Source organism: Simochromis diagramma, unplaced genomic scaffold (assembly GCF_900408965.1).
Source record: "Simochromis diagramma unplaced genomic scaffold, fSimDia1.1 OVJJ01000603.1, whole genome shotgun sequence".
Classification (NCBI taxonomy): Eukaryota; Metazoa; Chordata; class Actinopteri; order Cichliformes; family Cichlidae; genus Simochromis; species Simochromis diagramma.
The window spans coordinates 15997036-16069124 of NW_024387414.1; the positions used below are offsets into that span (position 1 = coordinate 15997036).

Consider the following 72089-nt stretch of genomic DNA (forward strand, 5'->3'; position numbering starts at 1 on the left):
CTACATTTCTCCTTACTGCACACCTGTTGCCCAACAGAGTCACAGTCATGGATCCGCAGCGGCCCTCTGTGCATGTGGAACTTTTGTGGATGGAGGAGGAGGCCACGCCCTGGACATAACAAACTGCTGACTAAACACAATCTTTGTTACAGGATGGGTGCATGTGACATCACATCATCCCCTGGGGCTGTGTGGGATCTAGGACAGACTCAAGCTCTTTGTGTGTCCAGAGCCAGAGCACCCTGTACACGCGTCCTGGATCATCCTGCCATGTCACCTCTATTGTCTACGGGTCTGGACGCATCCTGACATTCTCACACAGTGAGGTAGTGTGGGACAAACATTCCCCACTTGTCATGGTTCAGAGATTCACTTAAAAAGAGGGGGGGAAAGAAAGGAAGAAAGAAATTGTCCTGAGTCATATGAGCTAAATGAATTTATACAGGTTTTCACCACCATCTTGACTGGCAACTTGGAAAAACTACTCCATAATTGTGACATAAACATTTCAGTTGTAAAACTCAAGACGTTTCAGATTATGCCAAAGAAAACTTTATTAATTTAAAACAAAATCAGGCTTTATAACATGATTTTTAAAATAATCTCTGACAACCAATTTATTGCCTATAAACTCATTAATGTCATGTTCATCCACTCAGTTCTCCTACTGTGGGATTTCTTTTGTCTACTCTGAGTTTTACTGTACTTTTCAAATAAGAAAAATTAAAGACAAAGAGAAAGAAAGTAACTTTCACATGTATGTGAATTACATTGAGTTCTTTCAATGACGCAGAACATGTAGACCACATTCAGCATACCCTATTAGTGGTGGGCAGGAATGTAATAAGAGGGACCATAAAAACTGGCACAGGTTCCCCTGATGCAACCCTTAGCTCTCCAGGCGCAATAGTACCTAGATAGATCTTCAGAGAAAAGAAAAACCACCACATCCCTTGCAGTCAGACATACTCGAGACACTCTCCTGACACCAATCATTTCCACATGGATGACCTATCGGTGTCCTATTTTCTTGAATCTGTTATTTCCATAATCCGGTGGGTGCCACAGCCTGCCTAGGGTTAACAGATGAGCCTGAGTGTGTGAGATGGCAGAGCTTTGTAGCTCCTAACGAACAGTGTGCGGTCTGATGAATGACATTTGGGCTACAACCACGTCACTTCTTCCATTAGCAAAGCTTGTCCCAACTCTGCCGTATTGAACCATGGCTTTCAGCTATTAGCCTGATGCATGACACAGTCAATTCCAGTTACGCTTTAATAAGTGAATATTTATCTTAGCCTTTCTCGAAAAAGGAAAGAACAGGCAAGAAATAAATGACGACAAAAGCACCAATATTGTTATCTTCTTTTCATATGTGCAAGCATGAGGTATATTTTCCTTTTTTATCTTCCCCGTGAGCTCCTTTAGGCTACAGCTAGATCTGTACGTCACTTTCAAAAAAAGCTTATAATATATTATACTATACTCGTATATATACTATACTATATATTTACCTTTTACCATTAAGGAGGCGCAGAACTCAGGCTTGGTTGGCCATTTTTTTCATATTGGGAAAACTATTAATTCATGTTGGAGAAAAATTTAATACAGAGAGATGCTTGGAAGAGATGCATATTAGTAAACTACTATTAGGGTATTCAGTAAGAACAGTTCAAACGTCTTATTTCATTTAAAAAGATAAATTACAAAAAGAATTAACTTGATAAATCACAGTGGGGGGATAATTATTTGATCCCCTGCTGAATTTGAAAGTTTGCTCACTAAATTTTATTGTAATTTTATTTTTATGGTGTGAGAAAGAATATAAACCAAAAGCCCAGAAAAAAAAACATTATATAACCATTATAAATTGATTTGTATGTCGTTTAATAAGTATTTGATCCCCAAGCAAAACATTACTTTTTTGACGTTTTGCGTCAATGTCATGCTGTCATCCATCTATGACCAATCAGACGGCGGTCATGGATGCAATAAAGTCATCCTGCTTCCACCTGGTTCATACTCAGCATTTCTCTTGTCAGTGGTGATCTTGATGATTGTGGTTCCAACAGCCTCCAGATCATTAACACGCTCCTCCTGTGTAGTTTTGAACTAATCCAGCCACCTATCTAATGATCATTCTCAGACCCCGTAGGGCTAGATCTTTGCACAAGCAAGACCAAGGACATTTTATATTTCTTCTATATCCAAATAATTGCACAAACAGTGATTACTCACCAAGTGTATATATTTACAAATCAAACAAATGACGTGTAAGATGTATACTTGATCTTTTTCTTTTTGGTCTCTGTTGCGAAAATCAAGACTCTTACTCCTCCAGTGCTACAAATCCAGACTATTTTCCTCAAATTACCATAACAGACACCGGCCTGATCAATAATAATCTTCAGGGACACAAAATAATGACAATTCACGTCCAGCAACACTAATCAATAGATTAAAGGTTTTGACTATATCATGAACTGCGTGACATCATGTTTTTCCTGACCCGAGCACCAGCAGCACCAGCATTGCACATTCCTTGAATTGTGCAATATTTTATTTACAGAAAAACACATCATTAGAAAAATATGACTAAATCAGCTTGCTCATGTTTGCACTACGTCAGCAAACACCAGCTGTGCAACCACATTAGTGTTGGACAGTATTCCTGCTTTGAGACAACCTAACACTGCACAACCAGCAAGCTAATAAAAAAGATAAGCTGTTAGTTTAATTGCATGATATGCGTGACTCATTTTTTGCTCCCAATACCATTTTTTATTGGAATCGGCCTCAATAACATTGAACACACCTACTATATATTATATAAATAAATGTATGTGGTTGCGTATCTCATAACAAGAGCAAGGCACTGATCTGTGTGACCAAGTAGAGTTGAGTGCCACACTGACAGGCTATTAGTCATACGGCTTTAGCCACTCAACCCCTATCACCATAGTAATCCATACCTCAGACAACTACTGTAGACATTTCAGTTCATACACTACACACGCACACATTAACACGTGCACATCATACTGAGTACAAAACATCATTACAGATGACATGGCATGTGACTTACAACAAGGTCAATCGACACTGATGGGTTAATAAATAAATAAATAAATAAATAAATAAAAATAACATGTTTAAATTGATCGGTGAAGATATCAGTCACTAGGAGTGTGAGACCAGCCACAAACCTGTGTCCTTTCAACTGTCACCTCCTTAGTTTGAAGACACGCCCCCAGATCGCCCGTATTTCAGAGAACCCAGGAGAGACATTTAGGAGATTTGTGATTTGTCTGTATTGCTAGTGTATGTCAGTCATGTCAACATATCAAGCAGCATTTCCTTTGACAAACATTCAAATATTCACAAGAAACAGAGAACACTACTTAAAAAGAGATTATCACAGGATGTTGTGGAGCTCGCAGAGTTGCTTGGAAACTGAGAGCCAATCATTTTCTTTTTCACTGAGCCACAGGGGACTAGTTTCGAGTTAATTGCAGTGAATCCAATTTTTTAATTAAAATGAACATCATGACGATCTGACTGGATTGGGATTTGTTATTGCCATTTCTTTCTTTCTCCCCGTCCAATTTTCTCTCCCCTGCAGGACAGCTTGAAAGAGTCCTGTTGTTTTATTTTAATTGGGGCAGTGATGTAATTGGCCTACTCCATGCTGGTATGTTCAATTTAGACCCTAGTGTGCGTTTGTGTGTTTTGCGTGTGCGGTTTGTGTGTGCACATGTGTACTTGTCTCGAGATGTAGTGCGTTCTTGAACAGCTTCCAGTATAAGAGATGGCGATACACAAAGTAAAGTGCACTCCATATAATAATGACACGAATCGAAAACAGATCATTTAGAACAAGGGTGCAAAACAAATCCATCGGAGAACGAGCTCTAGTTACACAGCGAGAACCGGAATCTATCTTAAATGAACTAAAACACTCGTCTACAACAAGCTTGGCCAACCCGCTCAGCTAATTTCTCACATTAAATTAATTTTGTAGTTTTGCATTACAGCTATTAGTAAATGTTTCTGAAGAGAGATCTTTCTCTGCTCTACCCATGAAAGGTCAACATGACCAAACTAAACAGATATGACATAAAAAGGAAATACATTTATGAATCAAAAGACCATGAACAGGAAAATAGTTGATAAAAAAACAACAACCGGAGTAACAGAATATATGGTATTCAAGTTTATACATAAAACTAAAGACACAAAAGTAAATCTAACATTTTTGTAAATTCTATTGTGTTGTGTTACTAAAGTCATGTTGTGTCACTTCTGAGACACCCATTAAACATGCCCAACCCAAAAATTATTTTCTATGCAAATTTACTGATGGAGAAATACAAAGCAAAGGGATGAGGCAGGGTGTTACAGAGAAGGGAATAAAGTACCTGGAAAAAAATTGAAGCTGCAAATTAAATCTAAAATACACTTTAAAAAATCTCTACTTTGTGCATTGGCTTAAGGTGCACACCCTGCAGAGGTGGCACAGTGATGCAGTAAATACCCATGTATTTTTCACCCCTCACAACTACTGTGCTTTTAAATAGCACAGGTTAGGAGAAGAGAGGGCAGGGAGTTTTAATAACAGAGACATCTGCGTAATCATTTCAGGGCTACTTGTTTGCCCTTTCCTTATATAGTATGAAGACAAAATAGAGACAATGTGACATTTATCGCTCCACCTTCTCAGTGGCAATCCCCTGATTTGTGAATTCTGTGCAGGCAGAGATAGCATAGCTTTGAGCAATGACTCCCACCCGTCTAATAATATCTCTGTAATTAGCATATGCTTTGATTATAAAGGTCACTAGCTCGGCCTAACAGAACATCATATGAAGTGTACCATGGGAGGCTTGTTTAACAGTCTATTTCCATCTCTTTTAATCTTCATTCAGCTGTTTAATACCATATTTCTCTATGTTGAGTCAGAGAGTGTACTGTAAGAGACTGCTAATCTGCAACGTATCTTTGAACTTCGTACTGTGGCCTATCTGGGAAAATGTTGAGCTGGTAACCTTGTCCTTAAGAGGGAGAACGGCTTAATTCTCTGACTCATATTTTAACAAATTTAGTTTGCCTAGTGTTGCAACTTCAATGCAGATTTTTTTGTGAATTTGTGCGATGCTCCTTATGAAACAAAAACAAAAGAAAAAAAGTTCATGTTTTTTAATTTGGTTTATTTTTAGCTGTGGTGACTGTTTTGGCCCAATTATTTATGCATTAGATAACCCCATAGTTAAAAAAAAAAAAAAAAAGTGGATCACATGGCAATAAGTCATACTGGTAAGTTATAACTGAATCTTACTACTACTTAAATAAGTAATGGTAAGATTTGGAAGACATTTAAGTGTTACTGAAAACCATTCATGACTTATATGTGCGTACTACACTAAAACATATCATGATGGGTTGAGTGGTAGCTTTACATTCGTGTTCCAAAAAATTCCATTCTGCATGCCCGAGGAAATGTTAAACTTGTTTTTCATGTTCCTTTCTTTCTAAGCTGATTCAGCAAAGATCAAACACAGAAGAACGAGACAGTCTGAATAAAACTTATGCTGGTTGCAGATCAGTAAAGTTGGCACATTCACCACACAGTCTGCCTATAGATGGTGCTCTGCTTGAGCTAGCAGGCTATTTTAAGTCTCCTCTAGCAAATACACTAACAAACAGAGAGGGGAGCCCCCGTGGGAGACCATTGTAAACAAGTGGGTGTGATGCAGTGAGTGCAATCCTACTTTTTGTTTTAGAAAAAAATATGCTCCTTTCATCTGAGACAAACAAGTAGATGAACCAGCGCCTACGCTCACACACACCGCACGTTAATTACCACACTCATTTACAATGTTTAATCTGTGCGCAAACTGAAAATACAACAAACAAACAAAAGGCAAACCAAGATTTTCCTGTTGTTTTGTTTGTTTATACGGGGAAACATTTAGCAGCGAATTCTCATCTGCAGAAAATTGGTCTGCACAACATTGTCCTGGTTTTGCCTTCTTCCATCAGTTCCACAAGATATTTCTGGCTTAATGATCTGGGTTACGTACAATAAAGGAATCTATTAAATTATCTGGGTTATGGACATCTCTGTAAAATTAAGAGTGAAAGAAAAAAATTGTGTATTCAGATGTGAGACCAAGTACAACTGAAGCCCAGCGACTGATCAAACATTTAAATCTCTGTCTGGGTCAGCAGTCCTTAAGAGATTTTAAGGAAAATGTAACTGTTAATTATTCCACTCATTTTTTTTTTTTAAAAAAAGGCCGCAGTGCTCTGAGAGGATATGCTAAAATGTATCAGACACATCCAAAATTACAGCCTCATTTTAATGGTGAAAATACTGTTTTCATTTCAAAATGAGGTCCCACTAGTACGCACAAGCCCATCAAGCCTGGTCACCTGAGCTCCCTCCATTTATTATCAAAGCACACAGCACATTTGAACCTGAGGGAAATATGATGCCTGACAGCGCTTTTGTTGAGCCAGAAAAAACTAGCTGAAGTTTCACAATTACTGGTGACCAGGCAAAAACTATGTAAATAAATATATAAATAAAATCTCTCTTAAGGATCAGATCGCAACACTACACCCACTAGACGCTATAGATCGCTCTGTGGTTGCGGTCAACAAGGTAGTTCAAGGTGTGGGATGGTCTGACCATCACAATAAAAATATTCAGTCACTCATAATATTCTAACATGGAGCGTGAGTGCTAGTTGTCAGATAATCTCTTCACATCAATTCATTAAAGCAGTACTCTTTATGCAAAGGGGGGTTTTTGTTCAAGGGTGCACAAAAGTAAAATCCCACACTGCATGCTTGCATTTGCACAAAGAAGTTTGCAAAACTGTACAATTTCAAACATTTTAAGCTTTTCTGGAGTTCTTCTTTTTATCAGATGCTTTTTCTTTTTCCTTTAGTTGTGACTTAGAATCCTGCTATTGTTAAAAAAAGGGTGAAACAAGGTTTCAGAAGAGCACTGATAGTGTGATGCTACATTTGAATTCTACACTGTTGCAAAGCATGGTTAAAATTTGTTTTTATTACTCGTGTGACAGGGCCATGGACACACAGGTTTGTTGTTTCCATTCTCAAGCTTTGATCAAACTGTTGTTAGAGAAGATGAAACGAGTCACAAAGAGCAGCTTCCACATCTGCAGGGAAGTCCCCTTTACCCAGTATAAAGAAACAGGAAAAAGGAAAAGAAGAGCAGAGGAGGACTCAGACATAAATGACACAACATTTCATTCAAACTGTCATAACCTTGCAACATCCTATCTGAAAAAGAAAATACTAGGGCAGTAGGACAGATATAGCACAAAAAACACCTCTTTAGTCCGAGTCATAATAAACAACAAAGCAGCTATATTTGGACATTAAAAGGGTTCCTGGCTTAACGCTTCAGTGATTTTAAAGGGTAATTTGTGAAGTCAAGAGACACCTCCACATTCCTACAAGTCAATAGAGACATTTTTCTATTATTTTATTGCCAATCTAAACAGGAATAAATGGCAACTCCATAATCTTAAGTTTGATATTTGACATTTTATTTGTTCTGGTTCTCTTGCTCCCACCTACATCAAGGTTTGGGGAAAATAAAGTTAAATAAAATGTATCCATTCTAAAAAGAAAGATTAAAATGCTACTTTACTAGCAAGTTGAGATATATTAAATGGTTTTCATGGAAAAAAAATATTGATCAATTCAGTAAAATGTTACATCTGTTACATCTGATGTATAAGAACTCGATGGCAGACTCCTCATGGCAGAGGATGTCTTTTATAATCTTTTAATTAAACTAGAAGCATAAGGAAGTGTGCTCACACCCGCATTCACCCAGGCAGACACTCAAACAGGGCTTCATTATCATAACTAACCCCCTCCTGTGTTAGTTTAGACGGCGAGAGAGGGATCTCTGACACGTCTGACAACTACACTCTGAATTTAACAGATATTAGAGATGACCTCCGGCTCGTCTTCCTCAATACACAATCCACATTTCCTGATTTTAAAAGAAACATCTCCCTTTTGTTGTTAAGAAGAAAAAAGGAAACATTCTCCTCCCCAATATGTGCAGTTCTCCCCTTTGTTCACCTTCTTGTTCACCCACTCCTGAATAGCAATTAATTTAATTCTCTTCTTTTCCTAGCTGTGTTCTGTGAGGACTTTTGTGTTACAGGGGATGGGGGAGGAGTGACACATCTAATCTAGCACAGCTTCGTATCTAGTGGAAACTTATGAAATGAGAGGAAGGGGGATCTTTATCAGTGTGGAATTAGTGATTCTCTGTGCTCCGTTCAGGAAGTGTATGGAGCAATTCTATTACAGAGAGAGGGAGCCTTCAAAGCAGCCAGCGCAGCCAGAGGACACCTTGGAAGGAAAGAGGACCATGTTGAGGAACAGGATAGAACCCTGCTGAACCAGCACTCTGCAGAGAGAGAGATCACAATCAGGCATTTGCAAAGGGCCTGCACAATTACCTCCTAAATAAAGGTCATTTTACATCACTCCAACACTTGTATGGGAGAGAAAAATGTAGTTATTACAAAAGCAAATTGAAACTGGAATGTATTTTTGGATTTACCTATGAATTTATGAGTAGAAACGGCACTGTGGGACACAGAGGACAGGCATACATCCAGATAACTGGTGGCTCTTAGTTAAGGAGTACTAGTCAGACTTCCACAGCATTTCTTTTACAGATAATGCTCATCTCTGATAAATATTTACAGGAATATATAATATTTCCATCCATCTATATTCTCAACTGCTTATTGTAGGGTGCTGAAGCTGATCCCAGCTGGCCTGTCTGTGCAATGTGTGTGTCTGTAGAGGTACCCCCATTAAAGCAGTTTTGTCACCACTTTGCTGATCACTGGGATGTCCTCCACTGAGCCCAGTCTCACTGCCCGTACCTTCTGCCAGTTTTACTTGTTTTATCTCTTCTAGTATAGTCCCCTGTACTTTCAATTACTGTTCCTCTGTTTCACAAATGAGGCAAAACAGCATGGATCCAGGTGATGAGGTTTGTTTAACAACATGATCGCACCCTTCTCCTTAATGTAGCACCTATTCAAAACTGCAATCATATTTATCCTCATCTCAGTCCTTGCAGGTGGGTCTAGCATTGATTTGATCAGCTGAGATAGCAGAACCTGTTTATAAGGGAGAGTTGCCAATGGTAGATTTAGTAAATCAAATTTGTGAAGCTTATTAATATTCAACAAAGTAATTATTAAACTAGTCAGGGACAACATTCTACCTATGTTAAATAGGTAAAGGTAAAGTAGTCAAAGATACTGTGATTTAAAAAAAAGATTCCTACAAGATGCATGGAGACCATTTGCTGAAATGCAAATCAGTCACACTTGTGATCCACTTAGCGGAGATACATAGAGTGGACTTTATAAAGATGGAATAGATATATAAGGCATAGTACAGATTTATCTGCAGACATGCATAAAAGAATGATGCTAATTTATTGCAAAGGGAACTTGATGATAACAATAAGAAAAGTTTTTGAGTTCGCAAGAATAAGACTTCTTGCTTTTTTCCTTACATTCTCCTTTGGCCTGATGAAAGCCAATAGGCAAGAAATAAGCATTTAATCTGACAGAGCACTGACATACTACAATGTTTCTGAAGTGTATATGTCTCAGCTAATGTTTGAGTTCATGCACCGGTGCTGCACATTTTACATGATACATTTCACGTCATGTCATACATCACATTCTTTTAATTTCCAGAACATCGTCCTTTTAGTTGGACTTTGGTGTATTCTCATTTCAAGACAGAGAACTGGTTATATAGATAATGTTTCTTTGACAGGGACATCATTGGCTTAACACATATGCACCATTAACAGTGCATTATCCTGACAGCTTCGCAGCCACCAAACTCCGTATCACTGAACACGTTACCAGGTTCACACCAGGGACTGAGGGGCAACTGAAGAGGGCCAGCAGGGGCTCTAAAGTTACTGAGGACTCACATTGTGGTTTAAATGATCTGGCCCTGCGGAAATGTAGAAATTTACTCATGGCAGTAATTGTACCTCACAGCTGGAATTAGAGCAGATACAGAAAAACGTGTGAAGGAGGGAGAGTATATTCTAGTATGTCAGGATTATGTAGAAGTGGATGGCTAAAGTAAGATATCCATGCTCATGAGCTGCACATAAAAATTATAATTCTTATACACTAAATGTAAAGATGCCCAATTTATCTCTGCACCCTAAAAAGCATGATTCACCTCCCCAACAACAAAGGCTGCCATCAATATTAATTGCAGTGAAAACGATTTTCACAGACCTGTCTTGATGCATTCTCAATCATCCAGGTAAGTAAATCTCCAAAAGTTGATTCTGTTCATCTGGACGTAGCGCTTTCAGTGGCAGAAAGGTTTCATCACTCATCCAAGTGACTTCTTCAGTCTCAGCTGACTGCAGGTTTCCCCAATCTTATAAACAGTACATCTGCATAATGACTAAAACCAGCTCACTGAAGGAACAATGGGCCGGGAGGTCAGTTCCTTCATCATTATTATGAACGCCCCAGCAAATTCACCCCAAGACCAGACTGTGCAATGTTCAGAAAAATGCAAAAAAACATACAACTGTAGAAACTGCTACATCCCAGAATCTACAGATGCCAGATGTTAAATGTTGAACTTCAAGACAGTATAATTAGAAAAAACAACATAGTAGCATGGCTTAGGTTTGCAAAGTTGCATCTGAACAAACCATGAAACCTTTGGAGTAATGTCCTATGGATATACAAGACAAAAGTGGAGATGTTTGACTATATTGCATAGTGTGACTTTCGGAGAAAACCAAATACAGCATATCATCGCAAACACCTTATACCAACTGTCAACCATAGTAGTGGAAGCGTGATGATTTGGGTTTATTTGGCAGCCAGAGGAACTGGAACACCTCACAGTACTTGAGTCAACCATGAACTCCTCTGTATACCAAAGAATAATAGAGTCAAATCTGAGACAAAAGTTTGGCTTAAATTGGGTTGCACAACAGGACCAAGTAGACCAGCAATCCATAATAGAATTGCTAAAACAGAAAAGAATCAAGGTGTTGCACATATTCAATCCAGGCCTGAATATGATTGAAAATAAGTTATGGTAAGTGACTAGTGCTAAACAATACTCCATCAGCATTTTACGGCTAAGGGGTAAAAACAATGTTAGCACATGTCTTACATACTCATTTAATCTAGCAATTTCTGCATACCACAATGGACACCATGCAGCCAAAACATAAAAGCGGAGCTACATCTCAATCTACTTTATCACTGTATCAGTGCATAGTCAGCAATTATCTATAATTCAATACTAGTGACTGTAAGTAAATGCAGTTCATTAAAACATTCAGCTGTTTGAAGGTAGTGGGACACATGTGAAAAGTGCTGTGTCAGGATCCAGTTCCTTATATACCAAATTCCAATCTTACTTTTAATAAATCATGTTCAAATGACATTATGTTGCTATAAAATGGCATCAATATAGCCCAGCATTAGTAGATCAGCATTAATAGATAAGATGGCACTTGCATGTTACATCAGTTTTACAATGGATTGTTATCAACAGCTAAAAGACTAGCTACATTTTAAAAATACAGATTTCTTTATTTCTCTGGCACAAAACGAGGAATGTTTATCTACAAAAATGAAATGCACTGACACAAAAATATAGTGTAGTCAAGTCTTGCTATTGGGCAAATTGCTTAAAAAACACTGGTATCAGCCCAGAACTTCACAATCTCTGCATCCCTGAAAACAACCCTATTCGATATATCTGACTTGTCGGTTATAACTTGTCAGTATGTTGCTATTTGGGTCATTCAAACTCCAGAAACTTAGTCATGACTCTCTGAACTGAATCCAATCTGAAATGGAAAAGATACATAAATAATATACATTTTGTTCTGGACAACCATCTAAGATACAGTAGTTGATCATCTTATCGTCAGAAGCTCTAAAAACAGAGGTATTTTGTTTCTATCTATGCCAACTTAAACCCAAGAGTGGTCATAAATAGAGGGGCATTCATGCATGATGTAGAGAGGACTACAACCCTCATGCCTTAATCATTCTAGGGCACAACGCAAAATCAACAGTTTTCAAACACAAACTGTGTTCGTGTGAAAGATACTACTTTAGGGATTCATTAAAAGACATGCAATACAGTGTGCAAAGAAAGCTTGCTTTTCCCCTCTGATGTAAACGTAAGGGAAATGCACTCGCCAGTCACTTTGTTAGGTACTCATTGATGCAAGTATTTCATTTATACTTCAATGCATTTCAAAATGTAGACAAGATCCTTCGCGGAAGTTCAAACTGAGCATCAAAATGAGGAGGAAAGGTGATTTAAGTGGCTTCAAACATGGCATGGATGCTTGTGCCAGACAGCTAGACTGAGCATTCCAGAAACTGCTGCTCACATGGGATATTTCCACACATCCATCTCTACGGTTTACAGAGAATGGTCTAAAAAAGAAAATCTCCAGTGAGCTGCAGTTCTCTGGGTAAAATTGCCCCATTGAAGACAGAGGTCAGGGGAAAATGGCCAAACTGCTTTGAGCTGATAAGGCAACAATAACCCAAATAAACACTTACTCCAGCAAAGGTATGCAGAATAGCATCTCTTAACATCACACTGAAACTTGAAGCAAATAAGCTACAGCAGCAGAAGACCACACTGTCACCAGAAACTGTGTTGTTGGTACCCATGTTTATCTCTTTATGCCACAGTAACATATCTTCCAGCTGCAAACAGAATAATGCAATAATGGACCATTTCATAAAGCTCAAATCATCTTAAACTAGTTTCTTGAACTTGACAATGAGTTCACTACACTCAAATGGCCACCAGCTCTCAACTGAACCGAGCACCTTTTAGATGTGGGGGAACCGGTGATTTGCATAATGTATGTGGAGCTGAAAAATCTGCAGCAACTGTGTGATGCTGTTCATGTTAATATGAACCAAAATCCCAACAATTTAGTATGTTCTTTCTGAAATCACACACACACCTAAAATTAAAGCTAAAAAGTATACACTTCAGTTTCTCCTTGATTGTTCAGTTGTTTTGATTTAAAATCTACTGTGGTGTCATTGCTGAAATACTTTTGGGTCTAACTGTATAAACCCACAGATCAGCTTGTATGTATGACTTATCTAGTCATTTTCTGCTGCACAACCATCTTCGTATGAATAAGATTATGATATCAGAAAATGTACTTACTAAACAAGGACGTAACAAAAATGCTAGTTGCAGGCATTATGATGGCAGACGTCATCACAAAATATCAGTTCATTACATGCGTTTAAACAGTAAGAAGAAGAAGAAATTAAACAGAATATCATTTAACATATATACATTTCCAAGCTGTGGCCAAACAGACCATTTTGAACATCAATAATGAAAGATTTCAGTAGAGCACTCATATATCATATCCATGATTTTATTACAGTTTTACTGTAAGAAAGAACTTTGATACTGCTTCTGGTTGATTTGTGATGAATTATCATTATTATGGTCTGATAAGATTTCATAGAATCCATTCAATGGACGAATATATAAGAGAAACATCAGATGATGTTTCAGCCATTATCCACGATTTAGAGTTGGAACTGAGACATAGACTGAAGTGAAGTGATTACGAAAACTGAAAACCAGTAATTATAAAAATAGTACCTCTTTAATGTATACTTGAAATAAGTCAGAATTTCTCTCTTTTTAGTGCATTTTAATGTCTTTTTTTTATTGAGGGGGGGGGGGGGGTGATTGTGGGAACAACTTAGTGTATGGCTCACTCCTATTCAAAAGGATAATGGCAAGTCATTGTAATAGTGGCAATAAAAGTATGGCTGTGCCTTTAGAAAGATGAGAGACGTACACGGACCGAGAGAACAAGTGTGTGCAGACAGATGATTGACTGTTGATACTGGATGAGGGAGTGTTTATTGATGGTGGGACGGAGAAGTTTTCTTTGCAGAAACCACATGACCCTCCTACACATAATGCATCCACGGAGGAGCGCAGCACAAGTTCGCATTCAATGCAATATAAAAAGCAGACATTAAAAGATCTCTACACAAAGGCACATGTATAGATATGCATGCATACGTATGTGTACACCCAAACTGACAAACACAATTTCCATATTTACTGTTGGGTGAGAAAAGGAAATGGGGGGAGGGCAAAAAAACTCATAAATAAATGACAATGCACAGCTTGCCCTGGAAATAGAAGCATAATTTTGTGTTTGTATTATATTCAGGCGGGCAAAATTTAATCTCCCTTTTAATACCCTCTATTGTATAAACAGGAGAGAGGTTGCTGAAATATAAATATTAGGAATGTAACCTTATGAAAATCGATTTGGCATTGAAAAATATTATCTTTTCCTGGTTGTTTATTAATGCAACTCCAGGCATGTAGCCACTATCAATGAGAAAATCCCTGTTTTATTTTTATGTTGTATAGGAGAGAAAGAAAGCAAAGGCTGGAGCCAAATGTAATATAAAGTTACTTCACATAAATCCAGTGAAAACAACTACAGCATTGTTTTTGAATAGATTGTGATCGAAGTGCACATATAACATAAATAAGCCCTTATCTTAACCGAGAGGAATACGGCCAACTTTGCAGAGAGAGGGAAAAAAGTATCCTACATACTGAAATGCTTTATTAAAATAATAGATAAAAGGTATCACTTTACTTCCTTATGAGATGAAGAAATTATATTACAAGCCAAAAAATGTGATTTTTATTAAATCTGAACCAAGAGGACGGCACGCCACTAATGTGAAGTCAAAGTTAGTAACACTTTCGGCAGCAGCAGTTTTTTGTTGTTGTTTTTTTTTTTTTTGGCTACATATCAAGAGCTCTGCAGAGGGTTGTTAAAAATTTGATCTGATCTGCTGTTATATCATACTGTAAATGGTTGAGCCACAGAAACCAAACAATTCTGCCAGCAGACTAATCACTTGGGCTGGTAAACCAATCCTCCATGGACATGCACCGCAAGTATGAAAGTGTGTCTGCAGCCCCGATTATTTATTCATTTTGTTTGATTCAGGATGATGTTCCTCCCTTGAATTACAGTTTTCCTATCTGGCAGGAGCGCTGGCACTATGCCCTCTGTTTAAGATATCAAAGATTTGTGGCATCTCGTTGCCTTGTGTTGGCTCGCCAGGGGAGTTTCACTAAACATGAAATGGATAAAGCCACAGTGATGTACTGTAGGGAAAAAAAGGGAGCAAAAAAAGAGAGAGAGAGAGAGAGAGAGAGTAAGACAAGAGGGGAGGAGGGATAGAAAAATGAAAAGATGTAATGGTGTTCTTCTGTTTCAGGGAGAGAAGAGCTGTTGCTGCCTCCGGAAGCTGCTGCCTTTCCTAGGATGGAAGAGCAAGTTGGTCCCAGGAGAGCAAGTCTGTGGGAACGATGAGTTTAAAATATCACTGGAGAGGATTGGTTGAGCCTTTGTGTTTCTGTAGTCTGTGTATATTAGATACTGCAGATTAATTAATTTTCCAGCTTTGGTTTCCTCTATTCATTATGAAGTGCAACACAAACAGAGCAGATAAATTTAAGAAAGTACATGCCATTAATTATGGACGGCCTTTTTAGACTTTATTCTCCACTTAATTTTAGTTCAGCTAGGGAGGTGTAAACACACAGGAAGGATGTTCTAGGAAGCAGATACACAGTTACATACAGAGATAATTTTTGTGGCAGGCGTATTTTCAGACGTGGAAGCAATTCACTAAATCTTATGAAGTTCCCACGAGTAGGTCAAGAGCAATCATTCCTTAGATGGAACAGCTAAATGATGTCTTCAGCCATGTGTAAAGACCCTTTTAATATCGGGATATAAGCAGCTCTTAAAGACATGGAGATGATGTCAACACAAATGCAATTTCCACTGCATAGGCATGAAGCAGCCAGACTGTCTGTCCGACCTGCTTTTAAGACAACTTATTCCAGAAAAACTGCTCAATATAGGATAGACGTCATGCTGAAAGTCAATATATTTTAGTTTAAAACTAGAGCTGTAGCTAACAGCTATTTTTAGTAATTATTTAATGTTCATCAGAACTTTAGAAATCTGACAATGATTTGTTGAAATCAGTCAGTAGCTCACTAGCTTTAGCAGATATTTTTGTCAAATGACTACGGAAGAGGATTAGAGCCACTAATCCTCTTAATCCTACAGATTCTTCTTTTTCAGAATTCTGAGAAAAAAGTCAGAATTCTAACTTTAATCTCAGAATTCTGACTTTCTTCTCAGAATTCTGACTTTTTTCAGAGAATTCTGGAAAAGAAGAAATAAAAAGACTTGCCCACTGTTTTTTCCCCAGTGGCCCAAATCCTCTTCCATAGATGAACCTACCTAGCACACCCCAAAAAGGATTTGTGTGTCCAGCATTAGTCGAACCAACAACCTTTGGTTTGCCAGGCAGTTGTGTAAACCAGAACAGAGCTACTGAACGTGGTTAACATGAGTTGATCTAAATCTAAAAATTTTTCGAAACAGTGGATGGTGACCAACCTAAAAGGACAAGCCATTTGCCCTCTGCTGTGTCAGGGATTTTTTGCAGTACACCAGTCAGTCATAGCATTATTAACTTTTGTGTTTCTGTTCATGGAGTGAAACTATGTAACAGTCTGAATATGGAATTAAAGCAATGTCCAAACATAAAACTGTTCAAAAAGAGTTATAAATATATGATCTTCTCGAACTATAAAGAAAAGGAAAATATTTAAATTAAGTAAATGTCTCTATTTAAAAAAAAAAAAAAAAAAAAACCTCGTGATGTGATATTATAGTATATAGTATATCAGAAATCTATTCACTATTTTTATTGCAAATTATATCAGTAAGGAAGCTGACTAAATATTAACTGATAATTTATGGCAAAGGGGTGGGATTAAATAAGTGTTTACTTCTTCCCACTCCCTTTCAACATGTAAATTAATCAGAACATTTTTTTGTATGTAATTTGTATAGTACTTTTTTTCTCTCTTATTTTCTTTTCTAAATGTACTTGTATATTGTTCACATGTTGAAATAAATTACCAATCAATCAATCAATCAATCAATCAATCAATCAATCAAACAGCTGCCTAATATTGTGTTGGTTCCCTTTTTGCACCAAAACAGCCCTGACCTGTAGAGGAATAGACTCTACTAGACCACCAAAGGTGTTCTGGGTTTCTGACACCAAGAAGCAACAGATCCTCTAATTCCTCTTATGAGAAGGGGCCTCCATGGATCAAACATGTTTATCCAGCACATCTCACAGATGCTCAATTGGACTGAGATTTAGGGGACACCCCAAACTCAAGGCTATGCTCCTCCAATAATTCCTGAACCATTTTTATTTTGTGGCAGGGTGCATCATCCTACTTAAAGGGGAATACAGTTTCCGTGAAAGTAAACAAGTACATGATGCACACACATCCAGCCATCCATGTGACGTAAAAGAAAACATGATTCATCAGACCTGGCCACCTTCTTCAATTGTACTGTGGTCCAGCTCTGCTGCTCGAATGCCCATTGTTGGTGCTTTTGACAGTGGAGAGGCATCAGCATGGGCACAGTGATTGGTCTGCAGTTTTGCAATACCATGTGCATCAATGACCCTTGGCCACCCAGCTGGTTCACCATTGTTCCTTCCTTTCCTGACTTTTATATAGATACAGTGGCTTGCAAAAGTATTCGGCCCCCTTGAACTTTTCCACATTTTGTCACATTACAGCCACAAACATGAATCAATTTCAATGGAATTCCACGTGAAAGACCAATACAAAGTGGTGTACACGTGAGAAGTGGAACGAAAATCATACATGATTCCAAACATTTTTACAAATAAATAACTTGCAAAGTGGGGTGTGCGTAATTATTCAGTCCCCTTTGGTCTGAGTGCAGTCAGTTGCCCATAGACCAGGGGTGGGCAATCTCAGTCCACAAGGACCGGTGTCCCTGCAGGTTTTAGATGTGTCCTCAAACCAACACAGCTGATTTAAATGGCTAAATTAGCTCCTCAACATGTCCTGAAGTTCTCCAGAGGCCTGGTAACGAACTAATCATGTGATTCAGGTGTGTTGACCCAAGGTGAGATCTAAAACCTGCAGGGACACCGGCCCTCGTGGACTGAGATTGCCCACCCGTGCCATAGACATTGCCTGATGAGTGCTAATGACTAAATAGAGTGCACCTGTGTGTAATCTAATGTCAGTACAAATACAGCTGCTCTGTGACAGCCTCAGAGGTTGTCTAAGAGAATATTGGGAGCAACAACACCATGAAGTACAAAGAACACACCAGACAGGTCAGGGATAAAGATATTGAGAAATTTAAAGCAGGCTTAGGCTACAAAAAGATTTCCCAAGCCTTGAACATCCCACAGAGCACTGTTCAAGAGAGATCTACAGCTCAGGTGGGAGAATCTGTCCATAAGACAACTATTAGTCGTGCACTGCACAAAGTTGACCTTTATGGAAGAGTGGCAAGAAGAAAGCCATTGTCAACAGAAAACCATAAGAAGTCCCGTTTGCAGTTTGCCACAAGCCATGTGGGGGACACAGCAAACATGTGGAAGAAGGTGCTCTGGTCAGATGAGACCAAAATGGAACTTTTTGGCCAAAATGCAAAACGCTATGTGTGGCAGAAAACTAACACTGTACATCACTCTGAACACACCATCCCCTCTGTCAAATATGGTGGTGGCAGCATCATGCTCTGGGGGTGCTTCTCTTCAGCAGGGACAGGGAAGCTGGTCAGAGTTGATGGGAAGATGGATGGAGCCAAATACAGGGCAATCTTGGAAGAAAACCTCTTGGAGTCTGCAAGAGACTTGAGACTGGGGCGGAGGTTCACCTTCCAGCAGGACAACGACCCTAAACATAAAGCCAGGCAACAATGGAATGGTTTAAAACAAAATATCCATGTATTAGAATGGCCCAGTCAAAGTCCAGATCTAAATCCAATCCAGAATCTGTGGCAAGATCTGAAAACTGCTGTTCACAAACGCTGTCCATCTAATCTGACTGAGCTGGAGCTGTTTTGCAAAGAAGAATGGGCAAGGATTTCAGTCTCTAGACGTGCAAAGCTGGTAGACACATACCCTAAAAGACTGGCAGCTGTAATTGCAGCAAAAGGTGGTTCTACAAAGTATTGACTCAGGGGGCTGAATAATTACACACACCCCACTTTGCAGTTATTTATTTGTAAAAAAATGTTTGGAATCATGTATGATTTTCGTTCCACTTCTCACGTGTACATCACATTGTATTGGTCTTTCACATGGAATTCCAATAAAATTTATTCATGTTTGTGGCTGTAATGTGACAAAATGTGGAAAAGTTCAAGGGGGCAGAATACTTTTGCAAGCCACTGTAGATACTGACCACTGCAGACCAGGAAGAAACCACAAGCACTTGAGTTAGAGATGCTCTAACCTAGTCGTCTAGCCATTACATTTTGGCCCTTGTCAGACTCCCTCAAATCCTTATGCTTGCCCATTTCCCTGTTTCTAACACATCAACTTTGAGGACAAAATATTAACTTTCTCTCTTATATCCCACCCACTAACAGCTTCCATGATGAAGAGATAATCAATGTTATTCATCTTAGCTGTCAGCAGTCATAATGTTATGCCTGATGTTGTAACATAGTTTTACATATAGACTAGTCCAGCAAACTGAGATTCTGATTTGCTTTGTGTTCTCTTGGCTCTCTTTTCAATATTACTCAGTTATGCTCATTTAATTTTGGGGAAACAAAGATGATTAAAAGTCAATTAATTCAGCATTAATTTTTGTCTATATTGGTGAACATTGCAAATTTTGGCACAGACTGATGTTTGACCAATATGTTAGTGAATCTCTAGAAATTGTTCATCTACAACAAAACAAACATTATTTGACGATGGTCAGCTTAGTGATTGGTCATGTCACTCAAAAAGTTTTTTTCCCTTTTTTCATCAAACATTCAGTGCTGAAGTTTCTTTTAAATTGTCACGTCTTGTTATACATCTTTAAGCAGTTAGATGAGATAGGTGATCATTAATCCTATCTGATGTCCTACTTGACAGAGATATAATAAAAACATAGATGCTTCAAGACATAGTCTATCAGCAAAAAAAAAAAAAATGCAGGATGCACTGATTACAGCAACAAGACCTGTCTCCTCCTAAACTGAAGCAATATAAATCTACCTCTGCATAATGGGTGGGATAACAGCAGGAGACACCAGGGCTAATACCACACTAGGTTTCTGATTTCCTGTCTAAATCAGCATAAAGCATCTTGCCTTCAGATGGATTACCTGTCGGTGCATTAAGTACAACTTAGACCACATCTGAAGCCACAAGAGACGCCAGCTTGCTCTTCCTGAAACGCTTTAACCATGGCCTCTTCAAAACCACAGAGCTATTACATCTGCCTGTTAAAAGCATTGAGAGAGACGTCCAAAGTCAAAGCTTAGTGGGAGCATGTACCAAGGTGACTAAACATATCCTTCTCTGTCCAAGTCAAAATTATTCTTGATGGACCTACAGGTCCCTCCCTCATCTTTGCATCTTAGGCACCAATAGCCCCAACAGCTCCTCCTCAATAAGCTCGGTTTCCTTAAAGACCACAATACATACAGAAAACAAGATAACATGGTGGAAGGAAAGACTCAAACTATTAAAAAAAAAAAGGCAAAGAACCAAACATACACGAGATTCATTTGATCAATGGCCTCAACTGAGGGGCAATGGATTTCACATTGTAACCACTTGGCATCTGTTTGCTAACACTCCCCCAGTGCAGCCCCCCTCCCCAGTCTTTTTCTTTGTCGAGGAGCGATGATCAATGTGGAGAGACGTGTTCCTCTCTATATACACATACATACTCATGTGGACACACAGAACACCATATCGCTCTAGAATCAGAAGGTAAAGTTGACTGGAGAGATGTGGGCCAACAGAAAATCATACGGCTTACATGAACAATGGCTCAATTAGAGAGGTCTGTTCATGTTATGAGATTGCTTTTCAGGGTTTGTGCTCTCCCAGGTTAGCTCACCATTTCATTATGTAGTCACATGTAGCAGCAGCACTATGCAATGACTTCCTTCGTAAATCATGTTCATGTGAGCAGGAACAAATGTGCCTTGCTGATATGCAAGTAAATTTCGGATTGCTTTATGCTTGTATTGATAAAGACTTCATCAGTAAGTCAGAGATCTCTTCCCATTGATAACAACACTGGATTTAGCTTAAGCGACCATACAATGAACAATAACAAAGGTTTCATGACAATAAATTGTAAATACAAATAGGCCAAGGCAATATAGCCAAAAATATTTATCATGATATATATCTGAAAATTTGCGATAACGATTTAACTGACGATATAATTGACGCGAGACAAAATACTTTACAACTCCACAACTTTATTAGTGCAAAAAAAACCCCATAAATGTATTTTCATTTAAACAAACAGCTGTTTTTTATGTGCATTAAAGCTATATAAAAATGTAACAATGCAAATGACTTCACTGATTTAAGTGACTTTTAATGCATCTTGGTTGTTGCTGCCAGACCAACTGGTTCGAGCATTTCAGAAACTGCTGATCTACTGGGATTTTTCCCACTAGAGTTTAAAAAGAATGGTCCCTCAACAGAAAGCTATAAAATCCTCCATGGTTTCAATTTTTCAGATGGTGGGACCAGAATTTGGCATGAAAAGCATAAAAGCATGGATCCATCCAGACTTATATAAATGGATCAGGCTGGTGATGGTCCCATGGGGGGTATTTTCTTGTTACACTTTGATCGCTGTAGTACCAACTGAGCATAGTTTAAACACCACAGGCTACCTGGATACTGTTTCTGACCATGTCAAATCCTTTATGGCCACAGTGTACTTATCTTTTGATAAAACTGAATCCTTAAAGCACTTAGGATATGCTGGAGAGCCTCATCATGGATGTGCCAACAAATCTGCATCAACTGCACAATGGTACTAGTCAATATGGACTAAAATTTCTGAGAAATCTTTCCAGCACCTTATTGAATTTATGACAACTTGGATATATAGCAATTGTCCAAAATCTTACCATTTTACTTTGCCATTTTAACAAAATTAAAACAAAAACAAAAACAAAAAAAACGTAACAGATTCTGTTTTACATCAAGTTTGACATGATCAGGCTTTCTCACTGCAAAAATAACACTTCAGGAGACTCAGATGTAAGCTATTTACTGTGTTTTCTTTGTACAAGTGAAAACCAGGTCAACTGCATCTCTTTAGGGGTTATCACCCTAATTTTGAGGCTGGGGGCATTTTTAAACTTCAATCATTCTTTTCATCCTTTGATTCAAATAAGGTACTTTTTTAATATTATGCCTGCGGCTCAGGTTTCTGACCCTCATGTGGCTACAGATACAAGCAAACATAATATAGAGAAAGACTTCAAGCCTACCAAGAAGGACAGGTGGCAGATATATGCTTCAAAGTCACTAAGAGAATCCATTTATTATGTTCCTTTTCTATCGGGACCATCACAAATAGAAAAAGAGTGAGTTTATGTAAAAATCTCCACATTGAAGACTACACTACAGTTGTGCAATATTAATCAGAGCTTTGGGAATGTGTATCAATGATGTCAATGTTGTCATTAAATGTCAATGACATTTATGAACACCAGCAATTTCTCAGTGTTTTTTTTACTTAATCTTCCCTTCATTGAATTTGTCTATTATCTATTTATAGTCTATTTTATCTTGCACATCTGCTCTAGGCTTGCATATCAAGTCTCCATTAAGACTGTGCCATATCATATCAGCCATGATAATGTCATGTAACATATCATGATATAACTGATATAGCTACATCAAATTCATACAGTACATACATACGCACATACATATATATAGTATAGTATACAGAAACATCTATGCCGACTATGGCGTGCAAGTCCCGAGGTCAAAATGGGAGAAGCCCCACTAGGGTGGTCAAGAATGACGAGCTAAGATCCTGTGGGACTTCCAGAAACCAACGGACAAACTGGTGATGGCTAACCAACCACAGAGAAAGACGGCCGTAGTGATAGATGAAGCTATACCAAATGACAGCAACATCGGGAAGAAGGAACATGAGAAACTGGAGAAGTACCAAGGTTTATATATATAAACACAAACACCCAGCACGCCCCTGCGGGCGGTTTATCCTTCAAGCTCGGGTCCTCTACCAGAGGCCTGGGAGCTTGAGGGTCCTGCGCAGTATCTTAGCTGTTCCCAGGACTGCGCTCTTCTGGACAGAGATCTCCGATGTTATTCCCGGGATCTGCTGGAGCCACTCGCCTAGCTTGGGAGTCACCGCACCTAGTGCTCCGATTACCACAGGGACCACCGTTACCTTCACCCTCCACATCCTCTCGAGCTCTTCTCTGAGCCCTTGGTATTTCTCCAGCTTCTCGTGTTCCTTCTTCCTGATATTGCTGTCATTCGGAACCGCTACATCGATCACTACGGCCGTCTTCTTCTGTTTGTCTACCGCCACTATGTCCAGTTGGTTAGCCACCACCATTTTGTCCGTCTGTATCTGGAAGTCCCACAGGATCTTAGCTCGGTCATTCTCCACCACCCTTGGGGGGCATCTCCCATTTTGACCTCGGGACTTCCAGGTTATACTCGGCACAGATGTTCCTGTACACTATGCCGGCCACTTGGTTATGGTGTTCCATGTATGCCTTGCCTGCTAGCATCTTGCACCCTGCTGTTATGTGCTGGATTGTCTCTGGGGCATCTTTACACAGCCTGCACCTGGGGTCTTGCCTGGTGTGATAGACCCCAGCCTCTATGGATCTTGTACTCAGAGCTTGTTCTTGTGCTGCCATGATTAGTGCCTCTGTGCTGTCTTTCAGTCCAGCTTTGTCCAACCACTGGTAGGATTTCTGGATATCAGCCACCTCCTCTATCTGCCGGTGGTACATACCGTGTAGGGGCCTGTCCTTCCATGATGGTTCCTCGTCTCCCTCCTCTTTCTTGGGTTTCTGCTGCCTGAGGTATTCACTGAGCACTCGGTCAGTTGGGGCCATCTTCCCAATGTATTCTTGGATGTTCGTTGTCTCATCCTGGACTGTGGTGCTGACACTCACCAGTCCCCGGCCCCCTTCCTTCCGCTTAGCGTACAGCCTCAGGGTGCTGGACTTGGGGTGAAACCCTCCATGCATGGTAAGGAGCTTTCTTGTCTTTATGTCAGTGGCTTCTATCTCCTCCTTTGGCCAGCCTATTACCCCAGCAGGGTACCTGATCACAGGCAGGGCGTACGTGTTGATGGCCCGGATCTTGTTCTTGCCATTCAGCTGACTCCTCAGGACTTGCCTGACCCCCTGCAGGTACTTGGTGGTTGCAGCTTTTCCAGTGGCCTCTTCATTGTTCCCATTCGCCTGCGGGATCCCCAGGTACTTGTAACTGTCCTCTATGTCTGCAATGTTGCCTTCTGGTAGTTCAATCCCCTCAGTTCTGACTACCTTCCCTCTCTTTGTTACCATCCGACTACACTTCTCCAGTCCGAACGACATTCCAATGTCATTGCTGTATAGCCTGGTAGTGTGGATCAGTGAATCGATGTCTCGTTCACTCTTGGCATACAGCTTGATGTCATCCATGTACAGGAGGTGGCTGACAACTGCTCCGTTCCGTAGTCGGTATCCGTAGCCAGTCTTGTTAATGATCTCACTGAGGGGGTTCAGGCCTATGCAGAACAGCAGTGGGGGTCACATGCACTGCCTGGATTGATTACAAGAAGGCCTATGACTCAATGCCCCACAGCTGGATACTGGAATGCCTAGAATTGTACAAGATCAATGGGACCCTAAGAGCCTTCATCAGGAACTCAATGGGGATGTGGCGTACAACACTAGAGGCCAACTCCAAGCCCATAGCACAAGTCACCATCAAGTGCGGGATCTACCAAGGAGATGCTCTGTCCCCACTGCTGTTCTGCATATATATATATATAGATATACATACATACATACATATATACATACATACATGCAGGGTGGGCCATTTATATGGATACACCGTAATAAAATGGGAATGGTTGGTGATATTAAAGTCCTGTTTGTGGCACATTAGTATATGTGAGGGGGCAAACTCCTCAAGAATGGGTGGTGACCATGGTGGCCATTTAGAAGTCAGCCATCTTGGATACAACTTTTGTTTTTACAATAGAAAGAGGGCCATGTGACACATCAAACTTATTAGTAATGTCACAAAAAAAAAACAATGGTGTGCTTGGTTTCAACGTAACTTTATTCTTTCATGAGTTATTTACAAGTTTCTCTTTGTTCACAGCCATTGGCATGTCAAAGAGGTTAACACGCGAGGAGTGGATCGAAATTGTGTTGATATCTGGTGAACGCAGTAACTGGGTCATTGCAGCAGATTTCAATGCAAGACACCCTACGAAACCACCCATCTCCCATGCTACAGTTAGCAAACTGCTTGCTAAGTTTCGTGAAACTGGTTCAGTGTTGGATTTGCCAAAATGTGGACGCAAGAAAACTGTCACTAATGAAGAAACATCAGTGGCTGTCCTAGCTTCATTCAGCAAGAGCCCACAGCGTAGCAAGAGCCGCATGTCACTGGAGAGTGGCATTAGTCGAACATCCCTTTGGCGGATATTAGCTACTCACAAATGGCACCCTTACAAACTCCAGCTTCTGCAGCATCTCAACGAGGATGACCCAGATCGGCGCACAGAATTTGCAGAATGGGCAAAACAAAAATTTGAACAGGACCCTCAGTTCATGCAGAAGATTTTGTTCAGTGATGAGGCAAACTTTTATGTGAATGGTGAAGTTAACAAACAAAACCACCACTATTGGTCTGACACTAACCCACATTGGATGGATCCCTCCAAGACTGTTGGAACAACAAAAGTGATGGTTTGGTGTGGTATATGGGGTACAATGATAGTGGGTCCATTCTTCATCAATGGAAACCTCAAGGCCACTGGATATTTGAAATTGCTACATGATGATGTGTTTCCCTCTTTATGCACTGAAGCTGGCACGTTCCCTGAGTTTTTCCAGCAAGATGGTGCACCACCACATTATGGGTGCCAGGTCCGAGCATTCCTAGATGAACAGTTTCCTGGAAAGTGGATTGGTCGTCGTGGGCCAGTTGAATGGCCCCCAAGGTCTCCCGATCTGACCCCCTTAGACTTTTATCTTTGGGGTCTGAAAGCAATTCTCTATGGTATGAAGATACGAGATGTGCAGCACCTGAAACTACGGATACTGGATGCCTGTGCTGGCATTTCTCCTGCGGTGTTGCTATCAGTGTGTGAAGAGTGGGAGAAGAGGGTTGCATTGACAATCCAACACAATGGGCAGCACATTGAACACATTTTATAAGTGGTCAGAAACTTGTAAATAACTCATGAAAGAATAAAGTTACGTTGAAACCAAGCACACCATTGTTTTTCTTGTGACATTACTAATAAGTTTGATGTGTCACATGGCCCTCTTCCTATTGAAAAAACAAAAGTTGTATCCAAGATGGCCGACTTCTAAATGGCCACCACCCATCTTGAGGAGTTTGCCCCCTCACATATACTAATGTGCCACAAACAGGACTTTAATATCACCCACCATTCCCATTTTATTACGGTGTATCCATATAAATGGCCCACCCTGTATATGTATATGTATTCCCGCCAGTTCTTCTCGGATCCTGCAGGTCCCCACCCTCATTGCTTTAGTCGGCGCTAAACCAGTCACAGTGTCTGCCCTGTTTTCCTCGAGGGGGATTTGTGCTTGGGTTGGAGAGAGAAGTCTGTTTCGCTATTGCGTCTAAAGACAGTATGAAACCAATTGGACCATCGCCTTGGATACTGTACACAGACACTGTGGATGTTTTCCCTTTTTTGAAAGACCCTGTAAATAGTTTTTTCACATCACTGTAAATAAAGTCACCCAACTGCATTCTGAGCATGTGGCTGATTCCTGCCTGGTCTCAGAGTATGACAATATTATTTTCATTTTATCAAAAATCAAGTGCGTGATTCACATTGAACCACTAAAGTCCACAGTCAAATCTTGGCCATTTATCTAACTGCTATTGTAAGGGAAGGATCCAGACAGAGAACTGAAATATTATTTCTTCTAGGGACAGCCTGAAGCATTCACTGTCTGCATAATGTGTCTCAATTCTGACATGTGGAAAACCGCCTAAAAATGGCAGTTGTATGAATAATGAAGCAAAATGAAATGGTAATTCAACTGTGAGTGTCAGGAAAAGTTATAATTGAGTAAATTGCTTATTTTTCAAGCACATGACCCAAAGCAAAAGAAAAAAAAAGGTGACTGCTTCGTGTTCGTGAGTGTAGCTGGAGTTTGAGTAGTCAAATGGCCTGGATATTATAGTATGAACTTTCAGTCCTATTTCCAAAAAACATGACTTTCTTTTTGATGTCACTTTGAATTTTTTTTTATAGTTCAACACCACTTCACCATACAGCCGTTCTACCCTTCACTGTAGATCTTCATTATTTTTAGCCTAAGTCTAATATCACGTCCATACTTGATATTCTAATTGGTCGGTCTTTGTAAACAATATACTGTGATTCAATGCAAACACACTGACATTGTAAATGACATTTTGTGCGTAAGACTTTGCAGCATATTTCGAAAAGGTTATCTCTGTTATTGCAAATGCAAAAAGACATTTTAATCCTGAAAGTAAAAGTAGTCACAATTGATTTTTCCACATTTTTTTAAGGTCCTTAAAAATTGTTCTCATTTTCCCAATGCAGTCCTGCAGTAACTTGCAGCAAAACCTCCCCATTAACTTCTGCAAATGGCCAATGCTGAGGAAGGGATTAACTAAGCACACATCTAGGGCATCGGAAAAATGGACATGTCCACAGATTTATTGGCATTTATTATGGTTGTTCTTGTTTTAAGTGTAAAACCCCCCTCTAAAATGCATCATTGAATTGGCTGTTGCTCTGTCTCACACAAACCATTAGTGAGAGAATTTATGCATTTAATACATTAGAATAGAAAATGAGTCCAAAAAGAAACTGCCATGAGGCAACACATTATCTTTCCTGTCGGCAGTTTTCTGGTTCAACATTTGGCAGGCTCGTCAGTAAATGAAAGAATTATTTCAATTATTGTACAGCATTAAATTATAGTTTGTGGAAAAAGTGGTGGCAGGTCTGCAGCAGAGCTATAACATTTCCCCTGCCTCTGGCTTCTCTGTCACTTTTAATGAAGAAACCTCTCCATACTACACAAAGTGAGCGAGACAGAGAGAGGAGAGTCTTTGTTCACCAATTCTCAAATTTGTTGCAATGATGGAGAATCTCTATTAAATAAAAAAAAAACAAAAAAAACCCACTACCATTCAAGGTCAACTAGAACTGCAGGGGGTTCAGCTGTGCCAAAATCTGGAGACTAAAATCAGAACAAAGAGGGAAAACACTTTCCAAACAGCTAAAAATTAATTGAACCCGTTTCCTACTGTTGAACTTACTTACAGCATGTCATCCCATTAATAGCCGAAATATCTAACTGTGCAGTGGTTTGCCACAGGGTTTGAAGCTCAAACCTGACTTGTGGTTTCAGATATTCCCTCAACAAACATTAGGGAATGTCATGTCGGGAAATATATTGCTATTATACATGCTAAGAAAAATACCTAAGGGCAGGTATATCCTCCGTATGCTTGCGTTAGCTCCCTGCTAGCTGCCCTGTCCTTCTGTGCATAATGCCCTCTATAAATAGAGAATAAAAGAGAAAGCTTTTCTAAGCCATTGGTTCACATCCTCCATTGTAACACCATCCCATCCATACAGATATCAAATGCATGATCCCTGCAGCATTTAACCAAATTAAATACCCCCTTCATTAGCAAGCCAAAACCTATTGGAGGCATACAAAATACACCCCTTAGCACCAAGGACACAACACTAAATGGCTGGCAGAGCTTAAAATAAGTCCACACACTGCAAAGACTTGCCTTCATTTGTATGTTCCTAATGTGCCAGCTTTGCTCACCGTACACAGCCTGCTGCTTCGAACACATGGTGAGTAATTGCCAACACTCGACCTCCATACTGCACTTAATCAACATGGTAACACCATGGGGATAAATTCCTAAACAATACAGCTAGAATAATTCATTTATTGGTCAACAGACCCAATGTGGAAAGTGGTGTGTAATGTCAAGGTGTCACATGATTCACTGTCAAGGTTACTGCTCGTTATCTGAGAGAAATACAAATGGAGACGAGAAAGAGAAAAAATAAGACGCCAAAATCTCTGGCAAACAGTCTTATTTTATGTCCCATGTAATGCAGAAAGTAAAATATTATAGCATTTTTATTTTTTCCCTCATTCTTTCATTATAATCTAACCATTGGCATCTATTACAGTACTACTGGATATACAGTATAAAGTTTTTATACTTTTAGATTAATTTATTTAAAGTCCCTGGTTACCATAATCTCTTTAACCTCTAAAATAATTTGCATTTATTTGTCTTAAAATCCATTCAGGGTTGTCTCCAGCCACAAAAGAATGGACTGCTGCTGTCCATGAACTGAATATGTGTTTCCAGGTTCAGGCACCCTGTTCATCATTGTACAGTTGGTCCATTTGTCTCCATTCTCACCTTTGACCTGAAGGCAAATGGTGATAAAAGCACCCTTCATTGCATTCGACAATGAAAGCAATAGGCAGTTCTTGAGTCAAGCAGCACAGTAAACAAACATAAATAAAAGAGAGCAGGAATCAATGACAGAGGGAACATTGTAAGGCAGCCCACAGACCTAGAAACCGATGCACTTACACTTAGGTATTAACACCAGTATAATAAAGAAATATACACAACTTTTGTAGGAACATTTGAAAAATGTAATATTTATTAGTAATACTACAAAGTGTTATCAGTCAGCTATCATTCTGCAAAATGCAATTTCAAATACTTGTAATTTGTGTCGATGAGGTTGTTCTCTTCAGCAGTACCACAAACCAGACACATCATAAAGATACGGTCTCATTTAGACTTTTTGTATAAAATCCCTCATTATGAGACAATTTCTCTTTTTAAATGTTGCACTACTGACTATTTCCTTCAAAGTGATGTAGCATTGCACCAGCAGGCCACGTGGCAGCCAGTTTCATGTAGAGACAGTTGTTGAAAGTGACACAGAGACTAGTGTTTGTTAGCAGGTGGACACACACAGTGATGAACCAGCTGGACAAAAAAGCCATAACGTAACGTAAAAAATGAGTACGCGTCAGCATCTCTTATCTCTGCATTGGTGCATCGTTCATACTTTTGAGACATTTGCTTTGCGCTAGACGTCTCTACAACTTTTGACAAGGAAAATAAAAACGGCCGAGCTTGGCATTCCTCTTCTATCATCTTCCCTTTCCTTTGCTCCAATCATCCACCCCATAACGGATTAGCTGAGAGGAAGACCCATTTCCTCCCTGAGGCTGCTAAAATATTAATCAAAACACAGAGGAGTGTGCAGCAGCTCCCAAGATGCATGTCTTCTAATGGTAATACATGGGGAAGGCAGAGAGGGAGGAGTGCTGCCTGTAATAGTCTCACAGAGGGGGAGGAGAGGAGGAGGGCCAGAGGTGACAGGGGCTTTCACAAGGGACAAAGAGAATGAGAGAGGGGGACCGATAGGCAGGAAGAGAGGTGGAGCGAAGGCAGGAGGTGTGTGTGTGAAGAATTGACAAAGAGAATGCACTGATATAGAGCATGTCAGAGAGATAGAGAAGATCAAAGAAGTATCATTGCCTTTCACTACCCATTTAATGCTCTTACAAGGGTTGGAAATAGCCTCATGTGAAACTTCTTAGTATGAATAATAGATAACCATACAAATAGCCAATTTAGCTTAAAAATGTTCTTGCTTATCATCAGGGCCAAATATTTGCCGGGGTTTGTGTTTCTGTGTGTATAAAGAGGTACAGAAAAGCGGTACAATCCTTTTTCGACCATCTAAAATATGACTTAACGTGTCATTCCAGGTGGTCTGCGTGCATGAGCAGTGAAAGGCATTTCTCTCAGAGGCCAAATCTAAGCCTGTCTCTGGCTCTGAGCCGCTGCCAGGGGGAAAAAATGATTGGACTATCCATGTTGGAGACACGGTATTCATGTAACTAAGCTTTGTTACTGGTAAGGGGAGACTAAAAGGGTTATATCAGCTCATTTTCCACGCTTGTCTACTACTCTTTCTGTTACTAGGTGATTCAAATACACTGACATGACAGTTGTCATCCTTTAATTTGGGAAATGTGCTAGCTTGCTAAAAACTGAATTTAAGACACACACACACATTTCAGACAGCTTCCTGTTGCCACTAAAAAACACTGCCAAGTGTTTAAAGCTGACGAGTATTTCAAATACCAGGACTGTAAAGAACAACAAGCTGATTTTATGGGGAATGCAAAACTGTTTATCCTCTCGGGTCATCTTCAAGTAACCTGCAGACAGCTGCGACTGTGTTTGACTACCTGGTAATTAGGGAGTCGCGCAGCCCCCCATGGGGTTGCATACTCGCAGTAAGCTGCCATACCTCTTCTTCTTACTTCAAGATAGACCCAAGAGAGACGACTGTTTTGTGAAAGGTGACACAACTCAGTGACCGCTGTCTACCTGACCATGTCGATAATGAGATGCAAGCGAGGCTTCGTTGTATTCAAATGAGGCAGAGCGTGACAATATTGCTGAAGAGAAACCAGCAGAGACACATGAATATGAACAAGACAAAGAAAGGCGAAATGAGAAAACGAAAGCGAATGTGGACACTTGGTTGCTCACATATGTTCTTTGTGTTTCATAACGATGCATGGGTAGGGGTTAAAGTGGTCTGTCCCAGTCCTGGGCCTTTTGTCTATTGTGTTGCTTTGCTTAATGTAAACCGATAAAGCTGGCTAACCTTGTGGCCTAATCAATGCTTATTTAGAATACCATTGATTAACAGTTCTGATTATTGATTATGTCAACGCACTCAAGATATGCCAATGGCTCTGATAAGAGGTTACCCTGGAGCAAAGAGGCCTATCCACCAGGCTACTGGACATACACACACATACATATATTATATACATATACACACACACGCACAGGGCTGTTCTCCTTTACACACTCATAGTGCAAATTGTATACCCCTATTAACACCCAAAGACCAAAGACGGGACTAGTGTATTGACACAGGATGGCTGCTTATCTGAGCCTTAAACATTGAAATTACCACACCATCTGTTCCTTCAGTGTACCATGTGGCCATGTGAACAAGTAGCATATAGGTGCACCAGCTTTTCTTAAACCTAATTTGAATGTTGTCTCGTCAGCAAACATATAGAAAAAAAATGCAACTCACTTTGTTCCTGTGCATAAAGAAGGCAATCAAATATGTTTAAAATCAGCATTAAGCACACTGATCAATGAATACAGTGAGAAGAGTGGAAATATCAAACTATGCTTACCATAAATCAACAAAATGTTGTCCAGACTTCTGAACAGACATAAAAAAAAAACCTTTGTCGTATAACTAGGACCACTTAAACACCCAAAGGTAGAAACAAAAACTTTCACAGATACTAAAATGCACCGTACAAAAAAGCCCAAAAAACACGAGTAGGATCATTTACCTCATTAATTTTGCCTACGGCAGAAAAAAAAACTCACTTCAGTGATTGTTGCATGTTATAGGTCTGCAAGAACAAAGTTTGTTTTTGTTTTGTTTTTTTAAAAGAAAATCCCCGTAATAGTAGTGGAGACTGGAGCAAGGATCATGAATAATTTGACAAACTAAAACATGTGACTAACATTCAAACATATAGTCTACATTTTAAAAGTTTTGAGATCTGGTTATTTCATGTTGTTAATTTATGTGGGAGTAAACCCATGGTGGCTGTGCACACTAATCACAATCATTAGGGAAGTTCTTGCAATAGTACATCCCACAGCAGCTGAGACCAGTGGTTCCAGCTTCTGTGTGAAGATTTTTGTGTTGCTATCTTTAGTGTTACCAAACCTTGAGATACAATACAGGTTTGGGTACCAAATTTGTTGTAGACATTTTTATAGTACAAAAAAGGATAAAAAATTTTAAAAAAAAGTTCTGTTGTCAGCAATTTTTTTTTCTTAATCTTTACTAACTTTATTTATATTTAGAGTTTTTTCCTTACAATATAAAGCATCTTTAGGTGACTGTTATTATGAAGCAGTGCTATATGAATAACACTGAAGTGAATTTCCTGGTTAAGTTAGCAAATACTGTTACTGTGATGATCGTTGGTCTGTTTAAAAGTGCTTTTTTCTAATGCATCACGCTCCAAGTTATATATTTTTCCTGTGTTTGCTACCTGTTTGCTTGGACTGTTTGTCTCAAAGATGTACTTATATTCGCATCACTCGGTGATAAACAAGTGGAATTTAAGTAAAGTTAAAACATTTACTAAAGAGAGCACAAATGCATGCTTTAATTAGTAAACATTCTTAGGTCATCGATACGTTTTGTGTTGAATTTTCTGCGTTGGCATATAAATACCTGAAAAGCTGATAGGAAAACACAATAAAATGGCGATAGCGTTAACAACAGTGGAGAAAGAGCGAGACCAGTCACACTGTTGCACATCATGCAGACAACATGTTTGAAAAGTAAAACAATTTACCCAAGAAGTATGCAATATATTGCTAAATTGTACAATATAAAAAGAAGCTGTTAAAAACACTTAAGGATATGTTCTTTTCCCAGCAAATGCTTCCAGCACTGTAGTGACATTGAACAGTGCTAAAAACATTTACAGCAAAGTTGTTATTGAAGAGAAAGTGAGTCAATCAAAAATGTCAATTCTACAAAATCCATGAATTACAGTTACCAGCAGTGCTGCCTGAACATTACAGCATGAAATTGGTTATTTTTTCAAATCTTTTCAAGCAGACTATAAGTCAGAGTGTGCAGATAGAGTGTGAATTACTTACTACCTCTAGCAGACAGATAACTAAACTTAGAGAAAAATTAAAATTAGAAACAAAAAAAGGTGCAAAAGGTCCACCTATCACCACCTAAAAACAAACATATTGTATAGACATGGACAGGAAAAATAATAAAGGTGCATTTTTTTATTTTCTACTAATCTGAATTGATCTACAAATAGAAAATGCACAATAATAAATATTTCATTTGATTTTTTTTTTACATCACTTTAAAATGTGTCATTATTATTGTTACATTTGTAATATGTAATCTTGTAATATGTAGTCTTTAAAATCTTTCTTATATTTCAAATGATCATGCTCCATCATATCTTAAAGGCCTCATACGTCACTTTATCCCAGCAGAGCACTCGGTTCTCAGAGTGCAGGTTTAGTTCTAGTTCTTAGGGTCAGGTAGGAGGTACACTCTTCAATTTCCAGGTTGGATTCCAGAGGCAGAAACCTTCACTGTGTATAAGGTTAGGCATGCAGCTTTTATTTAGGGCTGGATTGGGTGACCCCAAATATCCTTAGTTATGTTGTTATAGATGCAGGATACTGGGGCTGCTAGCATAGTGCTATTCTCACTCCCAGTGCATTGATATACTCCTGTTGCATGTTCTTAACTTTTGTCTGTTTTCTCCAGTAGTTTGTTTTTTCTTTTGTTTGTTGACTGCGGTCTTTCTTATCTCCTCTTTTCTCTCTACCCCTTCCCTCCATACAGTCACAGCTGATCATTACCCTTCCTGAAATTGGTCCTGACAGAGGTCTCCTCCTCTTAAAAGTGAGTTTTTCCACACTACCTTAGCCTAGTGCTTTTTTAAAGGGGATTCCCTGGTCTATGAGGTTCTCTGTGCAATATCAGTGGGTTTCTACCTTAAAATATAAAATGTTTAATAAAGGCTTGATTGTGAGCTCTTCCAAACAGAAAAACAAACAAAAACGGAGAAGTTATAAACTATATACATTATAAATGAAAGATGGCTATAACCACCATTATGTGAATTGTTGTTTTGACTGTTTTGAAGTCTTGGCGTGAGCATTTTGGCATTTTGTTTTTTTTAAGCAGAGATGAACAATCCCTGCATGTCCATATGGCACCAACAGAAACAGGCTGTAGCCTGATATGTTAGGGTGGACATCTAAAAATAGTGGGTGGCAAAAAAAAAGACCAGAAAATAAACTAGTAATAGTAATAGAAATAGATTGCTGGTATGAGCAAGTGTTTGGATGATGACACAGCTTCCATTTGAGATATTTGTTTTTGTATATTTAGCATAATTAATGAATAATTGGGCCAAAATCATATTTATACACAGAGTTGCATTTGTAGCTGGTACGTGTATGCATGTCTTCAACTTCACATCTATGAATCATGTCAGCTAGTGTGACTGGAGACATGCTTTCAGCTGCACATACACCTCTCCAAGTCTATCATCAATCTATTAGCAATCACCCGTCAGTAAACTGAAGGTAGCAGGTAAAAAAAAAATGTTAATATATTAGACAACCATACAGCTTATCTATGAATGCCATTTCTCACAGTTTAAAATAGTCTTTACAGAATTCACAAATTATCTCTTCTACATTTCATTAATTCTTAAGAAATTTGACTTTTGTTCTGCAAATACTGACATTCAGTAAAAGATAGCTAACTTTACGGTATAATAGCCAAAATCAAGCCTGAGAACCAACCCAAGTAGGGGCTACAACCACCCAACAACACAACGCAACACATATAGGCTACGTCAGCAATATGTCGCTGTGCTATGCTGCAGCATAGCTTCATCCATGGATGAAGCACAGTTTAGTGACTATGTAATGCTGATGTTGTGGCAGTGAGGGGTACTGTCTGGGACTGAGGCAAAACTTTATATTTCTTTTACATTAAAGGGTTTAAAGGAGGAGTATAGCCCCAAATTTGTTTTTCAGCCTTGATTTCTGGCCTGTTCTAATCCTAAACACTGGAATTTTTTTTTTTTTAGTTTAATAGTCAAGTCAGTTCAGTATGAAATTATTTCTAGTTCATTTGAACCAAAACCTGCTAAATTAAATGAAATCACCAAGATCATGATACCAAAGATTAGATGTGAACTTCTGAACTGTCCCTATGGCTGTGCTTTATGTAATCAGTATAAAAGCATAAAAACTGGCTGTCAAAGTTTTAACAATTTTTTGCTGCCAGGCAAGCAGCACAAACTCAAGTGAGTTGGTAGTTTCACTCAAGAAAAGTCCAGTTCTTAATCCAATTAAAACTGGCAATTAAATTTTAAATATTTCCTTTTTTCAGATTAAGAAAAAGAGATGTTATCAAGCAAGCATTAGATTTGTTGCTTTTTTTCCCATCAGCTAAACTGGTTGCTAACAGAAGACTCCTGCTTGTAAATGTAAATTTGAAAGGTGTCAGTCTCCGTATCTCATCCTCATCCTCCAACATTTATTTTCTGGTGAACCAGTTTAAAGAAAACATTTGGTTTTCTTTAAAATGGTTCACCAGAAAAATTATATCAAGTATAAATCTGTGTGATTCTCTGACCTTTGTAGGGAACAAGTTGTTGAGGTCATTGTCATCTAATAAAGTGGCAGCTGCTGACCTGTGCTGATGAAGGAACCAGGACACTGCTGGAGTCGTGTTTTTGGGCGGTGGGGACGGCCCTGTTGGCTTATTGTTCGGTCAGCACTGCTAGGCTAGCCCCTGTCAGCCAGCCAGTGTTGAGCTTTGCACTTTGCATATGGGGGCTCTTCCGTAATGAGCCTCTATGTATGGGTATCATGTGAGATATCTGAGCTAGTGCTTACTGTTCCATGGTCAAGGTCAAAGCCGGCCAGCCCCACCACTGACTCCCCTACCCTATCCATCACCTGAGAACACAGACCGCAGCTAAGCTCACATTCCAACCTTCTGGACATCCTCACATCAATTTGGAAAGACTATATATTTATTTATGGCAATCTCTGTTTATTGTATGTCAATATACGTTATAGGTATTATACAAAGAAAGGCCTAACAATTCACCTTAAAAAATTCCAATACAATATGTACATGACAAGGCTGAAGAAACAAAAATGAATTTTTTTTATTAACAACCACTAAGAAACAGCACAGAGTGTGAATATATGCTTTTAAAAGCTGGTGCAGACTAAGTGTTTACAGTGTAACACAGTAATGTGTTTTGTTTTTTTTATCTCGTCTTACCTGTGTGCGTAGTTGACGTTTATGCTTTTCTAATGAGCAGCTGCTATCAACATGCCAAAACCAAACACCTTATGTGAGTCCACATAAGTGAGACAGGGGGCTTAAGTGTAAAGGACCCTGGAACAATCTGTCCATACACCACCATAGTAATGCTTAAATCCCCACAGCAATCAATAAACTGCCCTCTACCAGATCATATATCAATTGCTTGCTGAACTCAGGGGTAGAGTAAAAAAATGTATACCTAAAGAATGAACAACCATTTTGCTGTTGTATACATATACAAAATACATTACACCTACATGACCTGTAACCTGCAGAACTTCATTCTCTAATCTGATGCAAGAAAGGAACAGTAATTTGAAAATAATTAATAATTATTGTTTTATATGTATTGCATGCACAGTGTAATGAACAGTTTAAGTTTTTATTTTAAATCGGAATGTGTCTAAAACTTGAGCATGGACTTTTGAATAATGTTACATATCTGTACAAAATATTTTACCTTAAATCCAACTAAATCCAACAAAAGCAGGACTTTTCTGTGCACTACAAGCTGGAATTGCAAAGTAAAGTTTAACTGACATGTTTCATCCACGGGGTAAGCTTCGTTATGAAGATGCTCTAGCACTGATTTACATATGAAGTTTGGAGAATGGCACATGGGGTAAGAATTTAAGTATGACCTGGTGTGAAAACTCTCCCACTGCGAGATAAAAAGGAGACTTGAGCAAAGAAAGATGGATTTCCTGCCATTTGTGATCTATGACCAATCGGCTGTCTATTTTCAGAATGCTGTTAATGCTTTCACCAAGGTTTAAATCCTTTCTTTTGTGCATTTTCCTTAATCAATACATTGGCAACAGTTTGATTGAATGCTCATTCACTGTGTTAAATTGAGGCTGAATGAGTTTTGTCCTTTTGAATAATGAGTTTGTTTTCAACAAAGCTTTATAGATGTTTTCAAAGAGAGGAAATGTTAATCACCCACTTATAAAAAAAAAAACTTGATTCTGATTCATCAAATATTCATTTTTTCAAATATTTAATTCAAGAACAAATGTTAAGCTTTTACACCTAGACATTCCAATTTGATCATAATCGGTATGCCCTTTTCCCAACTTTCCGTACAATCTTAAATGATCAATATAGTGTATACTGGAAACATGAATGATTATGTATCCAAAGTGCTGCAAAACACCGAAGACAAACTGTACTCTTAAAAGGGCAAATCGAAAATAAATGTAAAATAATCATGAAAAACATGTTCAAGGAGGGCGACAAAACAAAGAGAGTGATAACAACAATGACAATTATCTGTTTCAATTTATTATTTATTAAATTTGCTGCTTTGTTTCTTGTTTTTTCAAATTCTCTGTCTGGTTGGCTTTTTCTGGTGTGTGTCTGTTTACGCGTGTAGGCGTGAATCCAGACCTACAAAGAAATGTGGTAACACCTGCAATAATGCAAGATTTTCAGTTTTGTAATTGGAGTTAATGTAAAGTCATTTTTTTCCAACTCTGCAGGCAGGTTCAGTGTGCAGATAAAGAGACACTCATATCACAGAGATCAGTTCTTCAGCTGACATTAAAAAACACATTTAAGTTTAGAACTTACCCAAGGTCTAGCAAGCCAGTTATATTTTAAATTCCACTATTTCAGTCACATTACAGTAAAGAAGCTTAAAAACTTAAAATTGTATCTCTATGTCTAGGTAATTTTATTTTATTTACATATTCTTACAAAAAAAAAAGCTCTCTGAAAATAAAACAAATTTAAGTTACTCCCTTTAGAGGCGAGTCGGCTGCAGTTTGATGAAATGGATCCTTTTAATTTGCATCTCATAAAAAACATAATATGGAGTAATTTCAATTGGTGAAGAAAAGAAGATTGAGTGTGTAGCCACTGCATTTGCTGACAGAATATGAAAAACAGAGCATTGATAGATTGATGCTCAAATTAGTATTCAAACAAAACCATCAAATTCAGCCAGCCTAAATGGAGGAAAGGGAAAAGAAAAAACAAAACAGCACCCAGGGATACGGACGTAAACAAAGAATAGATGCTTTATGCCTGCAGTTAAACAACAATGCCCTCTATTGGTGTGACACTGCATCAGTTTCCCCCCAACAAAGGCCATCACACTAACAGCAGACTGTAAAGCAGACTGATGTATTTTCCAGCACTCTCAGCAGAAACATTGCATTGAAGTGCAATCACCTCGAACCTCAAAGACCGTCCTTATTAGCCTACTAATGACCACGGACTTTATTATTCATTTGTAAATGTTATTTAACTATTACAGTCATTGCTTCTATAATCAGGGGCCTTATTAGCAGTTTAAAATGTATTAATTAGGACAATAATGAATGAAACCACAGTAGGTAAGTGCTAGTGTAGCCAGGATGCCTCCAGCAGTGGGAGGTTACAGACACTCAGACAACTTCTCAGAGGTAAGATCCTGTGTACGCGTGCATGTGTGAGTATGTGTGCGTATGTATGTGAATGAGGATGGTTTACAGGATCAGTGAAAGAGTTCTTGACAGGAATGCACATCGAGTCTCTCGTCTCCCTGTTGCTCTCTCTACTGAACCGGAACAATGGTGTAGACAAACAGGGGCGCCCCGGAGAGTGTGGCGAGCTAAGTGAGTGAGCACAGAGGTTTAATATGACAGCTACACTTCTCAGCTGCTGGTTCAGGGTGAAGAAGTTGTCCTACATTGTACATGTGTGTGTGCACCACCTTGGCAAGCCAAACCATGCCACTTAGAAAAACTGAACTAGACAGGTGAATGAGTTCTGAATTATGAGCATGGCTTTGCCTGCAGTAGTCAGAGTATGGGGTACAGACAGAGAGCCCCTTTTGTGAAATCACTGGTTTACACACTGCCATCTAAGGTAAAAGCAAGAGGCTTTTTTTTTTTCTGACAGCAGTTTAAAAATGTAATTTATAAAGAGTCACATATATATGAAATACTATGATTGGTGAGTCATTTATTTCATGGAAGAATTTGTGTATGAAAATGTTTATTCTGTCTAAAAATGCAGTGCTAATTCTGGAAATTAATACATTAGCATCTGTCTGTTGACCTAATTTTGCTTCATCAATAATCTGATTTCCAACTGCTACATCCTTCATAAACAGGGGTGCACATAAGTGGTCTGCAGGTGCGCATGCGCTGTCAAAATAAAAGACGCGCACCAGATAAGAAGATGCAACGCGCGTTTGCGTACATAAGATTTTCTGGAGGAAGACAGATATTTGTTTAGAACTCTTAAAGATGTCAAAGAGCAAGCTCCTTTAATACCTTTAATAATAAGAAATACGCGAGAATACGCGCTTATTTTGCAGTTCGGACTCCTTCTGACATTTCTTTGGAGGTGGAGGAACATCAAAGTAATTGCTTAAAGGAGTTTGCTTCTTTGACATCTTTAAGAGTTCTAAACAAATAGAACAAATAGAACAGAAAATCTTATGTACGCAAACGCGCGTTGCAACTTCTTATCTGGTGCGCGTCTCTTATTTTGACAGCGCATGTGCACCTGCGGACAACTGATGTGCACCCCTGTTCATAAAAATGCAAGATGGTTTTTTTTTTGCTTTAGTTGAATTACTGTCTTCAACCAGAGGGGGATACAAGTTTCACATCATATTCTACAATGTATAAATCTAGATGTAATAAGCAGATATGATTATTAGTATATACTTGTAAAAATCTATTATAAATTACACAGCCTTTCTCCACTTCACTTTAACCATTAAACTTCGTTCCCTACTGTTTTTACTTCTGCACGCTGTCGCTTGCTTGTGCAAATGAAAAATTGTTATCTTTTGGTATGCTTACACCATCCTGCCAAACAACCCCTCTCCAACCTCCCAGAAGACCATAAAACACTTGCAGACAGGGTGCGAGGGTGGGGGCAACAAGGCAGAGCAAGAATAGATCGAGAGAAATGGTAAGAGCTGCACAATGTTAAATGGGAATATGATTTGCAGCTGCTGCTTTTACAAATGGTTTTGGCAAAGTTTAACAAATCTCCTGGAGTATAATTTACCCAATAAGTGTGAGGAAACCCGCACTGTTGAAAATGTTCATGAATAATTTTGTTACACTTCATTTTCAAATACTGCAAGGAAATTACAGGAGGTAACCTTCAACGGCATTCTGAAAGCCTTGAGATGGAAGTCACGCAATGCGCCAAAAGACGTTATGATACATACCTGAACAAAGCTATTAGCCTCAGTCCCATCCCCCTTTTTATTTCAATTAAACCTTTCTCTTTGATTCAAAGGCATTCAAATCTAAAGTGTCTTTGATCTCCTAACCACAGGAAAGACAGGAAAATAAAAGTCTCTTAAAAGGAGGTGAAAAAGAAAGTTGTCATTCCAGAACTGGGGACAACTATATTTCCTGCTGTGGTCTTCACTGGCACAGGAGTGCTTGAAAGACCTCAATCCACCATGAAGAAGGAAAAGAAAAAAAGAGTCTGCAAGGGGCTGTCAGGCTGTCTTTCAGTCTGAATCTCACTTTACCAAATGTGAAGTCATTAGAAGCTCTGAAAACTGACAAAGGTGAAAGGTCACGAGGTGAAAGGAAAAAACAATTCTCCTTCAGCTTTTCTGTTTAAACAAAGATTTTACAATGAAAAACCAGGTTTAACCCTAGTGTGGTTAAAATAAAAGTGCAATACCATCAAATATCATCTCAGAAAAAAGAAGTTCAACCGTCTCTGGATTCTTCTAAAGCATTTTTTTCATAATGTCCTTTGACAGTAGACATCTCACAAAGCTTATTTGTAAAGTTATAATCAAATCTCATTTCTCAACCTGCCGCCTGCCTTCACACCCACTTTGATCTGACTCTATTACTCAACCGGACTTGCTGGGCCAGCTACATGACAGTCCCAGTGTGAGGGATTGTGGTACTTTCACCCCTCAGAGCACTGGATTACAGGCTGCTAACTGCCTTTGGAAGAAAGAAAAACATCTAAAGGCACCGCGTTGTCCTCAGCGAACAACAAGCACACCCAGGAAGCCCGAGTGTTCTTTGATGTGCTGCTGAGCGGTGTGAGGGCCACACAAAGTAGACGAACACAATCAGTCAACTGTTGGAGAGCGATCGGTGGGCTTGAGCGCCAGAGGAGGGTTACTCAACACTGGCCAGAGACACAGACACAGGCAGGAGGGGGAGACAGCACTAAGACCAAACAGTCGCATTCACTCTAATTCGAGGTGGTTCCTGGCTCAGACTGGGACTTTGGAGGGGGTGACTGTGCATGTAAGCACAATCTGTCCACATAAAATAAAGGTAATGAGACTGCGTACCCTTATTTGACAACTTATTCCTGTTATTTCTGAGCTGGAGTAAATGAAACCCTATTAACAAAAAATAAAGATAAATAAATAAATTCTGAATTCATTTAAAATGCAGGGGATTTTCTTTGGACTTTGGCTAAAACCTATTTGGGAGTGCCAAAAATTCCTCTATGCAGGAGAGATGTGTCATGTCTACTTTTCTCTCTGTTACTCACTGTTCACTCAACTCTCTCCTCCCACATATCGTCCTTATTTCCCGCGTAATTAATGCATATTTTTTGACAATTCTGTTGTTTTCCACTTGTGACTAATATTAATCCATTTAATCAGTGTTCTGCGACTCAAGTGGATCTCTAAACAGTTTCTCTCCTTTTCTCTGGATGATGCAAGTGTGCATATTACGGCGAGGCAGCCAGCTGTGAAAACAGCTTAATTAGCAGTAATCACTTCTGATAGAACATGTTTCCACTATTTGCCTCCATTAGGGATGCTTTATTTCTCTTATTCTATCAGCCAACTGCTGCCACTCTTTGCCAGGTGAGGCTAGTGGTATAATAAATGTGTCCCAGAAGCAGATTTCTGTCACTAAGTGCATTCTTGACAATGTAAGTTTAAGCTGCCCTCAGATTTCCAGGGTGAAAATGACAGCAGATATAAATAACACCAGATGCACCAATTGTAAAATGATCAACGTGAGTGTGAGCCTCACTATCAATGACAATTTTGCCTTGTAAAAATTGTTATAACACCGTCACAACACAATCCAAAGTACAGTGTAGAACTAGTGAAGAAATAAGGGCAAATCAACAAATTACCTAACACCCAAGGCGATTGAAAACTGTCATTTTAAGGCTCATGAGTTTGATTTACAGCACTTTATCTTCCCATCTAACCCGATACAGCTGAATTAATGCTAGTAGGTAGTTGTAAATTTCTTCTTCAAAAAGAAAGTAGCTGAGAGGGCAGGGTCAACAGTGACAGTGACTGGGATAAATGATTGCTTTTGTGAAACAGTGGCCTTTGAAATAACATTTAAATGGTGACACGCTATATTATTTTACAGTCCAAATCCTACATTAAATGTTTGGAAATCACACCTAATACTTTGATAAATTGTGTACTTTCACCATCTAACTCTGTAAAAACATACAAAATTCACATCTGGCTTCATGCCAGACCTTTTTTTCTCCATACACTTGCCTTTACGCAATGGCTAATTTTATTTAGCATATTCTATATTTATGTTTTATTCCCAGGAATGCATCCAACATGGGTGTCCATTACCCCAGCTGTTTCAGTCATCAGTATGTATACACCAAAGTGCCATTGATGTGTGTCAGTTATCTCACTTGCATTTCACTTGCAATGAATCTTGTGGCTTCCCCACTTCCCAGTCACGCCACCATTTGATGCATCTTCAGTGCTTTGTGGTTGGCAAAGAGCCTTAAATATCCTCCATCGTTGGGACTGGGCCATTAGATACTATGTGCCACCAACGCAATGGAAGACAGAGTAGACCTACAGAACGAATACGGGAATATATTCATACAGAAAGCATCTAAAAAGAAAATATCAATGCACGTCTCCGACAAAAATATATTGACATAAATTTAGAAGTCATTTAAAATTTTGTTGAAATGTTTCAATAATTCAATTAAAAAAATAAAGTTTTATAATATTCTTTCTTTTCTTTTACATATTATTCAGTTGTAATGCCAATATCCATTTGCCCAAAAAAATCTTTACACATCACGGCAATAAAAAGCAATGACTGCACTTAACATTGTAATATATACCATTTACATGCGTATTTTTTTTCTGTCACTTTATTTCTTATGCATTCACATAGTGGAACATCTTCGGCAAAACTGCCTGTTTGCACTGTCACAGAATATTTTAAATTAATCTATCAATGCAGCTTTAATTAGACTGCTTTATCAAAATATTAAAATAACCATTCAAGTATTTACAGGTTTCTTTTGCATTGTCACTCCATTTACACAGCCTCAAAAGTAACTGGACAACTGGCCGATGTGCAATTTCATATCCAGGTGTGGACCATTTCCCTATTATTCCTATGAAACACGGTATAAATTGAAATAAGACTGGGCAAGTTTGACTCCAAACGCATTAAGTAGCAACTGACTGGGCAAAGAAAGGAACTAAAAATACGCAGGCAACTATTTGGCAAACAGCACACAGGTGAAACAACTAATGGTGAAGCCCAATTTAATTGATTAACAATGGGGAAACACAAACAAAGGAAATAAAAAGAAAACGGTGAGTAATTTCAAAATAAAACAGGAAGAAACTAAAAGACAAACAAAGAATGTGTTACTGATCTGAGGAAGACGGGGGAAAAGCAGACACTGGTAAAAGAAATACATGAAAAAACACAAAAGAAAAACAAAAATACACAAAGGGCAGGACAAAGACATGAAAAAAATCTAATGTATGTCTCTTTGGTGTCTCATTTAATTATATTCTTGAACATAGCTGCTTGAAACCATATGGCCCCATATGGCTCCAGGCAGCCACACATTTAAGTAAAATAGCAAGAGAATGTGATGTAAAACTATTTTACACAGCTGTTTTACATAGCACCCAACCATCCACAAACAAGGCTATAAAAGGTACCGACATGTGACAAAGCGTTTATTCATTTGTAATTTTTGTTTTAAAAAGTGCTACTGTTTGGATTTAGGCCCAGAGTAGGTATTTCTAGGAGTTTCCCTTTAGGGTGCAAAATTTTGTTAGATTAATAAATCAAAGAAATGTGATTTACTACTGTATTTGCAGCAAATTGTCTCAAATTGAAAAAAATGAAAAAATATGTCTTATTTTGGCTTGATGTGGATGTGATTAAGTTGCCACTAGGAGTGTTCACATAACTAGTACAGGTAGACAACTCAAAGGTGTGAGTGCCAAAACCTTACTCAAGCCTCAACCTTCACGTTTAGAGCCCGAGACCCATACATTTCCAAAATACTGTTATTTTAATGAAACAGAGCAGAAGTTGACTGAACTTAACGTATAGCATCAGAGGGAGGAGAATCTTGACACAAGACGCACTTATAGAGGCAGGCAGTAAGCACAGCAGATTGCAGGTATTCAGGCTAGTCACATTCCCACACAGAGACAAGAACATGGTAAAAATGCCTTGTGTTTCATCCATGCCTCTTCTCATCAGCGTTCATATACTAAGTGACTTTTTTGTTTCTGTGTCACACTTCTATCTGAAATATCTGTCAAAATATAGATATTAATGGAACTGTGTTTGTATATCATAAAAATTCCACTGGATACATATTCCCACTCGTCTAATCCAATCTGTTCCCTTCAAAGTGAGCCCGTACTGAAGTGGAGAGACAATGCAGTCGCAGGCAAGGAGAGATGCACTAATCACACACATTAAATGTTAGACCACTTATCTCTTATCTTAATAAGGAAAAACAACTTACGAAAAAGACAACAGAGAACGCAGATATAATTCACCCGTAGTCCCGACGACGTGTGATGCATTCCTCTGGCCTGCTGTTCTGTCTTCCTCCCTAGCAAATAAAGCAGATTCAGCGGAGAAATAACACATATCACCCATGGCCAAATCAAAACAGATGGGATACTTCCTTTTTCCCCCTCCAAGTGCAACAAAGCTAACGAGTTCTTTTTTTCACATAGCTAATAATAAGATAAAAATACTGTTTTGCGTTTTTTTTGCTCAGAACTAAAGAAAAACAAATTGAATTTCAATGAAGATTGCATTTACGATTAACACATTCTGCGGTTTTTGTGAGGTACTATATACTTCATAGTTCCCAAAACCAAACAAGCCCACTGTTATTTATAACAGTAAGTCACCAGGCATAGCTTCAAAGAATGCTTTATGTGAAACAGTATGATTAAAAACGACCAAAGCCTAGATAATTTAGCAAATTAATTTCACGATAATTCTATTCCCCACCCCCCCTCCCAATAGCTCCTTCATTCTGCTCTTGTCCATACTGGTTCTCGCAGTACAGCCTTGCGGGCAGTAAGTATATGCACCATGAACACATTTAATTTTCCCTGTTAGTCCACAGCGCGGCCAGAGGTGAGCTTTAATAAGGATCAATGGCACTTTATCTAGGACAGGACGCACTACTGTGCATGCAAATCACAACACCAGCAATGGATTCAATTAAAAAAAAAGAACCTCCAACCACCAGCACTGGAAATTCAATTAAAGGATTTATGCAAAGGTTCACTGGCTTTTTTGTGTTGCTGTTTCTGTTTATGTAATGAGCTTTTCATATCAAGAATCAATACGTAATCTGGAGTCAAGCCATGGGGAGGGTGCTGGGTTGCTTTCTCATATGCATATTGGATATAATTCAAGAACCGGGCATTTCAATAGAGCAGTTAGCAGGATATCTGACTTTATTACTCCACCCACTGAGCATCAACTGGAGTATCCTCACGCAGTGTCTTCTTTTTTTTTTAACCTCCTTTTTTTTCTTCTTGGAAGGTATTAGATGTCACGCTATAGCCACATATGAAGTTTAACTGAAACATATTTTGAAATACAGCGGTCCTCAACAAAACCACTTATAAGAGTGCTCCTCACAATCAGCCAAGCAAAGAAGCTAAAAGGCTGGAGACCAAGCGGTAGCCCCAGTGTGCACCCTAAGGTGTGTGTTTTAGCCTAATGAAATGGGATCTCAATAGACAATAATCCTTGTAACGAGATTGAACAGGGACACCCATGTCAATATTAGCAAATGGGATTGCTAGCTTTTCATGTTTGTGCGCACACACACATACACAAAACACAGAGGCACAGACCATCTGAATGCTCTCACACCTGTGCGCCCATCTGTGTAAAAGTGCTTTCTCATTGCTTCTCCACCCATGTTTTAAGTGGAACAAAATAAGTGTGTTCTGGCGGGACCTCTAGGCTGTGGGTGGGGACCCATAACATTTTCCCACACCTACATGATTAGTAGATTTAAACCCCCCTGAAGTTCCTCAGAAGTTTTGATTAATCTTCCATAGATGTGCCAAGAGGGATGTTCCAAGATACATGTAAAAAGGGATGCTGGGTCAACAGAAAAGAGGTGCATTAAAACACCAGCTATAAATATCTGACCAGTTAATGAAGAGGGGCACAAACATTAGCTACAATGCTACCGGACATTTATTTAGACCAGTGTTAGTTCTGCACACCGCTGTTCATAGTTCAGACTGGCGACACTGCAGTGTGGAGCAGTGCTGTACTGATGGACGATGCTGTCAGGGATCGACGATGGTCAAAGTGCTCAGCGATTGCTTGCCAGTCGAGGCCATTTTTAGCCATTTCCCAAATGACGCATTAAATTATTATTGGCATTATTATGACAGTTATAATGAATTGAATTTGCTTCATTATAGCTTCATGTCACATAATCAACACTTGCAACATGTCTGGGAATGTGTCAGTGCACACACAACCAAATGAGGGAAAACAGAAGGAGGCTATTTCTGATGATTCGATTTTAAAAGGAGAGTGTAAATGTAACATTTGCAGAGACAGCCGTTTATCTTGTGACTCAACTTTTCTCCCCGTTCAAGGGGTTTTTGTCTGTGAGAAACTATGCTGTGTGTGTGGGTAGGGTACAATGCAGACCAAAGATAAAACAAACTGAATGAGGTGATAAATCTATAAGGCATGAGGAACAAATGAAAAAGCCAGCATGTGTTATACCATTTTAGGTATTCAGTTGATATTCATTTAATTATGTTAATTACATCAACATAACACGCTCATCAACTTTCAGCATTTAATCTAAAAGTTTGGCATTAGAAATTCACATTTAAAATCATCCACGTTTTAGGCAAATGTAAAAGAACTCCCATTAAACGTAATGACTCAATTCCAGTAGAAAATCATTTAAACGTATGTGTGCAATTATAATCAGTGAATACTTAGGAGTATTTATAGAATTTTGAACAATGCAGAAACCTCAACCAACCCCTGTATTAAAAATGGCAACAAGATTTCTCAATCAGTACCAACTTTAGGATTCAAATCTGCAATAACATCCTCAAAAGCATCAGAAACTATTTATTTATTAACTTGTATGCGTCTCTGTCTCCGCCTCATTAAAGGTCACTAGGTGACCTTGATCAGGGCGGATTATGGAATCCCCAGGAGAGATACAGCATGGGTAGGTCACCAGGTCGCTGACTTCTCCTGCGTTATGAACACCTCCAAAATTAAATGTCCAATGGCCACCCAATAAAGACTCACAGTCTGGGGGTAATTTTCTGTTTTGTTGTGTTTTTTTGGTGGCAGTCACGTTCTGGATTGGATCCCAATAGGGAGTTATTCAGTGTTGTCAAATTCCAGTCTAATCACTGAAACAAAGACAACCATGGCAATCTTTAAACCTGGGGAGGTCCCTACATTTCTTATTTAATGACCTGTTTGGCTAAGACCCATCCAGCTGACTTTTAGTTGACCATTGTTATTTTGTTTGTTCTTTCCTTTCGGTATCCAGTACCAGTGAATTAGAGTGGACACAGAATCATTTCAAGTGTTTCTTCTCAATTACACTCCCAATCCACCCTCCTTTAAGCACCTACATAATTATGTGTAGGTTTATGTATAGGTGGCTATATATATAGAAATACACATACAAAGTATGTGTACAAAGCAATGAATGACAAAGTAAGTAGAAGACTAATACAGTCATATGTAGTGTAATGCAGTACAACTTCCCCCAATATTTAAAATGAAGACATGCCATGCTGACTGGACTTTGTCTTAAAGGATTACATTTTATTGACTGGTGTTATAACATTATGAACTCCAACACAACAACCCTCTAAAAACAAGTAAATTTGCACTTGATTGCACTGCATTAGACAAGGTTAGGGTTTTTCTTTTCTTCTCTTCAAGATATTCTAACAGATCTGTCACAACATGTTACGCAATTTAAGCATCAGAAACAGCTTCATCTCTTCTATAAGAAGCAATTAAATAACTACATCTAGATGGGACACTATAAAGGGACAACATTGAATGCTCTATCCATCCCCCCATCAGCACTCTTCTCTGAAGGAGAGGACCAAGATATGGAGCAAAAGAAGACTAAAATTAATATCTGTATAAAAAGTGAAATTAGATAGTCTATTCACATCCTGGCCTGGCTATAAATAGGGTCTCCCACACACACAGCTAATGTGGTGGACTACTAGCAGGAAGCAGACAGGCGGTCATCACAATGCTTGTTCTCCTTAGCACACCAGGCACTGGATCCCAGCAAACGTCACCCTATCTACTAAATCAGTATCAGCCAGGGACCTCGTCCATTCACAGGGTTAGGCAGCTCCATTCAACTCTGTGCCTCACTGCGCCATTCGCAAAGTAGGTACAGGTTCCTGTTTCAGCAGTTGATATTCTGTCAGGATGTTACTCCCCGTTTCCTCTCCATTGCACCATATAAACTAAGTGTGTAACACTATCCACACCTAAGGACCCTTTCTTCATATTTATATAGAAGCTGATGATAAGAGATCAGGGCTTAAGTGCCCATTTAGTTCCATATTCGGTCACATAATGTCAGCCAAAGCTGTGTCTCTTTCAGTGAGGACTGACTGACAGATAAATCCGTGAACATTTGCCAGTTTGGTTTCAACTTGATTTGCTCTAGAAATCTGAAATACTAAATGACAACAATCAAGTCACATGACATGAAAAAACAAATGTTTAAGATGAATCATATCTTTAAAAGTATCAGCATACTTATTTATTGCATTGCAAGAAAAAAAGTACTTATTTATTCAAATGTGCTCATATTACTGCAGTTATTAGTTCTCTTTGTCATCATCTGTTTATAGGATGCACTTAGTACCCAACCAACAGTGACACATCTGCATAAAAACCCTAATTGCTGTTTTGTTTCATTGAAACAGTGAATCTAGAGCCTGCTGCTTCATCCTGCTAGCAGCACACTGCCAGTAGACACTCCCTCACCTTTCCCTCTCTCCTAATCACCAATTAGGACTCCATTAGTCTGGCCTGGCAGCTCATTTGCTCTGGAGGCGGCTGAAGGGGCCTGTACTATGGGACCTCTGCCCACTGTGTTCCGCCCCAGCGACCACGGCATTGCACGGCTGTCACGGCAATACTGCCACTATGCCTCCCTGCTCCACAAGTGAAAGTCCCTTTCCTCCTCCCTTACCACTTCCTGCCTAACAATGATTTGGCAGGAAAATTCTCTGCCACACTGGCAAGCTGAGAGCAGAGTGCGTCCCTCTGAGAATCGAGGGAAGCAGGAAATCCAAACGCAAGACAAGTAAGAGGGGCAACTAGAGGACAGTGAACATAAGTCTGTGGAGCCACTTGTTAGGTACTTCATTAAATGTCCATCCCTATGGTGAACAGGTGAAGTGGGACCCTTATTAAATAAGCAGGGAAACATCCTTCAAGAGCTGAGAGAAATGTCTGAGAATGCTTGTGTGAAGGAGGGAAAACGCAGGACGGCCACAGGTAGAGGAATGGTGCAGAGCTGAGGAAAGAGTTTGATGGGAGAAAGAAAGAGCAGGCACTGCTTGAGTCACATTCATAGCACTAAAGCGCCCCTTAGCAACAATGTGAAATTCTCCCACTGGCACGAACGACAAGGCCCAAAGCTCACAGGAACTTGTTAAAGCTGCTGACTCCCACCCCTCCCCAGCGCTCTCTTTGCTAATGTCACACCAGAGGGACTTGGTCAAAAGTTCAGCCAGGTGATTGCAAAATGTAGCAATGTATTTGTGCATGTATTTTCGAAAGCATGTGCAAAATGACATATGTCTAGGTGGCTGGGTGTGTGTTTCAGTCTGTGAATACAATAAGGCCAAATAAAATAATTTTTTACCAGCCTTTCCTATGTTAGAATTATCAGTGGTGCTTTTCTGCTTCCTTTTATTTGAATTCACCAAATCTATCAAACTTTTTCAGTGACCCGAAAAATTTGAGCCCCACACTGTCACGATGGTGATGGATGAGAAAGATGAGGAGTATAAAAATGTCACATGATATGATTATGCTATGTTTCCATAAAGTGTGTTGTATATTTTAAATATCATTTTTAACTTGCCTGACTGCTACGGTTTTCTTAAATGCATTAAGGATATACAGTATAATAGCTGTAAGCAATTTTGTCAAGTGATTGCAAAACAAATCAAATATAGCTAATGTATATTTTGGCTTTCTTGAGTTGCCTTTTGTTATCCCATTTCCAATATGCTGGCATCTGCAGTCTCTGTAATCTCCATGGATCCCAAGAGCATGTACAAGCAATTAAAACAATAGCATCTTTACGCCCCTGCAACCAATAAACAAGCTAATGTCACTGCTCTGTAAAGACACTTAGCGTCTGGGGCAATACTCCAGCTGGATTAGAACAGAGCTCTGTACTTTTAATACCCCACCATAAAGCAGGTTTAAAGAAATGCATGCACTTTATTAAAGAGACTCAGAGGAAATAATATCAAATACATAACCAAGACAACATACTGAAGTTGGGGTATAAATTCACAGTGCATCCCATTTAAATTGAAATATATCTATGAACACTCATTCTGCATTGTTGGTATCTTGGGACAGATCTTAAAAATGTGTTGTTTTTCAAGGAATCTTAATTGTAGTTATGTTTACCTCGTAATTATCCAAACTTCTGGAGTTTTTTTTTCTTTCCCTTTCCCAGAATAATGCCATGCAGTCTGGGTCTGAAGACTTCACATTCCAAAAAAGGGGGCTGAAAGTCATATAACATACAATGGTAAGAGTATATACACAACATCCGAGGGCTTAGCTTTGCCATCACTTAAGTATGAAATCTGACCAGAAACGGTTGTTTAACTTTTGTGGTGCTGACTGGGCATTGGCAAGGGAATCTCCAGACCTAACCTCTGGAAGAGAAAGTTAAGAGAAATGGGATCTCACACAGCTACAGGTGCCGTGTGGGCTTGAATCTGAGAACTTCCCTTTGCTCAAGTGCACCACAAGCCCAAGGGCAAGGAAGTCCATTCCATGACTCAGTACATTTTTCCTTCTTAATCCTGAAAATAAAAAGAGAAAAGCATTGGGGGACATAGGCACGGGGTGTATATTATGAAAGAAACAGAGGAACAGAGAAAAATGGAGAGAATACTAGTGTTGGTGTGGGGAGAGAGACACACAAAGTGTGTGCGACCACGTTTCAAATTCCTAACATGCTGTTTTCATTGGCCTTGCCCCAAAGGTTTAACACTGCTATCCTGGGAGCAGTACAGTACCTTCAGTTTCCTCTTACTCTGGCAGACCCTAGATTTACCCTCACCCTTTCCTTTTCAGATTACATTTTATTTAGTGTTTTTTTTTTACAAAAGGTCTGCTGGGACTTTCCTTACCTCAAGTAAATAAGCCATGCAGCTGGGCAAATAGAGCTCCAACCTAGCACCAGGGTCAGTATAAAATCAGGTAAGAGAAGAAAGGGAGATTTAAGGAGGAGGTAGTTATATAAAGGAAAATAGTGAATTTTGGAATAGTTGGGTCCATTTGTACTATTCTGCCAGGACACACACACACACACACACACAATTTCAGGGCAGAGCGACAAGTGCTACAGCCTCCAAGGCGAGGTTTTGCAATGTTCAGCTTAAGTGGAGGGAATAGCTGGCCAAACTCTGCTCAAAGGGACCCTCAGGAAATTAACAGAATGTGACAGAATTTCAGTGAAGGCAGACAGAGGAATAAATGTTGAAGGCTAAACTAAAACAAAAGATTCCATCTGGAACGGCATTTGTTCTCTTTGCAGTGATGTACCCCTTTAATCACTTTTATTGTTTTAAATGAGTAGTAGTTATGTGTGCACTTACTTAAATGAACCATCGGAAGACTAAACCTTGAGCCAAAAATACCCAAATTAAGTTCCTCAGTGAAAAAAGTTACTAGTGCTCAAAGAATATCACAGGCTCAGTTTGCATAACTTCCTAAACGCTATTCAAAAAGGCTGTTAACAGAACTGTTTTTTTGTACATTACACTTAAAAGCACAGGCAACACGTGTGCAGTGAAGGTGAGGTAGGACATGATTCCCAAGTGCGCACGTAACTGTACAAGGCATAGTGAGATTTCGTTCTGACAAAGATCTGTGATCGCTTCTTCCACGAAAGGTGAGAACAAGTTTTTTTTTACACTAACTGCACTCCAGCAAGAGGTCATAAAGTCAAAAAGGTACTAGACTGGTTATTAATGGGGGTGAAAAAATTCGTCATTGTAAAAATTGAAAAAGAATCACGAGTCTTGAAACAAATTCCAATTAAAAGAGAGAGTTTCAGATGGTTTACAGCTGTCATCAAAAGCCAGACCTGCACCACTAATACAAAGGATGTAACTCACGAACTGTAAGTAGGTTAGTGGAAACAATATCTACAGTTCAGTTTTCTATTTCTAACTGTGAACAGAATGAATAGGACATGTGTTCGTTATACACAAGTGGGCTAAGAAGATCAACACTTTTAGCAACCTAAGTCTGTTATACCAATAGTTTTTGGTTTCTACGTATAACTTTAAAAGAATAAACTGGTAAAATCATTCACAGTCCAAGGTGTCTCTTGGATCTTGCCTTGTAGCTGCAAAATGTTCTGAGCTGACAAAACCATCTTGGGGTATATATTTGTACTTTTCCATTATGCTGCTAATTGCAGTGCAAGAGAGGGAGGAATTTATGGTCTAACTATTGTTTGTGACACTAGGGGAAAAAATGTGGGAGGGAAAAACGAGGATGCCTTCAGTATACAAATACAAAGACATGTGCCAGTGATAATCAGGGTACATGATTTTAGTGGTGCAGAAAGGTTGTCAGCCTAAGAAAGCCCACCACACAGTATGGGATATAGCCTATGTGACTTAAATGTATACCCAGCTTTTGCTCAGAGTTGGTTGCACTAGACAAGTGCCCATTCTCATGCAGTTCATCTCGCCAGGGAAAATATTTTTATGCTAAATTCAGTTATGATGCTACTTCAGTGACAATCTTGCTGCAGACAGACAAATAAAAATTGAAAGTGCTCCAAACAATATTAGTGGAACGTTTTGCTATATTAGAAGCCTCTAGGAACACCCTAAGACACACAAGGTGAAAACTAGCCTTTGTGGGTAGAGGCCAATGCTTTCTTTGGTACCACAATAAAAATTTTGTTCACAAACCTCGAGACACAAACCAGTGTTAAAATATCCAAAACCACCTTTGCGGTAGGTCCTGCTACAGTACGAGTCTCCTTGAGTAAAACTTGTGTAAGGGAGATTTATGAACATTAGAACTTATAACTATAGTAGTCTATTAATAATATTCTGATGATTTTTATTTTACTAGGTATCCATTATGCCAGAATAATGCCTGAAGGTTCTTCCATGCTAATCTGAAGACATCAGGACAAGATACCAGAATTTGGGAAATAAAAGTCCAACAGCCAGGGCACAGTGTGAAAACTGGCTTATACCAGTTTCAAGTCTGTATTCATATACTGACAAAAACATGTAACCAAAAACAAAGTTACAGTTGCACAGTGACAGACTTGTTTAACTCACAAATAAAGTGAAATAAAGTAAAAGCAACTGATGTGTGTGCACGGAGCTCTTGGCCCACTCTGCCTTGAGCTCCGTCGGATCTACGGTGTCGCTAGACTGCAATCATGAACAAGTATAAAACATGGATAATACAAGCTTTGCAGGCACATGAGTAGAGAAGAACCAGAGCCAGAGGGACTTAGCGTTGGCAGAGCATAGGGATGTTTTCACAGCACATTATGTTTGAGTAGACATCAAACATGTCACATGCTGCTCTTTGATTGTGTCTGGTAAAACTGCTTTCTGACAGGTGTTAGACGAGGTCCCTGGGTAGATGGGCGAGCATGGTGTAAATACACACTCATAATGACACATCACGCACTTGGCAAATAAAGAGATGACAGAGACCTCCCTGATGGTGCTTGTGTTGAAGCAAAGTTTGTGAAAGCAACACAATTGATATGCCAGTTATACTGTAATCCGATAATTGCAGAAATACAAAACTGTCAAACTTTTAACGGCCACACTTGTTAACTGTCAAATTCCCTTGAGTTACAGCTTGCATCAAACTAAATGCAAACCCAACTACTTCTTATCATTTAGGGGAAAAAAAAACACTTCCTCTTTTGGCCAAGGGAACAAATGTAAGAGCCAAAAACTATTTAATATCGATTTGAGCTGAATAAGTTTACATTTAACAGATGTCACAAAGAAAGAAAAAATCCAGACTACATGCATTCAGTATTTTTAGTGTCTGTTATTATAGTTAGCTCAGTTCAATACATCTCATTTCTCTGTACCCGTTTCCATTCCTCATCCCAGACCACAGTGAAGTAGATATTAACCAATCTTCTAATTAACAGTAAAACCACAGTCTAGCGGCCATGTGTAAAATCTCCTTAGAACCGATTCACCACCCCTAGTGTTCTGTGTGAGGAAGCTACCGCTTTTAATCGCATTGCCCCTTACGCTAGAATAACTGTGAGTACTTTCTTGGCAAAGACGTCCACAGCTCAAGGGTTACTGCATGGTCGATCCTCAAGCAAGGTCCTTTCCATTCTGATTCAATCAATCTTTATTCCACCCACTGCCAAAATCAATTGCACTCTGCCTGGGATGCCTGGTTAAAATGTGGGGAGGCACGTCAAGCGGGGTATTCTATTCTATATCTAAATACTGAGAGGGTCCCCCCAGTCAGCATGAAGTGTATATGTAGGACCTGTCAGTCGTCTGATCAGACAGTTTGACTGATAATTTTGTACAGCATAAACACAAATAAGGCCATTACTAACAGTAAAATAAAAATACATAAATGTTCATCTAAAATATTCTGAACATAGTTAAACAGTAGTAATGTAGTAATGATTTCTAGTGTGTTATAAATCCAAATGAGTACTTTTAAACTCAGTGATTGTTTTTAATTTTGAGTCAACACAGAACACAAAGTTTACAAAAAGAAAATGGTATGCAACGAATTGCACATCCCATAAACCCATATTTTATTCACAACAGAGCATAAAAACATATCAGATGTTTAAACTGAGAAAATGTACAGTTAAAAAAAATAAGTTCATTCTGAATTTGATGGCAGCAACATACCTCATAATAGAGCTTTGGTTACTATTGTGTGACATCCTCTTCTCTTTTAGCAGCAGTCTAAAAGCCTCAACTCTGTTGTGGTCCTTTTCTGTTACAGTACCAACTAATGTGCATGGGGTTGCTAGCAATGCAACCAAAAGGTATCTGATACCAGTACCAGGTACTAAATACTACCACCTAATGGAAAACCCTAAAAACCGAGTTGAGTTGAGTCAAGCTACTAGTGGAAAAGGGCACTGAGGAGACGAGTTGCTGGACTTTTGGGAGAGAAACACTGTCTCCTTATTGGGTGGGTGTCTTTTGTCCAGCCTTCCTGCCCTCACCCCCAATGGCTGGTGGCAGATGATAGCCCCTCCTTGATTCTGGTTCTGTCAATTTTCTTCCCGTTAAAAGGGAGTTTTTCCTTGCCACTATTGCCAAGTGCTTGCTCATAGAAGGTCATCTGATTGTTGTGGGTTTTCTCTATATTACTGTATGGTCTGAATCAGATTCAAAACAAGCTAATACTTTACATGAAATTGTAAAAGGTCTCAGTTTAAACATTTGATATATTTTATGTGTTCTGTTGTGACTAAAATGTGGAGCTATGCGATTTGCGAACCACTGCATTCAGATTTCATTTACATTTTAAACGGCGTCCCCACTTTTATAATATAGGTGTCGTAGTTAAGGCTGGCACAAAACAGCTGCATTTAGCCTTTACTTAGAGTCAAATATGAAATTCTAGTACTAGCTTAACCTCCTAGGACCTGGCGTCCACATATGTGGACATCACATTTTGGGTTATTTAGACCAAAATACTCTATTTTGCTCTATAAGGGCCTGATATCCACTTACGAGGACATTATACTGCTACTGTTCTATCACATTTTAAACGAATATCCTCATATGTCCCTCTTATTTTTCTTAAAAACAAAAATAAGGTAAAAAAAAAAAAATCTGGTAATTCTTTGTTTTTACATTCATCGGGCCCCAATATGCCGAAATATCAAAGAGAAATTAAAAATGCATGCCATGGAAGAGTTCGGGTCTTAGGAGGTTAATGTTAGATTAGCCTTCACCATTTTTTTTGTCAGTGGAGTAGTTCTAGCAAATTGGTTTAAAACTAAAAAAAAAATAGACTGTGTAAAACATTGATACAACTTCTTGGGCGAAAATGAAGCCAATGCAAAAGTGCCTAAAAATATGCCTTGTATCTGAAAGCCCCATAATGGCAATAGCTGTGGTAGCCAAAAGACATCTAGTCCTATAGAAGTGTATAAGAAACAGCTTTTTTGAATTTACCTCTTGCAACCCAATAGAGGATATGTTATCAGCATAAGAAACTGTTTTAATTTTTGGCTTAGCAGGAACTAACTAAATGTCATGTAGATGTGTTTTCTCACATATTTTGGGTTAGAGTTGATGGTAAACCTTTCATGTCTATTTGCAAGTTTCTCCGCTTTTGGAGAACTATGACCATTTGACCAGTTGACTGTCCCCAAATTGGAAAGAGCAGACCTTAATGTGATACTTTCATTCAGTATACAGTTGAGTTGCATTCTGTATTAACATGAATTGCATTTAAACCAACTTAGCTATATTTAAGGCATTTCATCCTTAATTGTTATACAGATTAATACACAGTCTCTGCACTTTTGGTAGTTTGCAGGTATAGTTCTAGCCAGCTTATTTCTTCAAGTGCTTCTTTTAGTAATCTTGTAGTACCAACTTCCCCCAATCCACTGCCACCTACAGGCCCCATGCAGCTGAAAAAACATGAAGCCTACCTAATGAATTCTTTAAGAGTGTGTTCGTGCTTCGACTCCCTGGGCTGTGAGATAAACATGCAACAGCAGCAGACCCTAAACTCCAAGCTGCAGATACTAGACCAGATCTGCATCTACAGAGAAGAGGCTGAATAGTGTTTCTAACCAGCTGCACTGGTAGGTAAAATATAACCTTCATAATGTGCAACTAAAAAACACTAATCAAGTGAATAGCACTGTCATTTGCTGTGCTGTTATTTTTACTTCTTTTTTTTCCTCCATAGAAAATGGATCACTCAGAGAGAAAACATATTGATTTTTACCTCATATCAGTCATCTGGAAATTTTTTAATGCAAGAACGAGTATGAGCACACAAGAATTCAAGTGCAAACAGCTAATTCACTGTTACTGCTACTCACTGAACAGCGTAAACATGGGAAAAGGTCCACTACATAATGATTTGTCCAATAAACTGCTGAATAGAATAACAATCTGCAAAGATGTTAACAACAAAGATGTGAACTCGAGCAAGACAATCAATTTTTTAAGGTAGCAACACATTTCCACATTTTATAAAAAGGATTTATTCAAATTGCTAATCTGAAAACATTAACTTCCCAAGGAACAAATAGTCAAAGGTTCAAACATTCAAGACCAATTCTACTTGTGAATTTATGCTTTTTCACATAATCTCTGTTCAACTTACTCTTTAGCTTAAAGCCGGAATCCTTGGCAAAAACTGGATGAAGACAATTAATAACAGTAAAATATTAATACTTATAAAAAATAAATCTGACCACTGTTAAATATTTATCCAAATTTCCATCATCTCCTTGAATCTTTTATTTGTATTTACATTAGGTATTTAACCAGTATACTACCACAGTTTAAAAGGCACAGAGATTAATTAAAAAGCTGATACATTACAATAGCTAGCAACAACTTTTTAATGTTCTAGGACAGAAATTCCAGGAAGATTTTCAGTAGAGTGGAGAAATTAGTGTCATAAGCAAAATTTATTACTGTAAGACTCAATGGGCACATCAATGGTACACAATTCACAGATTATTTCCCAGAAAACTGACAAATTTGACCTTAAGCACAATTTGGGTGAAGAACCCTTAGGCATCACCATCTGCAAGTTTCACTAAAATCTGACCAATACTGTAGTTTGAATTGCGGATGTACGAATGGATGGACACATTGGCATGAGTCCTTCAGTCAGATGGGTCAGCGGAGACACCAACACGTGAAAGCAAAGCTGAAGTAGTTCAACGCCCGAGTACAGGATCAGACCCACAATTGCTGAGTAGGGGACAGGAGAGACTAGAGTGTCAATTTAATTGGTGATGTAACAAGCATATGTGCTAACCACCATACTATGGAACTACTGTAGGAAATGTTATTTCCTATCACTAAACCAAAAGCCAATCAAAATGTCTAGAGATTAAGATAGTGTGCAAAATGTCCATTTTGAGCATTCTTTTCCATCTGCTAAAGTTGATAAAACTGACTAGAGACTGAAAATCTTTTTTTGAAACAAGATAATAACTGCCCCTGTATTTAGCTGCTTTGCAGCAACCATCCCATAGTGGAAAGGAGGGCAGACACAAGAGGCTATTGGCCCATATCCAACATAAACAGGGCCTTAGCACAGAGGTCTCTGCCAAAACACTCGTTCTTTGTGAAGCCAGAAAAAAGGGGGGATAGGAAGGGAGGAGGAGAGGAGACTTGATTAGGAAACCTTAATAAGACTATCCTGTCACATTGCATGGGTGTTTGGGCTGTGGTCCAAAGCATTACTGACACTACACTAAAGTAGCAAGAAAAGGTGAGGATTATGCAGTTGCTCCAATAAAAGAGTTCCTAAAACTCTATTCCTTACTTAAACTGTATATGAATAACACTATTATTCTGTAGGATAAACTGCAGGTGAGACAGTGCTTTACTGTAAAAAACTGCCATGAATAAAATCGGCAGCGTAACTAGAAAGGCTGAAAGGAACATTTTTGTTATAGCCAGTGTGCTAGTTCCCCCCACAAAAGCCAGCACGACAGAGTGGATTTTGATGAATACACAAAAGTTTCTTTATAAAATAATTTTTAAGTCATGTCACAGAAGATGACTTAGTATGAACTAGAACAGGGGTGGGCAATCTCAGTCCACGAGGGCCGGTGTCCCTGCAGGTTTTAGATGTGTCCTCGAACCAACACAGCTGATTTAAATGGCTAAATTAGCTCCTCAACATGTCCTGAAGTTCTCCAGAGGCCTGGTAACGAACTAATCATGTGATTCAGGTGTGTCAACCCAAGGTGAGATCTAAAACCTGCAGGGACACCGGCCCTCGTGGACTGAGATTGCCCACCCCTGAACTAGAACAAACCAATAAGAAGAGTACAACATGCAAAATGGAATTTCAACCATGTAAAATAAAATCAGGGTGCCACACGCTCAAACAATTACACAACTATTTAAAGTGTGTGCATTAAGACGGCTAATTTGGTCATTCTGATTTTCCTTTTCCTGAAACTAAAAGCAGAATGCTGAGGTCCACTGCTTAGATAAAATGCATGAGGTGAGTGAGCAGACCAGCACAGGTTCACTGACAGCTGGGAATGATGAAGGCTAGGGTGTTGCCCCATAACGGCGAACCCTGAGACGCCATGGTTTAAAAAAATTTTCTCTTCCTTACAAGTTAAAAAGAAATTAAAGGCAAATATGTAACACATTTTAGCATAACTAGTACTAATTCATAAAAGAGCCATTGTTCAAAGTTTCACCGCTGCTACTTTGTATTATGACTATGTTGAGTAACAGATTGTTTTGGCTGGGAAAGGAAGTTCACTCATAAAGCAAGCTGTGAGATACTAGATAAACAAAGTTAAATGGAAAGGGATGAAAAGCGTGTAACTCAGACCATGGTAATTGCTCATTTGTAACCCAAAGCCTGGCTCCCCTGGTGGGTGCAATGAAGAGAGTGATGGGGTGTGCAAGTTGAACCCCAGTGTGATTGGGTGCTCTGAGCCAGTACACCCTCAGTTGGCTTGCAGTATGGCTTGCTGATTTGAATAGTGACCTTGAGGAGGAGACAGCGCTCTCTTTCGTTCCTAGAGTCCTTATTAAACCATCTTTCCCTCCCACTGTCTAGGGAATCAGAGTCTTGCCAAACCACGGTCAACACAAGAGATTCAGAGGAATTACAAGCTGCCCAAACCAGAGCTGTTTTAATGAAAGAGACTTGTGTCCTTGCTCCGATTCCATCTTTATGCCTCCATCCCAGGTTATCCTGATCCAGCACTGTGTTTAACATCACAGAGCAGGTTATAACAATCAATAGCACATGCTTTTTTCAGATACTGAGGATGGACTTAAGGCAGTTGCCTAAGGTCCTAGATTCCTCTTAGGAAAACAAAGTCCATCTTAAAACTTGGGAAGGCACAGAGCTTCAAAGTCTACATCATGTGTGGTGGAAAAGATTAGGAGAGTTTTAGAAGTTCAAAACCCAAAAAAGGATAGAAGTAAAGGCTATATACATTTTCCATTTCATTTTCTGCAAGATTTGAGTTCTTAGAAATTCTCAATCTTTCTGACTATTCAGACTGAAAATGTTACTTTTGAGTCTTTTAGCCTCAACTGGATAAATCCTTGTTCTGAGCCAGCATTTCCTTAATTATTGACAATTACAAAATGCAGGCCTCCAAGGCACAAGGGAAACAGTGCATAAGTGAGGAAGAAAAGCAGCCTTCCGCCATAAGTCAGTAATGACGAGTACAGATAACTTATTCATGGAACAACCAGAAACACTGGAAAATATGGTCCCATAATGACAAAATAATCACAGGATGACAAAATAATAATAGGAATGAGAAATCACCCAGGACAGGCCCTAAAACCTCTACATTTACCCCATCATATCTTTTAACATGTACACAGTGCTATAAGCACAAGGGGCAATTTCCACTGCTCTGGAGCGCTGTCTGGGTTTACATGAGGATTAAGGCTTGGCTGTCGCATCAGAATCCAATGTGAGGCCTTCTATAACCAAAGTAATTAACAGCTCACTTTTAAGGCAAGCCTTTTTCATTTAGTGTCATATGGAGTTGCTTCTTCCCAGGAGTGAAGACCTTAACAAATGACTTTAATAGGCAGACCTTCATAATGTAAAACCATAGTCTTGTGGGACAGCTCACAGCTTTGACCACAGAGCAAATATGAGTAATTTGTATACACGTCTGCTGGGAGCCATAACAACCGCAATGGAATTACTTTATGTAATTACTAGGGCAAATATCTTGGTAAAACACATGCAAGTCTATGTCATGCTAGCCTTAAAACGGACAGAACTATAGAGAAAAAGAGAGTCGGAGATTATGTGATCTATTCTTATGGTAGTTAGAGTACTCTGCTGTGAGGCTATGAAGCAATCACATAGGCTCTTCATATGCACCCAGCAAATTTACTCGCATGGAAAATTAAGCAGAGACGGCATTCTGTCCCCCTAAAGACTTTAAGATATATAGCTGCTTTTGTAATTATCATGGGTCAGGTCCTAAATTGAGATATGTTCATATGCCAGTGATTTTAGCGTAAATCTTCCTCTCTGTGTGGTGATTCTTTCAACAACCAACTTGCACATGCGCCTGGCTTTTCATTTTACACACAGTGTTATCTGTCTGTGTGCATTTATGTGCACGCATATATGTGTATGCGAGTGTGCATGCAGTGGGTGATATATGAGTTGCGATAGGATTGAGAGAGCTCTGTCGACAGCTGCTGGCTGCCATTCACACCTGAGAGGACCCATGTCCTGATGAGAATTAATGTACTCTGACATCCTTTGGGACTTTGGCAGCCCCCAGAGGGCCTAATGAAGAAATACAACCTTGCCAAGAGAGAGGGGGCATATCAAAAAGCTCCCTCAGGCCCCAAGAGAGGGCATATAGAGAGGGCATGGACAGACGGAGGAGACATAGAGCAAGGATATTTGGAGTGAGAATAGAAGATAAATTACTCTTGAGCTTATATACTTATTTATCCCTCTTTTTTTTTTTTTACTCAGATGCAGGATAACATGCAGATATTTAACATTATGCTGAGCTATTTACTGCATTAAAGAATGAACATATGTTGGAAAACTCTAACCCCATTAAAAACCCAATAATCAATGATTTTAGTTTTATTTTTTTTTAAATACTGACGAGATTTAGAAATACTAAGGCTATGATCTGCAGGTACATGTTTTGACCTTCTAGCAAGCCAGTATGTGAAAGGGTCTTGACCTCTTGGGATCATGTGTGTTGCAGAAAAAGGTCACGTTTGCCTCATTAAAAAAAAAAAAAAAAAGACCTGCCTTTGGGATTAAAGTACTGGTCATTATTGCCAAATATATTTGGGTCCCTAATAAACTATCATCCAATTAAAATACTCTCTTTAAATTCAGAGTAATGTGTACATGTCTAAAGGGACAGATGGTAAAGCATAATGGTATATTTCCCACACAAGCCAGCCCAGCTGTCCATAGACCACAAAGTCTAAGCAAGATGTTTAAAAAAGTATTCCAGTTCTTCAACCTCAGCCCTTACCCTTTCTAAATCCCTCATTTGCTCATCACTTTTCTTCTACCACATCCTTCCCTCAATCAGTCTCCCTGAAACAAAAAGGAGCACATTAGATTTCCACTGCACTGCCACCCTTGGAACATGGGGTGACTTTCAGCAGCAAGACAGAGTGTTTTTAATTGTAGAGGAGAATTAGAAACTCTGAAATAAGGACTCAATATGAAAGTCCGACTTCTAAGAAGAGAAATGAAAGCACAGTAAATCGAGGTGTTCACAATATCTGAAAGCAAACCTCACTGGAATACACCTCTATATACATACTGGTATCTTGGATTAGTTGACACAGGTGAGATACTCTTAGAAATCTGGAAAAAAGGCCCAAGAAAGTACTCCGAAATTCCTTTCAGGAGGTCCACCAGTTTTTGGATGATGTTGACTAGCCATCCACAAACCACCAGGAAACAGTGGTAAGAACCGACCTAGACAGAATTCCATGCGTGTGACCATGTGACGTCAGCACAACCAACATCTATCATTAGCACATCCACAAGCTCTGTCCACACAGCCTTATGTTCATTCAAGCAACGCGGGAGAATTCCCTGTGATGAAGCCAGTGAAGCCAGCTGAGGCTGTCAAAGTGACCACAGTCCATCTTTTCACTGTGGCACAACAGCTACGTTGAAGTTCATCAAAACTGCTTTTTAACAGCTGTTCAGCAGTCACTCCGCAACACTCGTTGCCAGGTTTTCCCTGTCTGAATTCGACTCTGCCACTAATCCCTGAAAATTACAGTGTAACTGCATCCATGGAAAATCATTTTGGCCACTCGGGTCATCCTGTTCACTCAAAATGAAAAAGCCTTGAAATACATCTATTTTTAATGAACCAATGGAAGAATGTATTATATTTCCACACCAGGGTTCATTTCTCTGCTTCCAATAATTATGTTCAAATAAAGCATCTTCTTCAAGAGGGACACTTTTTCTGATTCGTTTTAAAGCACAGTGTTCCACAGTGACCCTTTCAAATACCCCAACACTTTTTGAATTACAGGACTTTTAAAACAACCTTTAAAAACATGTTTGCTTCTCTACTCAAAGTACATCAGTTTCATTTGTGTTTCTAGGTGTGCAGCAAAACCCCGACAAGGAAAAGGAGGTGATTTCTTCTTAAGCTCCAATGTTTGGATAGAAATTGCTGTTTCATACTCCATTAAAATTTCCTCCACATTTCTGTCAAAACAGTCACTTCAAAGTTCCTGTCAAACACATATGCAGATGAGAAACACTCTTATCCAGTCATCCTGTGGGCAAACATTGCTTCCAGCTGAGCAAACAGGCCCAGACAGAACACGCTATACATTAAAGAAGCCTCTGGTTTTCTTTCTACATACTAGACAAACACTATATAGCACTAATTCATATACTGTGCCATTTTCATTTTGGAGCCTTCAGCCTTATTCTTACCATACTTTTTCAACAATCATAAGAAAAATTTCCAGTCTTTTCTTAAGTCCTCTGTACCAAATGACTCTGTCAATATCACCTCTGGAAATTAACCTCTAAAATCAACTATAGACTAATAAATATGAACTATTTTATACCAATGGTGAGGTTTTCTTTATTTAAAGGCAACAGAATTTTCAGACACTACTTCGTATTCTAATAAATGCCACATTTTGAATTGAGTTGGGTTAGAACATTTTAAACCGTGGTTTAAAACCTAATTGTATGTTTAAGATTAAATGTATGCTTAAGGTTATCATGTCATGTTTTTAGTGGATGCATTCCAAGAATTATATAGTGCAGTCAAACATGGTATCTACTTACTTTAATATGCATAAAGCCCAAATTTCTAGTTTCCACCGGACATGTTCATTAGAGGTTACCCTACTGTAGCCACATGCAAAGTTCAGGCCAAAAGTTTTATATTATATGCCATTACAAAAAAAAGAATAATCTTGTTAGAGCTCTGGGAAACTTGTATGTTTCTTTTATTATTCTGGATGTATAAGAGAAATAGTTTTTTGAGCAGCAGGGGATTTTTTTTCATTGCAACTCCATGAGTGGCCACTAGGACACATTTGCAACAAGACTAAGTGATTGCAGTGTAACCAACTCTTTTAATGTATCCATGCTATTTCAGATGGTACTTTATCACAGTCTTAACATTTACATTGCTTATCTACTGTTTGTGTTTTTTGCCGTTGTTTTTTTTTCCCTCCATCTTTTGTTTTCCAGCTTAATTGCAGCTTATTGTGATTTATGCACCAGTCCTTGCATGGATTTGGAAACTGGGGAAATTAATAAAGGAGTTTTCGCTCCCTCCTTCTCTCTCTCATTAAAAGTGAGAGACAACAAATCTTAATCAAGGTTTGCTCTTAATTGGTTTAAGTGCAGGTTTACGGGATCCTCTAGACACCAGTTTATTGCATTTATTTTGCAGCTGTGGGTCAGATGAACTCTGACCCTGGATCTTTGCATGATAATAGTGAAACCAGACCTTTGGCCTCTCGCGATATAAAAGTTCTCAAATTGGTCACAATGGCCATGTATACTATTCGCTGTAGCCATAATTGCTGAAATATTTTAAGCCTCTCTTGTAAATTGAAAAAGAGGGAGAGTAAGACAGGCTTTTTCTTAAAAAAAAATAGCATTAAACATGCTAAACGATCTATGGTATATTTTTAATGATGTCCCCTCTTTAAGAAGTTTACAATGCAGTTTAATCTTACAAGTATGATCTGAAAGAACATGCCATGTTTCTGAGGTCAGAAAATCTTGAGTGATTCTCATAATGCCCATTATTCCGTATTAAAATGAATACTACACATTAAGTATCTGTATTATGATTGCCACTGATGACGTTCATAATCCAGTTAGAGTAGAGATAAGCAGAGAGAAGCAAGACTAAGTTTGACTATGAAGACGTATTGAATAAGATTCTGTGGAATGGTGCTTGCAATCGTGAAAGTGGGTCTTGGAGAATTATGGCTTTAGCTAGCCTGTAGTTTATGTGCACTCTGGGTAAAATGCAGAGCACTTTGAGAACATTTATCATAAAACACAGGGAAGGGACCGGGATGTAAAATGGCTGCTGTGCTCGGCCTTAGTATCTGCAATCTGATATAAACTCTCCAGATAAATAATGTATGACTCCACTGTTGATAAAATGTCAGAGTGCCTTTTATTTCTTGTTCTGACAATTATAATGCTTTGTAAGGCCTTTCTTTTTTTGTTTTTCCAACTGTGGACACTATTTCTCTTTTATTATCCATAGAGCCAGACAATGTGATTCTATATGGCCTTGTTTTAGCTTTACAATACCTAAGAACTTTACCATCAAGTAACCTGTGTAATCTACAAAGAAATATAACAAGGGAGATAGGAAGACCTATCATGTAGCTCATATATAGTTCATTTATTAACTTACACAGTTAGAAAGGTATCAAATAGCTAACATTTCTAACTCTCTCTTTGTTAAAACTATGACAAATTGTACCTATAAAAACTATTTTCCTATATGGGGGAAACTGCGTTGGACAAACTGATAATTTGTTCAAAGTGCTTTGGTTGAGAAACTCCCTGATGTAAAGATTCCATCCACAATAACGTAGCACACAGACAAAGTGATCTTTTTCAGTCAACTCAACTTTTCAATTAATCAACTAATTGTCTAAATGCAAAATGAAACTGTTACTTCTTCACACTTTTACTTTTGCTTGTGTAGTTTCCCAAAGACATAAATAAAACCTACATCTACTCTCTCCAAAGGACACAGGCAGTGGGGACTCCATGCACATTGGCAGCATTTAGCAAGTGACAAATGGAGTTTCCCAGGCTGAACCAGCCCAGAAGGCTCACTCAGATGGGTTGATGAATGTAGAAGTGAGGCCCAACAGGCAGGTTTATTTCTATTACATCTGTCACCGCACCTTTGCAATGTCTCCGCACCAAACCCAAATGCACAGTGTATACTCCACCAAGAGGAGGGAGTAATCCTGAATTACAATGAAGGATGTTTTACTGTTTTTGTTTTGTACACAATTAGGAAACATTATGCTTTTGAAAATAACGATATGTATTGAGAAGATTTAACAGTATGCCTTGTATCAAAATGTTGCAATGCATTTACACTCACCACTTCATTAGTTACATCCTGTGAGCACTGGTTGAACCTCTGTTGCATCCAGAACTGCCTTAATTCGTTGTGGCACAGACTCAACAAAGAGCTGGAAACATTCCTCAGAAATTTTGGCATATATTCTCATAATAGCTTCACACGGTTACTGCAGATTTGTCAGCGACCGATCCTTGATGGGAATCTCCTTTTCCACCATATTCCAAAAGTCCTCCATTGGACTGAGATCTGGTGACTGTGGATGCCATTTGAGTACAGTGAACTCATTGCCACGTTCAAGAAACCAGTTGGAAATTAGCTTAGATTTGTTACATGGCACATTAATCCTAAATGATGTTAAGCTGGTACAAAGGGGCCCAAAGTTCGCCAAGAAAATATCCCCACACTATTATACCACTACCAGCCTTATTCGAAGACTCCAGGCTAGATGGATTCATGCTTTCTTATTGTTTATGCCAAATTCTGACCTTACCTTTCAAATCTCACAGCAGAAATCAAGACTCATCACACCAAACAACATTTTTCCAATCTCCCATTGTCTAATTTTGTTGAACTTGAGTAAACTGTAGCCTCAGTTTCCTGTTCTTAACTGGTATGAGTGGAACCCAGTGTCTTCTGTTGCTGTAGCCCATCTCCTTCAAGGTTTGGGTGTTGTGAAATTCTGGTTTTAATGAGTGGCTGTTTGAGTTACTGGATGAACCCTGAAGTCGTCACCAAGTGCTTACTCTATTGGAATTGTTGAATATGCATGGAGATGGCTTAAATTGTGATTTGGTATAATATAAATAAAAATAAAGTGAATCAAAGCGAGTCATAAAAGAACTAAATAATCAAAACAATACTATGAAGGGCAAACCTTTAAGAAATGGCAAAACATCAACCATTATATCACAGCCTTTCTCTCTAGTTGAAAGAAAGAAAGAAAAACATGTGATTGCAGGGGAAACACTTTATTTGGCTGTACACAGCATACTTTATCTATCTGACAGAGGATGTGAAATCACAGAAAAGGAAAGTGGAGAAAAGGGAGAAATATTCTTTTTAAGAAAATGATTCATGAGCTTCTGGCTGTGCAATTCATGAGTCAACAATGTACCGTGGGTGTCTTTGGGGGTGTGTTCAGGGAGGGTGTGTATCAATAGGTAATAAATCTCCACACATTCCCAGGATGAGGACAGCCTCACAGGTGTGTCTTACTGTAAACACAGCAGCTTCAGCAGCACACACAGGTCATGAAGATATTGTGAGTCTACAGACCACAGTTCAGCTTAGAGATGACTGAGGTGGTATTAGAGTAAATTAGACATCCAGCTTTTAAAACGAACAAAAGCAAAATCAGGCTGTACTCTAGATATTGTACTAATAGTATGGCGAACTGGAGAAAGAAAATGTAATGAAAAACAAAATAAACAAACAAAAAGCAGCCACTAACAAAAGAATCAGCAGCTCTTTCTCTTTTCAACAACAATATCACACTCTTTTGAGCCATTTCCTCCTGCTTGATGTTGAAGAAAGCACAGATTGTCCCAGAAAAGCAACCCTAAATTAGATTATTAATAATTTGAATTTCTCTGCCTGTGACATCTTAAACTCATCTTTCTATTATGTCATTTCTGTTTCATTCCAGCCAGAGGAGGTTTCACTCTCCAGTTCACTTGGAGTTCAAATGGAGCATCAGGGATTGTTCACCCTGTCTGTGTCTGTGAGGTGTCTTGTAAGTAGCAGCCAGGGAGGAATCCTTTCAATTAGAGTGATTTATGAGAGAACTTATTGAGCTTATTACGCATGGTCTTAGACTGGGAATTTTCTGCACTGTACAGAGGGTCATTTGCGTGTTGATTAGATGAAGAATTGGAAGCATTGGAATAGTATCAAATCTCATCCTGACTGTCATCAATCAACAATAACTTGCACTCCATTAGTCTTAATGAAGTCCATCCACCTAACAATTTCCTCCCCGTTTTCCGTTGCATGACTCTAACAAAACTGATGAAAAATATTTTCAGAAACAGTGGTTTTAGGTTTTGTTGCTCTGCAAAAGGTAGAAATTATAAAGCTCTCCCCGCTTCCTTTAGATCTGCAAATAATGCATATTTTTGCAATTTCATAGACAACCTGCTTTCTCCCAGGATAGTCTAATGGTGGCACTAATAATGTTATCTTAAAATGTATCTGCGCTGCAAAGTAAGCTTTAAAATTTCAAATAATTATGTAGGCCTCATTATGCAACTCAGCAAAGACCTTTAACCGTAATGCTCGAACTTTGTAAAGATAAAAAAAAATAAATCTTCAACTGTTCAGCACAGTTAAAGGGGTATAAACAAATGTTATTTTTCACCTGTTTAGCACAAAGTGAAACCGGAGAAAGGTTTTAATGACAACTGCGTAATTTTGAAATTCAGCAGAAAGGCGCTGTTAACAGCACGAGTTGCACTATCATGAAGGTTTCACTGAAAATTGGCATAGATGTCTGTCGATTTGAAGCTTGAGAAAACGCGGCACACGAATATGTCTTTTTGCACCAAAGAAGTAGGTTACTGTACAGGCTGCAGCGGTGTGTTGGACTCCACTTTTGCAACATACTGTTATGAGGTGTACTACGAGATAAGGTTTAAAAATTGATGGATTTATGTGTGGCCAAAGGCCCACATAAAAACAACAATGGTGGGATCCCTAGCGATGTGTAGACTAGAGATGTACATTGATGAGAAACACCAATGGCTTACACTCATCTGCATTTAATAGAATTTGTTAAGCAGGCATGCAATGCCATTGGAGATAAAATAAATTCCATCTGACATCGTTCATTGAGATTGTTGTTTAGCGATACAGAGTCTATGCTCTTGGTGTTTCACAACAGAAACATTGGTTCATTTCTTGTCTACATGGATGAGCTGCCCAATTTTACGCCAGCCTTTGAAGGTAATTTTACATAGGCCTCTCTGATTTCAACTTGGTATGCATTATTTACAGAGAAAAGGGGGCAGGGTGGGTCTATCAAAATATTACTGCCCCAGGTAATTATCCAGAAGTCTTAGTCCAGCCCCATTGATGAAATGTGCTCATGTTTATGCACATGAAGGGGATTACACGTTCGAACAGTCGGACCTCTATTTCGCTTCCTCACTGTGTAATTATAAACGGATTAGACTGCATTCAAAATGCAAAGGCACTTCTTATTTTACACTATATCCTCTTCTACATAATATTGCCCATATGTATGTATGTGCTAGTCTTATCTCTTAGTATTTCATTTGGCAAAAAAAAAAAAATTAAAAGGTGAGGTGAAGAAAAAAAATGAAATGGTGACACAATTCTTTCTGTTTCAAATCCATAAAGCTTCACCATATTAAAGTCATAATAGGCTAGAGAAAAGAAGTGAATTAATTAGCCTGGCAAAGAGACAGGATTCTTGTATTGACCCTCAGTGGTTTTCAGTGGTCCCTACTGCCTCTTTGCCAGGCACACCATCAGCAGTGCCACTAATTAAGATATGCCATGCTAAATGTTCAAATTCTGTCCTACGTTCAGGCAAAAAACCCATTTAAATTTTATTTTGCCAGTTTCATTTAACATAGGATAGAGTTATGTGCGTGGAGTAAATTGTAGCTAAAGTAATCCTTTTTATTAAATAAAAACATGCATAACGTAATTATGTGTGTTATGTTTTTGTTTAAAATGAAAATCCACACAGAATTCAAAGGTGAAACTATAGTTTTGATGACAGGTAAGTAAAGTAAGATACGATAAGTAAAAAGAATTCAAACTATTTTCAAAGACAGAAAAACTTGTGTACAGGTAACATTATACATACTGTATTTGTATATAGAAAGTGCGTTAAATTCAGGTACTTTTCTGTGTGTAAATAAATGTTTATAAATGTCTTTATAAAGCAATTTTGTTAG

The 72089-nt window shown here is 38.8% G+C and overlaps 1 long non-coding RNA gene across 1 annotated transcript; it reads right to left on the reverse strand.

Moving 5' to 3' along the window:
* Positions 1-10521: 10521 nt before the first annotated feature.
* LOC120721524 lies at positions 10522-44144 on the reverse strand. The gene is made up of 4 exons (XR_005693183.1): positions 40594-44144; positions 37524-37533; positions 12121-12128; positions 10522-10532 (listed from the first exon to the last, which is right to left on the reverse strand). It is a non-coding gene; the product is annotated as an uncharacterized LOC120721524 (long non-coding RNA).
* Between the last annotated feature and the right edge of the window lie 27945 nt (positions 44145-72089).